This window comes from Delphinapterus leucas, chromosome 19 (genome assembly GCF_059928025.1).
Source record: "Delphinapterus leucas isolate spDelLeu-1000000601 "Yukka" chromosome 19, BTC_Dleu_Yukka2, whole genome shotgun sequence".
NCBI lineage: Eukaryota > Metazoa > Chordata > Mammalia > Artiodactyla > Monodontidae > Delphinapterus > Delphinapterus leucas.
In genome coordinates, this window is record NC_143147.1 from 11,330,456 (window position 1) to 11,402,544 (window position 72,089).

Here is a 72,089-nt window from a genome sequence, read left to right on the forward strand (position 1 = left end):
GGGAGAGGCCACAACAGTGAGAGGCCCGCGTACCGCAAAAAAAAAAAAAAAAAAAAAAAAGTCTCTTTGGAAATGCAGTTTTGAAACACGTCTCACCCCGGCCTTGCTTCTCTTAATCACCTCTGCTCTTCAAAAACCTGAGGGCTCTCCTTCAACCGTAACCCCACACGATGTGTTCTGTATCCAACAGACTTCCGAGCCAAGAGGCTTTACATAACCCCACATGTTATACTTATTGCTAGATTCATTGAGATCCTCAGGCTCTAATCGCACCAGGCAGGTTTTTAGCCCATTAATCAATGTTGTGGTTTAGAATCACAGGTCCCACCATAAGGCTGGGCATTTTTTCTGCCGGTGCACTCCAGTTAGGGGACCACGGCTCCCTATCTGCCCTGTTGTGGTATGTTATAATAATATTACTGTCCCCTTTCACTTGTAAAAGTGTCCAAATTTGCATGATTGATTAGATGGTCACCCTACTTGCAGGGGACAAGCGGGCCACCTGGCTTTGGGGTCCTGACTCTGCTCAGAGGTTGGAGGGGAGCAGGGGTGTGCTCAGGGCGCCGGGCATGGGCCACAGCTGCTGGTTCCACTCACAAAGGGGTGCTATCGTTACACAGGTGGATAACCAAGCTCAACTCCCTCTGAATGGCGATTCCCCCCCATGATGCCGCTGATGTGGTCCCTCAGGCTGCGGTCGTGACCTTGATTCAGGAGGCAGCCTACTCTCTGTGTGGTTCGGTGGATTCTAAAATGTTCTTTATCAGACTGAGCTGAAATCTTCCTTCTCCAAGAGCACAGAAAGTCTGCTCTCCCTCCTAACGGAGAACGCTTCAGATATGATTATGGAAGATCCGAGGATGGAAAGGTGCTATCAGACTGGAGGGGCAAGGGAAGTCCTTTGCTCCCCATTGTTTCCTGGTTCTCCCCTGAGGGATCCCTGAGCCCCCTCCTAACTGGCAGCTGCTGGTCTGGGTGCCCGGAGCTCACCATTAGCGTTAAATGGCCTTGGGCTGATTCCAGTGCCTGATCTATCTTAGCTCCCAAGGCTCAGGGCAGACACATATTCAGGTTCAAACATCCTGAACCTCCGAGCGCAGGTGCTATGGCGCCCCCAGTGCCTTGCGTCCCAGGACTTAAAAATCCATAGCTTTTTGATGGACTTCAAAGCAGCTCTCTACACAGCCTGGAACCTCCTTCCTCATCTCACCCCAGATATGCCTTCAGGGTCTCATTTTCTAACACCTCATGTTCCCCCTGCCTCCCGACCAGGCACATGGTTCCTGTTTTCTGCTCTCTTCTCTTGTCCTGTAGTTCGGGCGATGAGTTCTTACATGACATGGGCCCTTCAATATTCAACAAATATTTTCTAAGTGTCACTTCTGTGTGAGTTTTTGAGGCTATTTGGTGGACAGGACAAGCACACTCTCACCCTCATGGGGCTTTAATCCAGGGAATGGGCTCAAGAGAAGCCTGGGCAAACTTCCTCTGGAAGCAGCGTCATCAGGGCCGATAGTGTTGGAAGACGGGACAGGACTAACCTCAAATGAAGAGCTGCAAGAATTTCTGTTTTCCAACTCCCCCCCCCCGCAATGTTACTGAGATAACTGACATATAACATTGTCTACGTTTAAGGTGTACAACGTATTGATGTGAAACACTTACATGTTGCAAAATGATCACCTACGTAGCCTTAGTCCCACGGGGTCACGTGGTTCCATTTCTTTTTTGTGGTGAGAACATTTAAGATCTACCCTCTTAGCAACTTTCAAGTATGTAACACAGAATTATTAGCTATCATCACCATGCTGTATATCACCTCCCCAGAACTTATTCATCTTATAACAGGACATCTGTACCTTTTGTCCATCTTCTCCTCATTTCCCCCAACCCCCGATCCCCGGCAACCACCACTTTACTCTCTGCTTCCGTGCGTTTGGCTTTTTTCAATTCTACATATAAGTGAGATCATACAGGATTTGTCTTTCTCAGTCTGACTTATTTCACTTAGCATAACGCCCTCAAGGTCCATTCATGCTGTTGCAAATGGTAGGATTTCCTCCTTGTTATGGCTGAGTAATATTCCCCTGTAAACAGTATACTACTTTCTCTTCACCCATTCATCCATCAGTGACATTTAGGTTGTTTCCATGTCTTGGTTATTGTGAATGATGCTGCAGTGAACATGGGGGTGAAGATCTCTCTTTGAGATAATGACTTTATCTCCTTTGGCTATATGCCCAGAGGTGGGATTGCTGGCTCACATGGCAGTTCTATTTTTCAAGGAACTTCCAGACTGTTTTCCATAGTGGCAGCACCAATTTCCATTCCCACCAACAGCGTTCCCAGGGTCCCCTTTTCTCCACATCCATGCAAACACTTGTTATCTCTTTTCTTTTTGATGACAGCCATTCTAACAAGTGTGAGGGGACATCTCATTTGGCTTTGATTTTCCTTTCTCCAATGATTAGTGGTAGTGGGCATCTTTTCACTTTTACAACTTTTAATTAATACTGATTATTAAAGACAATTTTGATAAAAGGAAAAAAGTTTTCAACCAATCACCCTTGCAAAATCTATTTTTGATTCAGCTTAAACCCTTCTATCTTTCTAATTCATTTCGGCAATACTGTGCACACACTCAGGTATTTTGCTTTTTGCACAGGGATATCGAAGCGTGGAGAAAGAACTGGCTCCCCAGCTTCACTCAACCTTGTGTGCTCCCGGCCCTGGAGCTCAGGGCCCACTTGAGGGGCCTTTCAGCTCTTGGTCTTTTGGTTCCTCTAGACTTTTTGTCCCTGGTTGAGATTATTCGGCAGCTACACACCTCTGTCTAACTTGCCTAAGAAAAAGCAGAGATAAGGAGGGCTTTCATCCATTCGCTCAGATGCTCTGAGTGGGCCGTGAATAGCACTGTTTGGAAACCTACTTCTGATTATCACTGTCAAAGGTGTCAGCTGTCCAGAAAACCGCCGAGAGAAAATAACACCGAGATTAGCTAAATGCAGAGGGACACCAGGAACCCTTCTCAAGGACAGAGGTGGCTGAGAGCAAGCAGCACCTCGCTGCCAGGTGTGATCCAGAGAGTTTGTTCTTCGGATTTCTCTTTAGTGGCGCACACCATAAAGCCAGAGGGAGACGGCTGACTCAGCCCTAAGACCAAACACAGAGCCTCAAACTCCATTCACATCCTTCTAATCACGCACATGAATCTCATGTTTTGTTCTAATGAACCGCAGAAAGGGGAAATGATGCATACTTTAGGAACCTTGTGCCCCAAACACCAAAGAGATATTGCACCACGATGGCATCCTTAGAACAAGTAGAATAGACTCCCAAGGTCGTGTCTTCGGAGGTTGTACATGCGTTGGGATTTATGGTCCCATTTTCAGGACCTTTGCAATTTTTATTTCTCTTTTCCTGGAATGCTGTTCTCTCCCATCTTGGCAGACTCCCTCTCTCATTCCATTCATGTCTCTGCTCGAGGGTCATCTCCACACAAGATCTTCCTGACGTCTTTACTTGAAACTGCCTTCTCCCCCATCTCCCACCCTGTAACTCCCTCTGCTTTGCCGTTCCATGCGGTGGTCATGAGACACATGGCTATATGGAACACGATATGTGACTAGTGTCACTGAATTTTTAATTGTCTTTAACTTAAATTTAAAAACTGATGGGGTGTAAATGATTTTCCTGTTAAACAACTTTATTGTTTGATGGGACTACCGATTTCACTTTAACCATTGACACTGAAATATGCTGAAAGTGTCAAATATACTTCAGTTTCAAAGATTTTTTAAATGAATTTTGGAGATTTAGTATGAGAAGACAATCATGTAAAATAGCTCAATGTTTATATTCATTACATGTTGACCACAGTTTGGATATATTTGGTTTTCTAAAATATATTATGAAAATTAATTTTACCGCTTTCTTTTTACTTTTTAAATGCGGCTATTAGAAATTAAAAACTTCTATTGGATGGCATTGCTTTATGTCTTTACCTTTTCACTACCTGACATTATATATCTTAACTAATTTAATAAAATTAATAAATAATGAATTCTATATTATATAACATATTATGGTATTATTTGTTTATTGTCTGCTTCCCTTTCTAGAAGCCTTACTAGCATCTTACATTTTCTTAAGTACTGGAGTGCCTTCCTGAGGCTGATGTAGGGGAAATATAGCATCTTCTTAAAAGCCCAAATGGAGGAAAATACACTGGATTTGGTCCCAAGTACATAAGTCCCCTATATACGAACCTTCAAGTTTCGAACTTTCAAAGATGCAAACGTGCATCTGGTTCTAGCAAGGAACCAGAACCTGTGCCATCAACGTCAGGCGTGAGTGAAATGGCAGCTCGCCCTCCGTCTCTTATTGCTGACGATCCTTCAGCTCTGCCGTCTCCCACCTCCTCTCCCTCCTCCAGTCAGTAGCTCATCTTGCCTGTTCACTCCATGCCAGCCCGTGTGCCAGCTGTTGTCCTGTACTACTGTACTTTTCAAGGTACTGTACTGTAAGATTAAAAATGTTTTATTTTTTAAATGTTTTTATGTATTATCTGTGTGAAAAGTATTATAAACCTGTACAGTACAATATAGCCAATTGTGTTAGTTAGGTACCTAGGCTAACGTTGTTGGACTTATGAACAAACTGGACTTACAAACCCGCTCTCTGAACAGAACTTGTTCGTATGTAGGGGACTTAACTGTAGTGAACAAAGACTGATGGGAACGGGGCATAAGTGTGGGTGAGTGACAAGTAGAAGGAAATTTAGAAGGAACCAGAAGATTCCTTGAACCTTTTGTCTAAAACCTTCATTTTATGTAGGGAGATCTGAGGTCAAGTACTCGACTTTCTTCAGGACCAAACCCATGGGAAGACGCTTCTTTTCCAAATTAAAATTATAAAAGCGTAGTGAAATTACTTGGTAGACTGTAACGAAGAGGGATTATTCCTTAGAAAACTGTGGTAGAGTCTCCGCAATAACCCAAAGCCAACAGCAGCTGTATGTGCACACCTGCCTGTATATTTCATAGAGAGTGTTCTGGTCTTGTTTTACCTCTAGATTCACACATATCACATTTAAAAAAACATGTGGAATGATAACTTAGCTAACTATGAGGGAAAAGATGTAATCATCTATTAATGGAGGCCGGCTGGAGAGAGGCTGGGGGATGCACTCGCTCAGTGCTCACCCTGATACACTGTACACCAGGAAGTGCCTGTGTCTTTGGTATGAGCATAGGGTAATGGGACTTACAAAACTCCATATCCTGCTTTCACTCCATCCATTCATTCAACAGTTATATTTTGAGTGCCTTCCACATGCCAGGCATTGGTCTATCGGCTGAGAATACTGCAGTGACAAAGCAGGCACGTCCAGTGACCCCTCTGTGGGTTCAAGTCAAGGTGAAGATAGACACCAAGGAGCGTGAAGGCAGCGGCCATCCTTTCAGTGCTGGAGCCCTGGGTTTTGGTCCTTCCAGAGACAGGCTCTGTCTGGTGTTTCTTGCACTTGGTTCCTGTGTGTCTGTGGCTTAGGGTCTGGGTGTCTGTCACTTGCCTGTAAAAGGGTGCTGACTAATACATGAGAAAGCCACCACCTAGCTGGCAAGTTTGTTGAGAGGATTAAATAAAATAATAAATGCAGGGCTTCCCTGGCGGCGCAGTGGTTGAGAGTCCGCCTGCCGATGCAGGGGACACGGGTTCGTGCCCCAGTCCGGGAAGATCCCACATGCCGCGGAGCGGCTGGACCCGTGAGCCATAGCCGCTGAGCCTGCACGTCCGGAGCCTGTGCTCCGCAACGGGAGAGACCACAGCAGTGAGAGGCCCGCGTACCGAAAAAAAAAATAAAAATTAAAAATAAATAAATAAATGGAAAGTAACCAGTGCAACAACCGGCAAACAAAAGGCTCTCTAGAAATGGTCATGAGGACAGTGCCTCAAAAAGCTCTCAGGGTCCTCGACATCTTTCTCAACCTGAAGCGGCCAGTGCTAAGCATCTCAGAGGTACTGATGTTGATCTGGGCTGCGAAAGGGCTTGGTTTCTCTAAAGAAACAGAGTGAAATGTTCCGAGGAAGTGTGTCTTTCACCTGAAGTGAGCCAGGTTCGTGGGGAACAGCTGTGATGTGTCTCCATCAAGCCCTCATGTCCCCTCAGTGTACCGTGTATCTCAGAAGCTTGGCTTGTGCAATTTTTTTTTTCCTAAGAAGCAGACTATTGTTTTTCCCCTTGCAAAATCTTGTGCAAAACCCAAATTATAAAGCAGATAAAAGCGGTGTGGTTCTCTCCTACACCGCTGGTGTGAATGTAAGTTTCTGCAGCCACTATGGAAAACGGTATGAAGGTTCCTCAGAAAACTAAAAATAGAGCTACCATATGATCCAGCAACCCCGTTTCTGGGCATATATCTGGACAAAACTGTAATTCAAAAAGATACATGCACCCCTATGTTCACAGCAGCACTATTTACAATAGCCAAGACATGGAAACAACCTAAATGTCCATCAACGGATGAATGGATAAAGAAGACGTGGTACATATATACAATGGAATATTACCCAGCCATAAAAAAGAGCGAAACAATGCCATTAGCAGCAACATGAATGCAACTAGAGATTATCATACTGAGTAAAGTAGGTCAGACAGAGAAAGAGAAATATCGTATGATATCGCTTATATGCGGAATCTTAAAAAAAATGATGCAAATGAACCTATCTATGAAACAGAAGCAGAATTAGGAACACAGAGAACAGACTGGTGGTTGCCAAGGGGGAGGGAGTTGGAGGAGGGATGGAGTGGGAGTTTGGGGTTAGCAGATGTGAGCTATTATATACAGGATGGATAAACAACAAGGTCCTACTGTAGAGCACAGGGAACTATATTCAATATCCAGGGATAAACCATAATGGAAAAGAATATATAAAAAAAGAATGTATATATATATATGTATAACTGAATCACTTAGCTGTACAGCAGAAATTAACACAACATTGTAAATCAACTATACTTCAATTAAAAAGAAAAGTGGTGTGGTTCCATGCTGCAGGGTCCTTTAGTTTTCCCATTCCTGGGAAATCTCCCTGGAGCTCTAGGACCACTCAGGATGCATTTGGAGAACACTGTTAGAGGTGAGGGAAGATGGAATGATAGAAAGGCTTTAACTTGGGACAAGTGACTGGAATTAGTGTCTGAGGGCTTGAGTACAAGTAGAGGCATCGTGATGGAAACTGATGGAGATAAAGTAGGGCATTCGCCCCTGCCCTTGCCCTGCTCTGAACTCTCAGAGGCTAAGCTGGGGCAGAGGGGCCAAAGCCCTCCCAGGAGCCTGAAGCAGTTTTATTAATGGAATAAACAAGAGTGAAGGTTAGAAACTGAGCTTTATTATAATGAAATGGCAGAACGTGGTCTTTTATTTAGATGTCTCTTGCCTTTCGCTTTTCACTTTCTAAAACAACATGGAAGTTTCTATATTACCTTACAACTTATAAAAGCCCACACTCGTTCACTGTCTTTTGCTTTTGCGGATTTGTATATATTAACTTTACGTGGCCCTGGATCATTTATACTGAACATGAAATTTAATTCATCTTCCCTCTAAATAATTATATTTCTTTAGAGAATACATGAAATGATTCTTTTAATGCCTGAAGAAAAGGCCACACTTGGGCTTCTGCTCTTCTCTCTCACTCTCTCTTTTAAAAATAAAACCTTTTGGTTACGGGCAATTTCAAATATATACAAAAGTTGAGAGTAGAGTGTGATGAACTTTCCTTCAGCGAGTTACTCAGGGCTAACTTGTTTCATTTATATTCCTGCTTCTAATCCTCCGGACGATTCTGAAGCAAATTTCAGACACACATCAGTTCATCCGTGTTGACAGCTGATTCTTGTTACTCGTGGGTAGTGATGTTTGTTGAAGTCTCGTGAATACCGAAATAGCAAATACTCAACCATGGCTCTTGGAAACATACAGGGTTAGGTTCCTGAGAGCCTCTGGTCACAAACTTTCTGTCAACTGATTAACACAAACCCTTGTTTTATGTGTACGTCTGTTTAAAGACACCTTAGTGACTATGTATCATGGATTCGTTAATACAGAACTCATGACCAACAGAGCCGCAACTCATGCCTGAAGGAAACTTATCTTACACACTTATCCTTCTTCCGAAATGCACATCACAGCCTTCCCACGCTTAGGGACACCAGACAGCACTTCAGCATATGCTTGGGGATCCTTTTAAACAATAAAGTCACCAGCAAAAGGCACACAAATGCAAAACATGTAGCACTAAATGGATGGCAAAAGGGACACAAGGGCGGCTGTTGCCTTGCTGACCTCAGGTGGGGTGTCGGATGACTCAGTTTTCACCCCTCCACTCATGTCCTCCAATGACTGTAAAAACACCGTGAGCATCGATTTTGGGGATACAAATAAATTTTAGCAGGAGGCAAATTCGCAAAGATGGAATCACAAATAATGAGGATCAACTCTATTTCAGTATATGTCTCTGAAAAATATAAACTCTTTCTAAAAAGCACAACCAAAGTCCCATGTCCCATTACTATATCTAAAAATTCTAACAGTAATTACTTTTAATTTTTTATTTATTTTATTTTATTTTTTAAAATTGATGTATGCGGGACTTCCCTGGTGGCACAGTGGTTAAGAATCCGCCTGCCAATGCAGGGGACACGGGTTCGAGCCCTAGTCCGGGAAGATCCCACATGCCGTGGAGCAACTAAGCCCATGTGCCACAACCACTGAGCCTGTGCTCTACAGCCCAAGAGCCACAACTACCGAGCCCGCGAGCCACAACTACTGAAGCCCGTGTGCCTAGAGCCCGTGATCCGCAACAAGAGGAGCCACCGCAACGAGAAGCCCGTGCACCGCAACGAAGAGTAGCCCCCGCTCACCGCAACCAGAGAAAGCCCGAGCGCAGCAACGAAGACCCAACGCAGCCATAAATAAACAAATGTATGTTTAAAAATTGATGTATAGTTGATTTACAAGGTTGTGCTAATTTCTGCTGTACGGCAAAGTGACTCAGTTATACATATATATACATTCTTTTTAAAATATTCTTTTCTATTATGGTTGATCCCAGGAGATTGGATGTAGTTCCCTGTGCTATACAGTAGGATCTTGTTGCTTATCCATTCTAAATGTAATAGCTTGCATCTGCTGACCCCAAACTCCCCGTCCATCCCTCTTCTCCCCCCCTTCTCCCTTAGCAACCACAAGTCTGTTCTCTATGTCTGTGAGTCTGTTTCTAACAGTAATTACTTGAAATCATTAAATGTCCAGTCTCTGTTCACATTTCCCTGTCTCATAATTTGTTTTTCAGGTAGAGTTTATTTGAATCATCTTTCAAAGATGTTGTCAGCTTTGCCAACTGGCCTCAACTTTCCCACTTATTCCAGCAATATTTTAACGCTACTCACACGTCGTTCCACCAAACTCTCAAGTCAGTGGCTTTCAAGCTCACCTCTGGGTGCTTTTTCCTTTACTGCTCAGGTGTGTGCTGCACTGCGTGTCTGAAACTGTGGGTGGGCTCGGATCGGCACTACATTTAACAGAAAGTCCTCAGAGTTTTTTTCATGCAGAAAATGCCCTTCCTTGTTTTGCAAAGTTGATGCAGACTTTTTGCTAATTTTTCTTTATGGGAGAATGGCAGTTCTATGGACATTTTGAAGGGGGGGGGGATATATATACAATGGAATATTACTCAGCCATAAGAAAGAATGAAATAATGCCATCTGTGGCAACATGCATGGACCTAGATAGAGATCATCGTACTTAGTGAAGTAAGTCAGAGACAAATATATATCGCTTATATGTGGAATCTAAAAAAATGATACAAATGAACTTATTTACAAAACAGAAACAGACTCACAGACACAGAAAACAAACTTATGGTTACCAAAGGGGAAGGAGGGGAGGGATAAATTAGGAGTTTGGGATTAAAATATACACACTACTATATATAAAATAGATAACCAACAAGGACCTGCTGTACAGCACAGGGAGCTCTACTCAGTATCTTGTAATAATCTACAAAGGAAGAGAATGTAAATGTAAATGTAAATAGATACAGATATATAGATATTCAAAGTTTCTCAATACTCAGTAGAATAACACAGGTGAACCAGACAAATTCAGTTTCTTTTCAGGAAAAGAATAACAAACAATGTTTAGGATGTCAAAAGACTCAACAAATACCACTGTCTAGAAGCCACTCAGAAAATATTTCTGCTGTCAAAGCCTTTTGTTCTTCAAAAGTCACCATCTACCAGATGAAGATTTTAATATGCAGATACCAAATAGTGTGAACTTTAATTTGTACTTTTTCCACCAGCTTTTCGCTTGGAAGCTTCCTCCTTTGCCTTTGCAGAATCCTTTGCTTTATCCCCATTCTTGGGTGCTTTGGAGCTGGAAGCAGTTTTCTTGTCTTGGTCCTTTGCTGTGTTCTCTGAGGTTTCTGTAGTTGACTGACAGCTGTCAAAGTCCCCTGAGAGGGCATCAGTGAGGTCTTGGGCATCTGCAGGTTTCTCTGATGCCTCAGGTTTCTTTGTAGGTGGTGTCGCTGATTCGACCGCATCGTCATCATCCAAGAGATGTCGATATTCAGGTGGGATGGTGTCATCCCTTTATCCCAGTTTGTCTCTGTGTTCAGCTTTCGCTTTTGCCTGGACTTTATCCTCTAGGGGGTTTGTTCCCATCTGGGTCAGGCTGTCTTTGCCCGAGACTGTCAGAAAGTTGATCCGGGGCATTGTCAAGTTCTTTGTCACCACTCTGGGGAGTGTCAGGGGGCGGACCTGCATAGTGGGTGGGTGGAGCTGGGGTTGGGGAAACTACTTCAGAGATGACAGCCGAAAGTTTAGCATCTTCAAATTGAAGAGATGAAGTGTTTGGGGGAACGTTGAAGTCCTTGGACAAAGCATTAAGGAGGAAGTCTTCACTCAAGGGTGGGAGCGGTTCCTTGGGCTCTTTTATATCTATAGTTATAGATATACAGATATCTATATCTCTATATATCTGATGCACTTTGCTGTACACCTGAAACTAACACAACATTGTAAATCAACTACACTTGAATAAAAATTTTTTAAAAATAAAATATTTAAAAAGCCACCTAGAAAAAAAAAACCAAAACCAGAAACATGTCATCCTAAACTGGAAAGATTTAGTTTCAAAAGACCCACAGTACTCTTCATTTTACAGCTAGTAAGTAAGCTTATACATTTAAAACAGACAAAAGAAGGATCCACCATGTAGAGAACTGCTCAGTCCCCTAATGTCTAGATGCCATTGAGAATTCACTCATTAGAAACATTTTTTTTTCTACAAAGATTTCTTGAGCAACTACCATGTGTCAGGCTCTGTGCTAGATGCCAGACTTATAAAGAGGAACAGGCAGAGTCCCTACCCTAATGCTTGTCACTGACTATACAACAAGAGAGTCACACCCGTGGCTTCTGAGGACCAGTGAGATCCCTACTGGGCCAACAATGGGAGCAGAGGATTCTAGGAGCAGAGGAAGGTGATTCGTTCTGCCTGGGGCTCCGGTATCTGGAAAGCATCACTAACGAGGTAGTACTGAGGGTACATGAATGGACAGTAGGAAGAAGGCAAACGATGTGCTTGGCCATTAGTGGGTAACCTGGTGCTTCTAGATCATAAAGACACGAGACTGAAAAAGTAAGCTGGTGTGTGATAATGGAAGTCTTTAATGTAAAGACTTTGGGCTTTATCTCTTAGGCAGTAGAAATCCCTGGATATTCTTAAAAACAGCATCATGGCATGATTAGAAGTCTAATGAAATAAGAAACAGCAACCAACTGAATCATTCTTAAATGATCAAGACTAGATTCAAACCAACTCCAAATCTAACCAGAATTTAAAAGTATTTCAGATATGAGACGAATAGCACATAAAATGTAAGGAATCCCATTTGTTTGATTAAGACAGAAAGAAGAGTGCACAAGTGATTTTCATTCAAGTTCAGTCTGAAGCCTAACTTCTTATCTGGTGCTTTTACAGAGAAAAGGAAACCAGTCTCCCAGGTTTAAATTTGGATTCCCAAGGTATATCTGACTTTGTAGCCAGGACACAAAGCCCCTTAGTGATGCTAGTATTTTTCTTCTGGTTCAAGATTGCATTTTCTTCCAGGTCAGTGAAAAAAAGCACTTCGGTCACACACTCACCATTATCTACTTTTTTTCTCTTGATTCCTGGTATATGCAGCATGTGGGAAAAAGACCATGGTCCCCTGATCCACCTTTGTCCTCATTAATGTGTCTTATTTAAATGTGTAGACTTCTGATTTTTACTCCAGAAAAAAAGACGTTTTACTCTTTAAATTTATATATGCTGCCCAATGCCCTGAAGTGCTAGAATATACCAGACTTTTCTTTCTCCCTTTCTTTCTCCCTTCCTTTCTTTCTCCCTTCCTTCCTTCCTTTCTTTCCTCCCTTCCTCCTTCCCTTCCTTCCTTCCTTCCTTATTACAATTATTAAGAATTTTGAAGATACTGGCAATAATTTTCAGACACCAGACTTTCTCCTAATAATCTAGAATCAGTCTAGGACCAACTTAGAATCTCTGGATCTTTATGAGTAATGGAGGATACTTTTAGGAACACTTTTCAGAGGCCTAGGAATGTTCCTCTCCAGCTAAGACATCTCCCAGCCACACCTCCATGTGTCTGTAAACACACGTCCCTCAGACACACCCTGGTCTTCATCAGCCTCCCTAATAAAGCAGTGCACACATTAAGGCCCATCTGGTCTGCCCTTAAAAGCAAGTCTCTGCAGGCATCAGAGGAATCTTCTGGCCACTTCCATCTGTCAGTTCACTAACCGCTGACATTACCCAAGGCCTCAGAACCACATCTACTAGAGTTGGGAAGAGATCTTAAAGACCATCTAACCCGTATGTGTTCACATTTTATTTTTGCAACAAACTCTTTTCTTCAAACAAATTAATATCTCAGATCAAATTTAAAACATCTTAAGAGAGCTCACTGCTTGATATAAAACACGTACAAGTGGTGGGAAAACTTAAGTTTTCCTCCCCCCCCACCCCACCACAGGTCTGAAAGGCAAAACCCTTGGGCCCTGCAGAGCCTAGTTTGAAAACCAATGGCTAATTGAACTCTCTCCTTTCATAAGTGATGAAACAAAGGTTCAGACACATGAAGCCATCTGCCCAAGGTCACAGCATTCAAAGAGAAGTCAGTATCCTAATTCTAGTCTGATTTATCCCAAAGCCTCAGGTCCTTCCACAGGGTCCTGCATGCTGCCCACCTTGCACTGCTGGAGGCTTATCCCCAGTGGTTTCTACCAAGGTAGAATTGTGGACGTTCATTTTGATGATCTATTTGCTTGGTAATAAGTCTTGTTATATTATTTTTCTCTCTTTCTTAAGAAGTACAACTCACAGTTTTGCTCATGAAGTACAAGTTGTTTTTGGGGGGGTTTTTTTGCATCTTGTACCTAAAGCAATGAAGTCTGGCCCAGGAGCACATATTCATCAGTGTGATGTAGACTTCTACCTGTATTTCTTTTGGTGAATTTTCTGCTCACACCATAGCTAGTGTCGACCATGTTTATGAATGTTTCATCCTCTCTGGCATTGGTTGACTTTTTCATCTTGCTGGAGTTGCTCCCACATAGAGTGGTTATATAGTTTATCTTCTAAACTGGGACATTTTTGAGAGTAAAAGGGGATTCAACTAATTACTAACCTGGGACAACAGGTGTAAACCAGGACTGTCCTGGACAAACCAGGACATCCCACAGCCGGGATGATGCTGAAGAAGTTTCAGTTGGGTAGAGTAATATGCTTTTTTTTTTTTTTTAACATTTTAAAAATATTAAAAAATAGTTAATTTAAAATGTTGTGTTATTTTCAGGTATATAGCAAAGTGATTCAGTTACACATATCTATCTATTCTTTTTCAGATTCTTTTCCATTATAGGTTATTACAAGATACTGAATATAGTTCCCTGTGTTATACAGAAGTTCCTTGTTGTTTATCTCTTTTATATATACTAGTGTGTATCTGTTCATCCCAAACATGGAAACCACAGGAGAAATGATGGAGAAGTACAAACACCAAGAGAAAAAAACAGAAAGTTTGAGGAACTGGTGTGATTGGCAACTTGCAACCAGAATAATGAGCTCTGAGGCTGGTTGATTGGAACCTACAGTCCATAGGACTGGGTAGCCGATATGGGCAAAGAGAGAGTAGGAAGGAGTAAAAGCGGAGGAAACCTCCAAAAGCAGGTTAGAGAATAGAAGTGGCTGTAAGTAGGGAATGTGGTTACTGAGTTTTCTTCAACTGTCTACACAGAATTGTCTACACCAGACTTTCTAGCAGGGTGAGTCCTAAATTCCTGCAACAATGACAGGAGACAGGAGGTACTCTGATACTCCTCGGAGACAGATCTGAGGACATCCTGACAAGGATGAGCTCTGGAGGATGTGATGGAGGAGAAGAATGTTGGCATCACCTCAGCACGTGACACTGGGGTTAGAGAGGACAGCTGCCCCCATTCCCAGTTGGTGCTGGTCCCATAGCACTGTTGTCTGCCTGCAGCCACATCAGAATTCTCAAACCAGGCTTGTGAGGGTCTCACCACTGAGAAGCTATGTGGTCCTGATGCTTACTTAGCAGAAAGGCAGCCATTTTGGGTTGCTTCATATGTCATGGTCACCCAACAACTATTGATGTCACATCTGAGCCTCGGAAGGGCGGACGGCATTATTCAAAGTCACCAGCAAGTGAATGACAGAGCTCAGACTTTATTTCAAGCCTCTGGAATCCTAGTGAAGCACTCTCTCTTCCATGAAGGGATGTCATATGACTCTCATGCATTTTCAGCTTTTAAATTTCAGGTTTGAAATTCGATGTTGAACATGGACAGTTTGCCACTAATCGTGGACCTCTGAGTAAATTCAGTCTTTCACAACATGGTGTTTTACAATCGTTGACAGGTAACAGGGATGACAAAAGTCGACATCGATGTCTTTTGACTTTAAATTGGTAATGATCTGTAAGGTTCATCCATCATGTGAAGGCAGCCTAGAATTAAATCCATGCGTAACACAAGGGAAATCGTTGCCCTGTAGCTGTTGATTTTCTCCTTGCAGTTCTAGGGGGGAGGGGTAATGCGATTTTGCTCCACCTATGGGATGTTATAGGAAAAGTCAACTTGCTAGTGTGTGACATGGGCCAACAGCATCATCTGGAAACACAAAGATTCAGGTCCCACTTCAGACCTTCTGAATCAGAATCTGTATTTTAACAATACCCCCCAGAAGATCTGTAAGCACATTACAGTTGAGAAGCACAAACTTGCAGGCTTGCTGAGTTGCAGAAGAAGAATCTGTCAGCTATGAATGGGCCTTTCATGGTCAGCTTTGTCCTGCCCCTAACTGATTTGCAGGGACTGGATGCAGAGTCTCAGTGCACTCAGTAAAGTCATCTGGCTGTTTTTCAGGCAGCTTATCTCCAGTAAAGCATGGTGAGAAAACAAGGCAGGTGAACACCGGGTATTGGCACATCCATCTATGTAGATATGTTTCCTAGAATTAATTTTAACTTGTGAATTTTTCTTCTCCCTACTGACGGGGTAGAATTTTGTTATACCTCTCACACCTCTATAACCAAAGACTTCCTAGCCCTAGCTAATTTCTCATTTGCATTGAAATTGTATTGAACAAGAATGAAACAATAAAAGGACTCGAAATGGTCCCTTGTAAAGCTCTAGAATCAAATTTAACCAGAGTTGGAATAAATCACTTCAAACCTCTTCTCCCATCAAGTCCATTTCCTCCTTTGGTGTCACCATCTCTTCACAGGGACATGATTGGGTGACTAATTGTGGATTTCCCCAGGCTTCCAGACTGGATTTTACAACTTGCTTAAGGATTGTTGACTTCTTGGTCATGGCTGACTGGTTCCCGTCCCTTTTGCCAAAAGACTAAAGCTTCCTGCTTCCCTATAATCTCTTGCATATGAATTTTTTGCTCCTGATGGAGTTACTAAGCTGATCAAATTGTCATCCTAAGTCAAACATCAACATCAAGGATTATTTCATGTTACAAGTATTCTTTTCTCAGAAGCAAGACAATCTTACCCCAGGTTCCCAGAAGGATCTGAATATTTGTATACTTATCTCATGTTGCCCGAACGTTTCTGGAGCTCACCAGCCCAGGGCTGGTAACAGGACTGCATTTCTATCTGTGCCCAAATTGTAATCCTTTGAGCTCAAGCAACAACAAAGCCTCCTCTCCTTTGTCCATCAGTTACTTTCAGGTGGTCCCCACGAAGTTCCTCCCGGATATGTCCAAACCAGGCAGTCAGCTGTGGTTGCCAAGCAGCCTCTTCTGTCCTAGCTTGTCCTGCTGCCAAGCTTAATTACTAACCCCAGCTTCCCTAATAACTAGACAAAAGCATTCAGGCTTATAATGAATTTTTTAAAAAGATATTGGGGAGTGTGTGATAACTAGCACTATTTGAGCTTCAGCTCAGATAATGCCAAATGCAAAGTACCACCCTCAGCGATATTATGGTCGGTCCTTGATTATGTGTGGCAATAAAGTGGGAGGGGCAGTGAGTGGCCTTGTTTTCATCTTTTCCAGATCTACATGTATTCTTTTTTTTTTTTCTGGGATGCAAGGATGGTTTAACATACGCAAGTCAGTAAATGTGATCTGCTACATTAATAGAATGAAAGATAAAAGTCACATGGTCATTTCAATACATGCATAAAAACATTTGACAGAATATAACATCCTTTCATGATGAAAAACTCAACACAGCAAAGGCCATATATGACTAAGCCACAGCTAATACCATATTCAACCATGGAAATCTGGAAACATCTTTATTGGGGTATAATTGCTTTACAATGGTGTGTCAGTTTCTGCTTTATAACAAAGTGAATCAGTTATACATATAATATGTCCCCATATCTCTTCCCTCTTGCGTCTCCCTCCCTCCCCACCCCCATCCCACCCCTCTAGGTGGTCACAAAGCACCGAGTTGATCTCCCTGTGCTACATGTATTCTTGAAGCGAATTCAGCCATGCATTCAACAAAGACAGCCTTGTTCTTCCATGCTGTCAGTAGAGTTACAACTCTAGGGGTGCCTGCAACAGACCAAGGATCTGGACTGTTCTGAGAATGGGGAGCCATATGATGTTTTTTATTGACCAACAGAAGCTTAGCATGTATATGACGCACTGTAGGTGCCTAGTATTTGCTGAGTGAGTAAGGGAATCCACTCAAGCACGCTCTCTGGATCCAAGCAACCCAAGCCTCGAGAAGACGGATGTGAGGAGCTGATTGACCATGCCTGGAACCAGGAGGTGGGTAGAAGAGAAGGAAACAGGGGACGCCACTTTTCTTGTTTTGCCACCTCATTCCCATAATGAGCCTCGGACTTAGGAGTCTGGATATAAAAGTCATGCTTATTTTTTTTCTCTTATACTGTTTTCTTATTTTACATATGATTCCTTCTGTTCTTACCAACCTCCGTGGTTTAAAATAGTGGGCTTCCAGGCTTCCCTGGTGGTGCAGTGGTTAAGAGTCCGCCTGCCGATGCAGGGGACATGGGTTCGTGCCCCAGTCCAGGAAGATCCCACATGCCGCGGAGCAGCTGGGCCCGTGAGCCATGGCCGCTGAGCCTGTGCGTCCGGAGCCTGTGCTCCTCAACGGGAGAGGCCACAGCAGTGAGAGGCCCGCGTAATTAAAAAAAAAAAAAATTAGTGGGCTTCCAATTGTGATGCGTGTGCAAGTTCATACCTTCATGCACCCAATTCCCTATTGAAGAGCTCCACTTGGACTACTTTCCTTTGGTTCATCAAACTTGAAGCCAAAACTAACTCAATCATCCTCTCCAATGCAGGTCTTCCTTCTCGATTTCTTATGTGGTTGGCAGGTGCACCCATACACCCAGCTTCCCAAGACTGAAAACACCTTTATCCTTTTTTTCTTCCTCTCTCTCACTGCTGGCATCCAACCAATCTTCAAAAACCACTGAGTCTAGTCTCTGAATCTGTCTCAAACCTGTTCACTTCTTTCCATTCCTTTACCTATCTCCTGATATCATGGCCACGTATGGGTGTGCAGTTGCGAACTGTGTGTTATACAAGCTGTGGACACGCGACTCGTGCTGTTGTCTATTTAGAAGGTGCCCCTTGCGGTGCGTGCTAAGCTCAGCCTGCACGGATCACTGCAGGCATTCACCCCTTCTGTCCATCGGCCAGAGTGACTTTTCAAAAGATAAGTCTAACCATCCTCCCCCTCTCTGCTTAGAACACTTTATTGCCCTTAGTACTGATGAGTTTGCTCGGGCGGCCATAACAAAATACCACGGCCTGGCGGGCTTCAACAACAGATTTTCTCACAGTTCTTGAGGCTGAAAGTCCAAGATCAAGGTATCAGCAGAGCTTTCTTCTGAGCCCTTTCCTTTTCCTTGGCTGCTAGATTGCTGTCTTCATCCTATGTCTTGACACGGTCTTCCCGCTGTGTGTCTGAATCTCCTCTTATGAGGATACCAGTCACATTGGTTAGGACTCGCCCTAATAACTGCAGTTTAGTTTAATTACCTCTTTAAGTACCCTTTCTCCAAATACAGTCACATTTTGAGGTCCTGGAGATTAGGGATTCAACATATGAATTTGGGGAAGTGGTGCAGGGACATGGCTCAGCCGCAAACACCCTTGGGATAAAATCCGACCTGCCTAATATGGCTTTCAAGGCCTCTCAGGGTGGGACCACTGCCCTCCCTCTGGCCCCAGCTCTCACCCTTCCCTCTGGCACTCTCTACTCCACCTCGTCAGACCCGCCCCCCACCTCTGGGCCCTCTCCCATCTTCTGAGTGGCCTCTGCAGACGCCGTCACCTCTGCCTGGAATACCGATCTCCCCGTTCACCTGAGAAATGGCTACTCATCCTTCAAGCCTCATGGTAGATGCACCCCTTACACTGGCAAGCCCTTTGTGTGTCCAGGTGTCTAGATTCCAAGGTGTCTCTCTTTTGATTTCCTGTGAAATCTTAGGTTTTCACCAATTACAGTACTTTTTGCACTCTTGTATAATTACCAGTTGGCTTGTCTGTAACCCCGAGCAGGCAAGAGCCATTGTGTTCATGAGAAGGCCCTTGAAAACCAAAAGGTCTCTGAGACACACAGAAATGAATTCTGAAATACGGCCCATGTGAGTGGGAGGCCCATGGGGGTAGGGATCCGGGCAGATGGGTCTCTGGGCTTCTGAACACACTTTCATCCACTGTTGCTTAATCTCCATGAGCTTAAAAGCTACTGGGGACTCAATTGTCACGTGGCATTTAGTCTTATAAGTCCAAATTACAGCTTGGAAGTCATCCAGCAAATTCATTTCTGGGTAAGGCAAGCATATGAAAAGATTGCAGTATGTGATTCCATGTCCAAAATATTATAGTAAGTATCAGTCACATTTGCATTCAAATGTTATGCTATTTATTCCAAATACGGCAGTGCTGTGATTATGTGATAAACACGAAACAGGCAAAATGGTTATTTACATTTTGTCTTCAGTTTTCTAATAACAGTGTTTAAGTTTACTGATCTTGTTTTTTTTTTTCTCTCTCATTCAGCCTGCTGTCATTTTCTCTGAAAATCATGTAAATAACCAACCCAGTAGGAAATAATGTTTCCTGTTCTCTCTTTCTTTTTACTTGTATAGAGACTCTCATCTTTACCCTTCTGTCTTGAATGGACTGTGTTAAGCAAAGACAAGATATGTTGGATCATAATTAAAGGAATATTTATTTAAATCTATCACCAGAAGAAAGAGACACACTTTCTGTGGCCCCAAATTTCCAAGGACCAGGCACATGATCAGGAAACCCGATTCGAACTCATGAGACCAGAGATTTGAGAACTGCACCTGCCCCATGATCGCCTTCAGGGATGTTTTAAACTTTAATCTGTATCCTATAAGTAATACATATTTTTAAAATTAGAAAATAAAAGTAGGCAAAAACAAACCACCAACTTAAAAACATTTCAATAGCATTATGCTGTATTATAATTTGTTTTTTTCTTATTATTCCATGTTCACAAATATACTTCTATAATATCATTTTATTGTTAAATCTGTTTATCCTTCACTATATAATATCCATAGTCACTGCAAAAATTTATACACTTAGAATCTGAAATTCTTTAGGTCTCTCACCCCAATCCAACTCCTTAGGTATATACCCTTATTTGAAAATGTATTGAGGTTTTCAATAAACTTTTTACTTTGGAAAAATTTTGGATTTTCATAAAAACTGCCAAGATAGTATAGAGAGTTCCCACATGCCCCTCACCCAGTTTTCCCATTGTTCACACCTTATATGACTGTGGTACTTTTGTCAAAATTAAGAAACTGATGTTGGTATATTACGCTTAAATAAATTCCAAACTTTGAGTTTCATCAGTTTTCCATTGATGTCCTCTTTTTGTTCAGGATCCAGTCCAGGGCACCACACTGTACATAGCTGTCATGTCTCCCAGGCACCCCCTGGTCTGTGACAGTTTCTCTGTCATTCCTTGTTTTTCCTGATCGTGACAGAATTGAGGAGTACAGGTCTGGGAGGACAATCGTTTTAAGCCATTCATCGATATTCTTCCACGTATGTGTGTTAATGTGCTAAACATAGCGAGATATAAATTTTGATACAAATATGACTTATACTCTACTCTTGTTTTATAATTTTTAAAATTGTGATGTAATCCTGTATCATCACTTAAAAAAAAAAAACAGTTTCGGGCTTCCCTGGTGGCGCAGTGGTTGAGAGTCCGCCTGCCGATGCAGGGGACACGGGTTCGTGCCCCAGTCCGGGAGGATCCCACATGCCACGGAGCGGCTGGGCCCGTGAGCCATGGCCGCTGAGCCTGCGCGTCCGGAGCCTGTGCTCCGCAACGGGAGAGGCCACAACAGTGAGAGGCCCGCGTACCGCAAAAAAAAAAACCAAAAAACAGTTTCATAGTATTTCATTGTGGAAACTAAATCTTCATTCTTAACCAGCCTCAGATGACAGATGTCTCCTTAACCTTCTATATTGAGATTCCCAACTCTGCTGCAATGACCATCCTTGATCTATATTTCCAGGCATGTCCCTGATCATTTTCTAAGGATAAATATGAAAAGTTGCCAAAGACTTTTCTCTAAAAAAATGATCTAAATGGCCCATTAGGTCTCCAAAAAGTTTTTGTGTATTTACACTGCCAGCGTCCATGCACACATCTGCATATCACCCGGCAATGCTTTCCCTGACACGGAGAGCTGCTGTCCTTCAGCTCTGACAACTTGATAGAAGAAAAGTGGCTGATGACACGTGTGGCTGAATTTTCTTCATGTCTATTAGCCATATGTCTTTCTTCTTTTTATGGCCATGATCACATTAGGATAGGGGGAGGAGAAGCGAACAGGTCATCTCTTTTTTAATTCATTTATAAAAGTTTATTCTGTATTGAGGCTCATAACCTCTTAACCTGATATCTTGAAATTATTTTTCTTCAGTTACTGTTCTCCTTATTTTGCTGATAAATTTTAGAAAGGGACATTTCAGTTTTTTTATTCAGCCAACAATCATGTTTCCCATGATAATTTCTGTTAAGTATTATAGTCATAAGGCCTTTTCCCATAATATCATTCCATTGTTATTCACCTGTATTTTCTTCTGATATTTTCATGTCTCTATTTCTTTAAATATTTAACCCAGTTGGGGTTTATTTTGGTTTGAGATAGGGTTCTAACTTTGTTTTACCAAATGGTTAGCCAGCTGTCTCAATACCATTTAATGAACAACCTAGCTTTTCACCACTGATTTGAAAGTCTATTTTAACACCTCATATTTGGGGACTGGAAGTAGACCACCTGTTAAGGACCCAGGAGAGGTTTCCAACAAGGGAAACAGGAACAGACAATAGTTGGAAACCTTTCCAATTTTGTTTCCAGTTAAATTGTCAGCGTTTGCCAAAAGATACAGTCCGAGCCAAATCCAAAGATACATTTCTATTCCTGCTTTGTCCAGACTTTATATCTCTCTTCTTCTGTTCTTTCCTCCCAGAAGTAGAGGTCACTGCCTTAGGGAGCAGCTCAGGACCTTAGGCAACTACTGTTTGCAAAACTGCACATGTGCTCTGGAATGAATTTTATTAAAAGCTTCCCCAAGGTTTATGGTAAACTTCCTACTTCTGCCATTTCTGTACATTTCTGCATAGAGAAAAAACTCTATCCCCCCCAACTGAAAAACCCACCACAAGTTACTAAGTACATAACAGCTTATAAGCTTATTTGCAAATTCATTGATTTATTTGAAGAATTAAAATTTACCTGACAATCACTATCTAGAGACCAGGCATTAAACTAAAATTTTTAAATTTCACCCATTTCTAAGGAGTGGATGTCATTATTGGCCCCCATTTTACAGGTGAGAAATTGAGGCACAGAGAGGTTAAGTAATCTTCTGAATGTCACACAGCTCTAAGTGGTGGAGGAAGAATTCCAACTCCATCACAGCCTATGCTGACAGCCATCACCTTCATCCAAAACTGAAGGTTGATACGTTCCCATGGTAACAATAAAGGGTTCCTTGTACAGCTTCTGATTTCTGGACTGAAAGACTTCAGTAACTACCAGTGACCACTTCCTGATCATCGTGATTTGCTTCACTCTTGAGGTGTTGTTTTTTTCTAGGTTGTGAAATGAAATCCGCAAGGACACCAAGTCTTGAGTTGGAGTGCGGGCTCCATATATTGCATTGCTAAGCCATTTCTCCGATGGTACAAAAATAAGGTCCATAGAGTTTTACTGGGTGCTGAGGCTTTATATCTGCTCTGTTTCCTCTGTGGATTATACCATGTACCCTGAATGATGGCAGCTGACCCAGAGCCAATGACTCCTCACATTTCTGTTTCTCCAGACCTCTCTGTGCTCCCTCCTGTCTGCTCACAGTGAGAAGTTTTGGGGGTTTTTTTGTTTTTTGTTTTGTTTTTTTCTGTACGCGGGCCTCTCACCGTTGTGGTCTCTCCCGTTTTGGAGCACAGGCTCCGGACGCGCAGGCTCAGCGGCCATGGCTCACGGGCCCAGCCGCTCCGCACGGCATGTGGGATCTTCCCGGACCGGGGCACGAACCCGTGTCCCCTGCATCGGCAGGCGGACTCTCAACCACTGCGCCGCCAGGGAAGCCCCATAGTGAGAAGTTTTGAGAGATTCATTACCTTTGCAGTTATTCATTTTCAGAAGATAGCAATTAGAATAGGATCTAGTCATCTCGTGCTCAAAGTACTTAAAGGGTCTTTTCCGTTCACCCCCTGATGTGTCCAACGGCCCACAGCTGTTTAGCGGCAGAGCGTGATGGATCCCTCAGATCTCCCGACCCCCTGACTTTCCTCTTTGTCCAACAGCTTGCTGCTGCCTTCAGCTGTACGACCAATCCGGCTTTTCGGTGATTTTTTTTTTTTTTTTTTTTGCAGTCACTGGATAGCTGACTCAGGTTTCATGTAACCAAACACAGCTTGAAAGCACCCTTCCCTGTCGCTTACAACAAAGTGTCCGTGGAAGAGTTTATGGTGGAGACGTATGTGCTTGACTTCAAGCTTCTCATCTTTTCTTAATAAAAAGACATGCAATATACAGTGTCGCACCCCCCGCCACGGAGGGATCAGAGCCTGGATAATTTGTAAGTACATCCCCTCACTCCTTTTAATGGTCCGATGTCACAAATGCTCTTTCCAGTGCCTGCAAAACACAGTTCTTGCATTTCTCGTTGTCACTGCGTTCGATCAGTGCACTCTGCAAAACGTGCTTTTAATTTTCTACCCAAAAATACTATGTGAAAACTGCAGTTGGCTCACTTGGCATCCATTCCCAGCCCCTTCTTTCTTGTCATGATCTACTCTGCAGTCTGAAAAATTGAATACTTATTCCTCAGCATCCTTTGTTGGCCACGTGAGATTAACCAAGTCTGTTGAGGGGTTTTCTGGGAAACAGTACTGATGAGAAGGAGGTAGAGACGCAGAAGGTGGGCTCTCTTCGTCTTTCTTTCTACCGGGAGTGTTGATGTGATGCCCAGAGGTGCAATAGCCATCTTGTAGCAATGAAGCAACAAACATAAAAATAAAAACCAAAAAGCTAAGGAAGACAGGATGAAAAGCTAAGAAGGGCCTGTGTCTCTGATGACATCACTAAGCATCTTTAAGAACTAGAGATCCCTAACATATATTGTTTGTTTTATTTTAAATACGAAAATATGGTTTTAAAAATATATTTTGAAAATAGGAAAATATAGAGAGAGCTGGTGAATAAAACTTAATCATAGTTGCAGTAGCTAATTTGCAAGTGCTGATATTTTAATAAGTGTTTTCTCAATATGCCATTTCTCTGAACATTTTTAACCTATTAAAATAGCATTACCGTCTACACTGCTTTGTAATTGGCTTTTTGTTTTTTATTTCATGATGAATTATGAGCATTTTCCCGTGGCATTAAATACTCTTATATAACATGGTTTAAAACAGCCCTGTTGTATTCTATTCTACGAATATGCCAATATTTCTTTAACCAATTCTTCATCGTTGGACTCTTTAGTTATTTGCTACTTTTTACCATTATTAATGCTTACATTATAAGCAACCTTGTCCATTAACCTTTATGTTAATCTCCTTTTCCTTAGGGTCAGTTCCCCAAAGTGGAATCATTTGGTCAGAAGGAATGATGATCTTTATTACTTTTGATACTTATTGGCAATATTTCTGCCAAAAAGTGTATTAAGGTGGTTCCTGCCATGACTGTGTTTATAAGTTGGTACACAGCTCAGAGCACTCTTCTAAAGTTTTGTCACTTTCATTTTATTTAAAGGGCTAATTACGAGGTCTCCCTTTTCTCCACATCCTCTCTAACATCTGTTATTTGTAGACTTTTTGACAATGGCCATTCTGACCAGTGTGAGGTGTTACCTCATGGTTGTTTTGATTTGCATTTCTCTAATAATTAGTGATGTTGAGCATCTTTTCATATGCCTCTTGGCCATCTGTATGTCTTCTTTGGAAAAATGTCTATTCAAGTCTTCTGCCCATTTTTTGACTGGGTTGCTTTTTGATATTGAGTTGTATGAGCTGTTTGTATATTTTGGATGTTAACCCCTTGTTGGTCATATCACTGGCAAATATTTTCTCCCGTTCAGTAGGTTGTCTTTTCACTTTGTTGATGGTTTCCTTTTGCTGTGCAAAACCTTTTAAGTTTAATTAGGCCCCATTTGTTTATTTCTGCTTTTATTTCTTTTGGTTTAGGCAACTGATCCAAGAAAATATTGCTACGATTTATGTCAAAGAGTGTTCTGCCTGTGTTATCTTTTAAGAGTTTTATGGTTTCAGATCTTACATTTAGGTCTTTAATCCATTTTAAGTTTATTTTTGTATATGGTGAGATGGAATGTTCTAATCTCATCGTTTTCCATGTAGCTGTCCAGTTTTCCCAGCACCACTTATTGAAGAGATTGTCTTTTCTCCATTGTATATTCTTGCCTCCTTTGTCATAGATTAACTGACCATAGGTGTGTGGGTTTATTTCTGGGCTCTCTATTCTGTTTCATTGATCTATGTGTCTCTTTTTGTGCTCATACCATGCCGTTTTGATTACTGTAGCTTTGTAGTAGAGTCTGAAGTCTGGGAGGGTATACCTCCAGTTTTGTTCTCTTGTCTCAGGATTCTTTTGGCAATTTGGGGTCATTTGTGGTTCCATATAAATTTTAAGATTATTTGTTCTAGTTCTGTGAAAATGTCATTGGTATTTTGATAGGGATTGCATTAAATTTGTAGACTGCTTTGGGTAGTATGGTCATTTTAATATTATTCCAACCCAAGAGCATGGGATATCTGGTGGGAATAAAAATTGGCGCAGCCACTATGGAAAAACTATGGAAAAGGATGGTGGTTACTTAAAAAACTAAAAACAGAGATACTGTATGTTCTAGCAATTCCACTCCTGTGTATATAGCCAGAAAAAATGAAAACATGAATTCGAAAGGATACATGTACCACAATGTTCACAGCAGCACTATTTACAACAGCCAAGACATGAAAGCAAACCATCTGCCTAACGCCAGACAATTGGATTAAAAAGATGTCATATGTATATGCAATGGAATATTATATTACTCGGCAATAAAAAATAATGAAGTACTACCATTTGCAGCAATGTGGATGGACCTAGAGAATATTATACTTAGTGAAATAAGTCAGAGAAAGACAAATACTGTATGATACCACTTACATATGGACTCTAAAAATTAATACAAATGAATGTATATGCAAAACAGAAGCAGACCCACACATATAGAAAATAAACTTTTGGTTACCAAAAGGGAGAGGGAAGTGGGGGGAGGGACAAATTAGGGTCATGGGATTAACAGATACAAACTACTATATTACAAAATAGATAAGCAACAAGGAAATACTGTATCACACAGAGAATTATACCCATTATCTTATAACAGACTATAATGGAGTATAATCTGCAAAAATATTGAATCACTAGGCTGTACACCTGAAACTAACACAACATTGGGGATCAACTATACTTCAATTTAAAAAATATGTTTGAAATGTATTTAGGGATTTGAAGAGTTTGCTTTAATTCCAAGTCCTTCTTTGATTCAGGGAAAGTTACCAATAAGAAAATCAATTTAAAAATATATATTTTTAAAAAACGTCTACTTAACAGGCCAAAAAGGAACCAATTCAAACCAAAACCCAGAATAATTAATTTGTTTAATTTTTATTTCCCCATTGCTTGAGAAGGGAAGCATTTTTTCATATTGGTTAGCTACTTATATCCTTTATGCAAATAATCTCTTTGGGCCTTTCTCCGATTATTTACTTATAGTACTCATATTTCTCTTAATGATTTATAAGAATTATTTATATTTTAAAGATAGCCATCATTTGTGTGTAAATGTTACAAATTTATTCCTATCCTGATTATATAATGTGCTTATATTCTCTCCTATATATGGTTTTGCTGTTACAATTAATTAATTAATTGTACAATTAATCTATCTGGAATTCATTTTGGAGTATTATACGTGCAGAGATCTAATTCTGCTTTTTTTGGTTAGCTGGGTAATTCTTAAACATTTGTTGAAGAATTCTTACTGATTTCCGAGCGTGGTTTTTTCTCTATTTGACTGTTCTGTCCATTTCTGCTGCAACATTTAACACTTTCACATTTTTCATCTGTAAACTATTAAAGCCTGGACATCCACTTCCAGGAAGATGGAGTAGACATACATTTTCCCATTCCTCCTAAGTACAACTGTAAGTCCTGGAGATTTTATACAAGAGAATCATAAGAAGACTCTCAAAGGTGGAGAGAAGGTAGACTGGCTAGGGACCTCAAGATCCAAGGAAAGACATGGTGCTGAGTCCTCTGGGTTTTTCTTGTTTTCTTATATATCCCAGACTTGGAAGTGAAAAAAAACAGTAACCAAGAAACACCAACAAGTGCAGACAAAAAGGAAAAAAAAAAACCCAAACAGAAATGCAAATCAAAACCATGATGAGATGTCAGTGGAGGACATATGGGGAGCAGTAATGAGGTGCTCTACCCCTGTTCGCTGGGATAGTGTCAGGGAAGGTCTCATAAGAACCTTACCTCCCATCCCCACCCAACAGTAACCAGGAGGCCCTCCTATGGCCCCCAGGTGTCAATGGAGGCTGAGTAGAGAAGCCAGACCTTCCAAGCTCACCCACCTGGCAGAAGTGAGGTGCCGCCCCCATCACTCACCAGAGTGGTATCAGAGAAGAATTTAAATAAGATCCAGTATTCCAGCATGATATCCAAAATGTCCTGGTTTCAATTAAAACATCACTCATCATACTAAGAACACAGAAATTTCCAACGAACAATAGAATACTTCAGCGAAGAAATATCAGATATAAAGGAGAATCCAATGGAAATTTTAGAACTAAAATGTACAATAACCAAACTAAGATGAGCTGGACATCAGAATTAGAAGAAGAAAGAATCGGAGACTTTGAAGATAGAATAATAGAAATTATCCAGTCTGAACAACAGAGAGAAAAGAGACTTTTAAAAAAAGAACACAGCCTCAGGGACATATAGGACTATAACAATATTTGTAACTACCCAAAACTGGAAACAACCAAATTTCCTTCCATAGGTAAATGGTTAAACAAACTCTGACACATCCATACCATGGAATACTACTCAGCAATAAAAAACAATGAACTCTTGTAACAGGCAACACCTTGGATGGATTTCAAGGGCACTATGCAGAGTGAAAAAAGCCAATCTCAAAAGGTCACATAATGTATGATTCAACTTCTATAACATTCTCAAAATGACAAATTATACAGATGGAAACAGATTAGTGGTTGCCAGGAATTAGATATGGGGGAGAGGGTAGGGAGGTGAGGGGAACACAAGGAAGATCTTTGTGATGATGAAAAAGTTCTGGGTCTTGATTGTTTTGTGGTGGTTACACAAATCTACACATGTGATAAGATGACACAGAACTACATACACTCACATTGTACGATGTCAAATTCCTGGTTTTAGCATTGGGAAAAATTGGGTATAAGGTCCACAGGACCTCGCTGTACTATCTTTGCAAATTAATGTAAATAAAAAGTGAAAAAAATAAAAGTGAAAAAAATCATTGCAGCTTGATTTTGATTTCTGGAGGTAAAGTCCCCAGTCATTAACGTTATTTTTCAAATATTTTCAAAATTGTATTTCTTTAAAATGAACATCAGAATTACCTTGTCAAGTTCCCAAAATGTTGTCAGATTTCATTGGTATTATATTTCAATTATCTGGGGGGAGAACGAAAAACTCCTATTCTGATAGCCACTAGGAAAAGGCCTGGGTCCTTGAGTCACTGTGTGGAAGGCCATCTGACAAATATCTACATTATACAGTTTCAGGATCAAACAACAAAATTCTATCAGGTTAAATCACTTAAATTTTGGAGGCTTTTTTTTTCTTGCATGTTTCAGTAGCTAGCCTATACCAATTAATAGAGCTTATAATAAAATTTTAAACTTGTTGAAATTCTAGTCTCTTTATTCTTCACCTTTTTTTACATTATCAGAATTTTCTTGAAAGTTACTGAGAAAAAATCAGATGTTTATTAAAAATTAAAAAATTTTTCTTTATAGTTCATCTTTATGTTAAGGAATCCTTCAGACACTCCAAATTGGCTGTTTTCTTTCTGTCTTTGAGTTTCATCTGTATCTTAAAGCTGTATAATTAGGGAGGATTTTTTTTTTTTTAATTCCTCTTGTGGGTTCAATGGATTCTTTTTGAATTCTGCAGCTCAGGAGTCAGAGGAGGTGTGGAGGGAACCGTAGGTCAAGAAACTTGATCAGCCCCATTTCTTGTCGGCTGTGTGAGAAGCTGTTATCTGGCCCATCTGGTCAGCATGGCAGGGACAAGCCCAGACCACTTGCTGATGTGTCAGACCTCCCCTCTTGTAGGCTTCTCTGCTTGGAGGCATGAACACCACAGACCCCATCAGCTCTTTTCCAATCTTGCAGCAGTGGGCGCTTTCCAACCGTGTCCCACTAGACTTCCTGGCACATCTCCCACCGTTGACCACTCACTTGCTCCTTCCTGAAACACTCCCTTCCCTTGCGGTTTCTGGACTCACACTCCCCTGACTTGGCTTCTGTCTTCATGGCTAATTTTCTCAGGATCATTTGACAGCCCTTCTTCCTCCATCTGTCCAGCTCACACTGTCCTCCTCAAGAATCTTAGCGTTCCTTTTATTCACACACTCTCTCTCATAGGGTGACCAACTGTCACAGTTTGTCCAGGCCTGAGGAGGTTTCCATGACATGGGACTTCTAGTGCCAAAACATAAAATCCCAAAGTAGGATGAATTGCCTTAAAGTAGGATGAACTGCTCCCCTACCCCGTGGATCTCGTCTGTTCCACTGGCTTTGGGTACCATCTAGATGCCAAAGGCACCTCTGGATGTTTCCCCCCACTCCCATCTAGATCTTCTATGTCCCATAACATGGGATATGTCACCACCATCTACCCAGTTGCCCTTTCCATCACAGGGGATTGGACTGCCCCCTGACGTTTCCACCTCCCTCAACACCCACTTCCAACTAACTGATAAATTCTAATAATTCTAATTATAAATGCCCACTGACAGATGAATGGATAAAGAAGATGTGGTACATATATACAATGGAATATTACTCAGCCATAAAAAAGAACGAAATAATGCCATTTGCAGCAACATGGATGGACCTAGAGATTATCATACTAAGTGAAGTAAGTCAGACAGAGAAAGACAAGTATCATATGACATCACTGATATGTGGAATCTAATTTAAAAATGATACAAATGAACTTATTTACAAAACAGAACAGACTTACAGACATCAAAAACAAACTTATGGTTACCAAAGGGGAAATGTGGAGGGCTGGGATAAATCAGGAGCTTGGGATGAACACACACACACTACTATATTTTAAATAGATAACCAACAAGGACCTACTGTATAGCACAGGGAACTCTGCTCAATATTCTGTGATAACCTATATAAGAATCTGAAAAAAGAATGAATATATGTATATGTATAACTGAATCACTTTGTTGTACACCTAAAACTAACACAATGCTGTAAATCAACTATACTCCAATAAAAATTAAAAGAAAAAAACTTAACTGCTCCTCTGTCACCTGTTAGCTAGAATACTGTTGCATCTGAATTGGTGTGGTGGTCTGTAAGATGTTTACAACTCTCTGGTTCTACTTCACCCTGGCAAACAATGGGATTGTACCTCTCAGACCCTTGGACTCAGGCATGTCCTTTGGGCTGTTACATGTCAGCAGAAATGACATGGTAGCCTCTGCCGTGTGAAGAGCTGGTGAGTGATCTGCCCTGCTTCCTTCTCCCCGCCATGGCAAGTAACCACCCTCCCCGGCGGAAACTCTCTCGGTCTGCATCCCTGAGTGAGGATGACGTGCAACAGAATCCCCAAGCAATCCTTGAAAGATGTGCGGCCTGAGTGAGAAAAGCATTTTTATTTGTTAAGCCACTGAGATTCGGGCTTGTTTGTTACTGCTAAGCAACTAAGCCCATCCTGACAAATACGCTTGATCTCAACTTTCATTTCTGGTTGCGCCCAACCATTTCCCACACAGTAAGCAGAGGGATCTTTTAAAATACACAAAATGCATTCATCACTGCCCTTTCCATGATTTTCTATGGACTCAGGAAATCACAGCATCCTTACCATGGACGACCATGCCCTGTCGGCCTCTCGGCTTTTTTCTCTTCTTACTTTCTTACTCTCACTGTTGCTCTCTGTTGCTTTCTTTCTGCTTCTGTTTCACACATACTGGATTTATTTTGGATCCTTGCGTGCAACGTGCTTTGCTTCAATATCTTCACAACTGCCTTGACCCTAATTAAATAAGGGCTCCTATAGCACTCTGCCATTTTTCATGGTAAAACCTAGGGTACTTAAGATTAATTTTTCAAAACATCCCCCTCTACTGTCAGCTTCCAGAGGCCAAGGGCTCTGCATCTCTTGGCTCTATTTATTGCCTCTGACATAGAACTTGCACACGAGAACTTAAATATTTGTTAAGTAAATTGAATGCATGAATCACAAAAATTCCCTTTGTTACAGCGTCTGTTAACTAAAGTGTTTAGGCCAATGATACTTTTTTCTGAGGTTGCGTTATTTGGCATTTCTCTATTTTAAGTTCTGCTCACGTGAGCTGGTGCCCCTGCCACGTGCCCCACCAGACACACAACTTTTTTTTCTATCTTCTCCACTGTCTTGCTCTTTACCTGACTAGTTCCTATTTATCTTTCAGGTCTCAGCTTAAGTGTCACTTCCTTCAAGAATATTTTTCTTGGGCTTTCCTGGTGGCGCAGTGGTTGAGAGTCCGCCTGCCGATGCAGGGGACACGGCTTCGTGCCCCGGTCCGGGAGGATCCCACATGCCGCAGAGCGGCTGGGCCCGTGAGCCATGGCCGCTGAGCCTGCGCGTCCAGAGCCTGTGCTCCGCAACGGGAGAGGCCACAACAGTGAGAGGGCCGTGTACCGCAAAAAAAAAAAAAATATTTTTCTCACTCTGCAGACCACATCAGGCCCCGTCTTTCACGCTGTCATGACACTACTCCTTCTCGTCGTGGTCCTTCTGAGTCATTGGTTTTGGGTTATTACTACTCTCACCCTGTTACAGCCAAGGCCACTTCCACTTTTACTTCTGGGGGCGGGTAGTTACAGACTGGGCACCGTACACTAGGCACTCTTCAAAGTCATGGTTTACATGGATTATCTGCTTACAGACTCAAAACAGTCCTAGGAGAAGAGGGGGAAATGCACCTTGTAAAATGAGGATAATTTATGAATGGTGAACAATGGATAGATCTTGTTTTGGAAATCAAAGTTGCATTTTTACTTCAGAGCCTGTATTTTTTTAACCACTAGATTTTCTTGGTTTATGTATTTGGCTCAATCTGAGATTTTTTTCCTTTAATAAATGCATTTATTTCATCCACTTTTATCAATATGTTATCAGTGTTTGGCTTCATTTCTGTAATCTCACTTTGTATTCTGTCTTCATTTGTATGTTTCTTTAAAAAATAATAGTCGTCTCTTGGTATCTGCAGGGGATTGGCTCCAGGACGCCCATGGATACCAAAATCCATGGACGCTCAAGTCCCTTATATAAAATGGTGTAGTATTTGTATATAACCTATGCACATCCTCCCACGTATTTTCAATCATCTCTAGATTAGTTCTAATACCTAATATAATGTAAATGGTACGTAGACAGTTGTAAATACAATGTAAATGCTATGTAAGTAGTTGTCTGGCACAGCAAATTCAAGTTTACTCTCTGGAACTTTCAGAAAAATTTTTTTGAAAAAAAAATTTTTTAACATCTTTATTGGAGTATAATTGCTTTACAATGGTGTGTTAGTTTCTGCTTTATAACAAAGTGAATCAGCTATACATATATCCCCATATCCCCTCCCTCTTGCATCTCCCTCCCACCCTCCCTATCCCACCCCTCTAGGTGGTCACAAAGCACCGAGCTGATCTCCCTGTGCTAGGTGGCTGCTTCCTACTAGCTATCTGTTTTACATTTGGTAGTGTATATATATCCATGCCACTCTCTCACTTCGTCCCAGCTTACCCTTCCCCTTCCCCGTGTCCACAAGTCCATTCCCTACGTCTGTGAAATTTTTTAAAAAATTAATTCATTTAATTTATTTTTGGCTGCGTTGGGTCTTCGTTGCTGCACGTGCGCTTTCTCTAGCTGCGGCGAGCGGGGGCTACTCTTTGTTGCAGTGCGCAGGCTTCTCATTGCGGTGGCTCCTCTTGTTGTGGAGCACGGGCTCTAGGCACGCAGGCTTCAGTAGTAGTGGCTTGCGAGCTCTAGAGCGCAGGCTCAGTAGTTGTGGCGCACGGGCTTAGCTGCTCCGCGGCATGTGGGATCTTCGGGGACCAGGGATCAAACCTGCGTCCCCTGCATTGGCAGGCGGATTCTTAACCACTGCGCCACCAGGGAAGCCCTTCTGAATATTTTTGATTTACATTTGGTTGAACACCCAGATGCAGAACCCATGGATAGGAGGGCTGTCTGTATTTATTGAGCACTTACTATGTACCAAGTATAATTTCAGGTGCTAGGGATATAGCAGTGAACAAAATAGAGTCCCTGCCTTCATGAAGCTATCTTCTAGTTAGAAGAGGTAGATAGTAATAATAGTAATAACAATAACAACAATAAAAGCAACAGGTGAATTCACCTTACAATGAGTTTTTCAGAAAAAGATTGCTCTCCAAGTAGACCATTTTATTATGCTGTTTTTTCAGCATTAATAAAAATTTATATATATTTTTTCCTGTGGCAGTGATTTTCAAAGTTTTTAAGTTGATTTAATGAAATCTCTTAGAAATCTCAATTCAGTTCACACTTTTTTTTTCTGGAAGGGTTTATGGAGTCTATGTTTATTTCATTCTTGAGTATTTGAACATGTCTGTCGTGGCAGAAAACATTTGATCTCATTTCTTATATCTGAGGAATTGTAGACATATGTTGCTGTAGAGAATTTTGGACCCAGGTAGATTTTTTTTCACCCCTAGAGGTAGCTTTTTTAAAATGTGTGTCTTCTTTGCTTATTTATTTTTGGGGAGGGCTGGAGAGCCATACAGAGGATGAGCTGGATGGTGTAGGAAACTCGCTGTAATTAACAAAGCACAACAAATGTAATAGATATGTTTCAGTTGATCATTCTGCACCAGTTCTTCTTGGGACACAGTGTACCCTTCCAATCCTAAGACACATAATTACCTTTGTTTTATAGAATGTCCCTCTTTTGTATATCTGAATATTTTAGATCTACTTCGTTTGTTTAGTTTCCTTTTGACGGTTCACCAATCACGTGCATGTTTATCCACTGTGCCTCATTTTCTCTGTCACTCTTCGCTTCTTTTCACATATTTTGTTCGTTTCTTTTTTTTCTAAGACTGTCCTTCACATCTCTCTCAGCAATATTTATTTTGATTTCTGAAGATTCTGGGTTTTTGAACCGATTTTTCAAAAAGGTTTTGAAAGGATTTTTCTTCTCTTCCACATTTTCCCTGGCGCTCTTTCAGCTCACATTATTTCTTTCTGTTGCTTTATCACGTCCTCCTTGATCCTTATATCTCTTCTTTGAGCTCTGAGTTTCACAGATGCCATTAAAAATTCTTTGACTCTGTGGATAAATGTTTGTTTGTACTGTTGTTTGCTAAGTCATTCTTCTGATGTATATTCTCTCCATCTGGCACAATTTTGTTTGGCACATTTCTTCCTTCTCTCTAGTTATATCCATGCCTTGGCTCTTTTCTGATTATGACTTATCTCTACATGGGAGCAGGTATTTTTTTTTCTTTCTGACTCAAGCATTTGCTTAAAAAGTGAATGAGGAGGACATTAAAGAGGACATGAGGCACTTTCCCTTCACCTCTGGAGTGGGTCTCTGTTAAGAGCTCATTTTCTCCCTCTCACCAAGAAAGATTACAAATTTTGTGTGTGTTTTTATTTTGGGTGGAGATTGGTGTGTATTTCATTTCAGTAGACGGTGATTGGTACCTCTCTACCTGCCATACGGACCACTGGCTTTCCATAAAGATAACGTGTCTATGTCGTATACGTTTCCGCCCCAGCTCCCCCTGCCCCTCTCTATCATGGAATGGGACTTGGGGATGCTCCCAGTGTCCAAACATTCTCCCACATGCAGACATTCCAGCATATCTGTCTTGCCCCTGACCCATAAATTTGGGAATGGAAACACACAAAGGAAGATAGGGGCAAGCAAAGGGAAGATGGAGCCATCCTCTATAAATTCTACATATGACCTAGAGTCGTGATATCTGAAATCTACAGAATTTACCATCTGGAAGACTTCTAAAATTCTCAACACGTCCCTGTGTCATAGGCACCAACTGCCTTAACCAGACAGAGAGGCCCCATCTCTCCAGTGGATGACCAGACGGGGGGAGATACTGATAGAAGATGCTGAGACCTCATCCTCTTCAAAACACCCATGGGCTTCAAGGACCTGGGCCATGTCCTAAGGAGATGAAGACAAAACGCGGGACCACAGCCACCTGCCTGTCCAGCTCACTATCGTGCAGCAGAGAAGACCAGACCGGGTTACCAATGCAGGGTCCTGGGGGCCATGCAGAGGCTGCCGTGGGGATGCGAGAGCCTGGGATGAACAGGGACTCCATTCATCGGTGGAGAGTCTGGATGCGTGACCCGCCTCCTCTTGGTTGCACTGGCCTGGCCTTGAACCCCTCCTTCCTGCCCTTTCTGCTCTTCCCCCATTTAACTCATTGGTTCTTCAACCAAACCTGGTGCCTGGGCTGTCATTTCTACCTGCTAGTCACCCAGCTCTTTGTGGGTGAGCCGTGTGCCCGCTACGTTCTTGGGAGAAGCCCATTCCCACTGCAGTGCATGAGGGGCTCATCAGAGACTAGTGGGATGATGGGGTGCTTGCATCTCGATTCCTGGAGCCTGGGAAGTCCCATGCTCAGATGTCAGGTCAGGTCCCGCGACGTGGTATGTGGTACGTTCGTCCTCAGGTGTCTAAGACGCCGTGATTAGCAGTGAAGAAGGCTTGAAACCACGACCGAGAATGAATTCCTGGATTCCTCTACTTTGGCTCTGAGGTGCCCCTGTGCATCTATTTTTAGTGCATCTCATTTTGTAGGGATCTAAGGCAGATTGAAACCTTAAACAGGGATGCAAACAGCTCTAAGGTAAGAAGGAGGAAAAGAGGGAAAAGGGTTATCACAGGGCTCAGAGAAGAGGAGGGGGGAGGCAGAGGGGAGGCAGAGGGAGGGAGAAACAGGGCAAAGAGACTGAAATGGGATGACGTCAGGGGGTGAGAAGAGGAAGAGATGCTGGGGGTAGAGGTGGAGATGGAAGGGTCTGTGGAGAGAAAGAAAGCGCAGGGACCCCTGGGCGGGCCGGAGCTGACCCTGGTCATCTGATGAAGAAGCTACCAGCTTTCCTCATGGCTCTAGTCACAGCCATCACCGCTGGAGCCATTTCCAACAAGTCTCTTCTGTTTAGAGAAACCAGCGAGTGTGGTTTTGTTTTCCAACCTTGGGATATAAATTTTCAAGTGCAGATTTATTTTCTCAAGGAAGTTCGAAGGTTTGCCCATCTAAGAAAGATCAAAGAGGTTTTATTTTGTTTTGTTTTGTTTTTCAGGGCCTTTTTCAGTTATTATACAAACTATGGTCAAAATATTCCCTTGAGTCTCAAGGGCTGTGAGGATACCTCACATGTACTCTCTGCGAGAGGAGGTCTGACTCATCCTATAATGCCTGTAGCTTATGTACCTTCATAAGTCAGCATTTAATTTTAGGTGTTCAGGCCCTTTAGATATAAATTACATTCAGAATTTGGGAAACAAGTACGTCTCAATTGCGTTACAGCCATGGAGATGGACAGAACATTAAGAAGGCTTTGGGGAATCAACCTGTTGACGGCACCTGCCCTGGGTCCTCAGAAGCCCCTCCGAGCGGTGCCAGGTCTACAAGGAGCCCAGAGGTGCCACCTGTTCCCACGGGTGGGGTGGGAGTTGCGGGTGAGAATTCTCACAGTGAACTGGCAAGTCAGTATTTTCTGAGCATGCGCAGATTCGTCACTCAGAACGAAAGAAATCCTAGCGTTTGAGAGGGTTTTTCTTTTTCCCTCTAAATAAGAAATGCAGACGCTGAGGTGGAAAAACAGGGAGCTGGGGAGACACGTTGTGTTTTTCCCCTCAGGCTGAAGGGCATCTCCGTGTAGGAAACAGAAATAAATACAGCAGGGAACACTTCCTACTAATTCCTTTCAATTTTTGCAAGTGCCTTGGCAACACATACATTTGTCAAATGCGAGGATAGTTTTTGGGTTGAGGAACCAATGCTCAGTTTTAATTAAACCTGTCCTTTCTAGATAAGCCACGACATAATTGCCATAAATAACATCATATTTCTTGTCAAATGCAATTGTTGGGGTATTTTTTTGTCATTGTTGTTCGAAGGGAGTCTGCCCATTTAAAAAATAAAACACATGAGTGCTGGCATCTGTAGCTCAGTCTCTGTAAAGCACAGCTGACAACACTAATGTGGTTTAGGTAACAGTTATCATTTATTGTTTCAATATGTACTGCTTAAACGTAACTATATTCATAAGGTTGGAAGGAAATATGGAAACAAAGAGATAATCGGCAGGAGCGTGAAATCACGTTGAGAAGACAAAGTAGTGATTAATTGGTTAATTAATCAATTCTTTTGTTTACTTACTGAATGTTTACTGCCAGACACCGTGGTAAGTAATGCAAAAACAGACGTGATCTGTGACCTCGTGAAGGCTTCAGTCTAATGCCAGAGACAGGAATCAAATAACCACAGACATGGATATGAAATTAAACTGTGAGACGTGCCTTGCCATGTGTTATGAGAGTATAAATTTGCAATGACTGCCTCATGTATGTATGAGGGTTTGTAAAGCATTATGGCCTGAGGGTAGTGCTTTAGCAGTTTCAGATGTGTCCAGATTAAGATGGGGTGAGTTAATTCCTTTGATTAAAAACAAATTTATTATTAAAAATAATACATATGAGATTAGAAGTCTAATGGCTCATTTGAAAAGCTGGGGTCTGCATTTGGAACAAAGGTTTGGAAGTAAGAAGGGTCAGCATGCAGCAAAGGATCAGGTCACAGGACAAGAGGACTAGAGCTGTGAAGTGTTATGCAGGAAAGGAGAAGGAATTCACACTAGATGGGGTCAGACTGTATGGAGCCTTGAGAGCCAGACTCGAAGCTCTGTGCACAAACTCTAAAGGTTGGGGGTTCCCCAAACTTGTTGATCTCACATCACCTGGATAATTTTTTAAAAATACAGATGCCCAGGTTTCAAGTTAATCCAGTCATTCTCACACTGGGGCAATTTTGCACCAGAAGACACTTGGGAATTACTTAAAATTGAGTATATTCATAGCAAATTTGAGGTACAAGAGGGCCAACAGATCAGGAAACAACGTCCATAGAAAAGATAGTTTAGGGGCTTCCCTGGTGGCGCAGTGATTAAGAATCCACCTGCCAGGGCAGGGGACATGGGTTAGAGCCCTGGTCTGGGAAGATCCCACAGGCCGCGGAGCAACTAAGCCCTTGTGCCACAACTACTGAGACTGAGCTCTAGAGCCTGTGCGACACAACTACTGAAGCCCGCACGCCTAGAGCCCGTGCTCCGCAACAAAAGAAGCCACCGCAATGAGAAGCCCGCACACCGCAATGAAGAGTAGCCCCTGCTCACCACAACTAGAGAAAGCCAGCAATGAAGACCCAATGCAGCCCAAAATAAATAAATAAAATAAATTTTTTTAAAAAAAAATAAAAGATAGTTTATTACTCACAGTTCCCAAGAGGAGGGGGCATGCCATGCTGGGAGGGCCACTCAGGGAAGCACCAGGGTCAATCATGGGCCAAAAGGAGAAGGGGGAACCATGGACACGAGACTTTATTGGGGTTTCCATGGGAAGGAACAGGTGAGGCAGGGTAAGCAGGTTTAGAATTGGCTAGCATGAATCATTTCAGCAGGCTCTGGGGCAAGGGGTGTCCCTAGTTGTCTGGTACCTGGTTCTGGAATGCTCAGAGCCGGTGGATAGTGGCCTGAAGTGTGGGAATTCCATAAAAGAGGTAGTTGGAATGTGGGCTCTGGTTTGGTGGAGTTGTAATTGAAAAGCACACTTGTGGGTGAGTTGTTTATTATTTCTAAGAATTGGTTAACCCTGCAAGGAGCAATCGTTCTATAGTTAAGCAAGACCCCAGATGACAAAGCATCAGAACTACAGAAAGTAAAAGATATGGTTAATACAGCAATGTCTGGAAACAGTTTTGGTTTTTACACCTGGGGAGAGGGTGACTGCTACTGGCATCTACCGAGTGGAGGCCAGCGGTGCTGCTAAACGTTCCACAATGCACAGGACAGTCCTCACTACTAGGAGCTGTGCAGCCCCAAGTGTCAACAGTTCCAAGGTCAAGACACCTTGGAAAATTGAAAAGTCCTCAAGGACAACCCTGGAATCTCTTCATATAATTTTGAAACTCCCACAGGGATTCAGAAAATTGTGATTTGAGAACCACTGGGACAGGCAGTGGGAAGCAATGAAGGGTTCTGAGCAAGGAAGTGACTTAGGGTAAAAGTCTCAGGAAAAACCCAGATGTGTCTATTCAGTAAATATAGAAAACCATGGATGGGAAAGATGGACATCGACTTCAGTTGATGTTTGCAGTACCGGCTCTGAGGTTGAAAAAAGGGAATGGGATCGGTAGCGGGGACAAAGGTAGCTTCAACTGTATCTTTACAATTTTACCTCTTCATACAGCCACTATGGAAAACAGTATGGAGGCTCCTCAAAAAACTAAAAGTAGAGTTGCCATATGATCTGGCAATCCCGCTCCTGGGCATATATCCAGACAAAACTCTAATTCAAAGAGATACATGTACCCCTATGTTCATAGTAGCCCTATTCACGATAGCCAAGACATGGAAACAACCTAAATGTCCATTGACAGATGAATGGATAAAGAAGATGTGGTGTACATACAATGGAATATTACTCAGCCATAAAAAAGAATAAAATAATTCCATTTGCAGCAACATGTATGGACCTAGAGATTATCATAATAAATGAAGTCAGAAAGAGAAAGGCAAATACCATATGATATTGCTTATATGTGGAATATAAAATATGACACAAATGAACTTATCTACAAAACAGAACAGGACACACAGATGTAAAAACAGACTTGTGGTTGTCAGGGGGGAGGAGGGGTAAGGGAGGGATGGATTGTGAGTTTGGAGTTAGCAGATGCAAACTGTTATATACAGGATGGATAAACAATAAGGTCCTACTGTATAGCACAGGGAGCTATATTCAATAAACCATAATGGAAAAGAATATGAAAAAGAATGTATATATATATATATGCATAACTGAATCACTTTGCTGTACAGCAGAAATTAACACACTGTAAATCAACTATACGTCATTAAAAAAATAAATAAAAATTTACCTCTTCATTAATGAAATCTAAAGTAGATTTGCAAAAATGTTGACACTGAATAAATTGGGGATTGGGTACACGGTTACTTGTTAAATTATTTTCAGTACCTTTCTGAATCTTTGAAAATTACTATAGTTAAGAATTCTAAAAGTCATGCATACAGGGTATCTTCACTTGATGTCATAGGTGAGCTTAAAAAAGTTGAAGGACCAGTCCATGGAACTGGTGAAAGAAAAACATATTTTTTCATGAGGAAACTCACTCCATCTTTCAACAGTTCAGACTAGAAGAAAGATACTGTGGTGTTTCGGCATTTCAATATTTGAAGAGGGCTATAATTGCCCCCAACCTGATATCGCCCACCTGAGTCCTCTGCTGTTCATGTTCAACTTCCTGATGCTTCTCAAATGCCTGGCAGTTCCTTGAGGCAGGAACCATGTCTCACTTTTCTTGTAACAATATCACTTAGCCCGGTACTTAGCACACAGAAGACACACAACACATGTCACTGAATAGCTAATGACTTTGTAGGGTTTTTCCCCCCTCTAATGTGGCAGCCTGGGGTCTTGGATATTCTACCTAAGAAATGAGATGTTCTGGTGATTTTTCTCCCTGAAAATGTTGAATCCCATCAGAAGGCAACGTTTCTCCGTATTCCCACTACGAGAGATTCCAGTGACTTGACTGTGACATTTTACACAAGAGATGTTTATTACGGAGGAACTAATAACCACCTGCCATTTAATCACACCCTATTGAGAGACACCTCTTATACCACCATCATTCTTCTCATATGACATAATGTATGAAAAGTGCTTCACTAATGGTTATATGAGTCCAAGGTGGCACTTGGGATTTTACTTTCGTAACAGACGTCAAAGCGCTGACTGTGGTTGGAATTTCACATATTGTTTGCAGGATGATTTGATCTGTGTCTGCCTGCTGCTTGAGGTCAGGCCAAGTACATTTTGCTCACAGTATCATCCATACAGCTTATCACAGGGCCTGACACAATTTTCTGAGAGAAAGTAAAGTGAACAAACAAGGAACGAGCAAAGGGCATAGAAAAAAAATAGAAAGTATGAAACAAGATGTCAAGAATAATGCCTACATAAACCATGGGACCGTAAAAGCAAATAGGCCATCCTCTTTACTTACAATTCTTAAATTATCATCTTGTTTTAAAAATTCAATGCATGCTGTTTAATGCTATTATTAGTTGGTATTTCATGAGCATTTTCTTTTTTTAAAAAATAAATTTAGTTATTTATTTATTTTTGGCTGCGTTGGGTCTTCGTTGCTGTGTGCGGGCTTCTCATTCGGTGGCTTCTCTTGTTGCAGAGCATGGGCTCTAGGTGCGCGGGCTTCAGGAGTTGTGGCACGCGGGCCTCAGTAGTTGTGGCTTGAGGGGTCTAGAGTGCAGGCTCAGTAGTTGTGGCGCACGGGCTTGGGTGCTCCATGGCATGTGGGATCTTCCCGGGCCACGGCTCGAACCCGTGACCCCTGCACTGGCAGGCAGATTCTTAACCACTGAGCCACCAGGTAAGTCCCATGAGCATTTTCTATGTGCCAAACACTACACTAGTCATTTTAATTGTATTATCTCACTGAATCCTTAAAATAGCTATAAGAAGTAGGTATTATTAGTCTGTTTCTTTAATTAGCAACACATCTTAACTGAAATTACTCAGAACAGCTAAGAGTAAAACCGATAAAGATTTACCCAAACTGACAAAGATGAATGCAAATATTTGTACTGAAGTAAAATGAAAGATGCAATAGTTTACACAGAAAAATAGGAATCGTATTATGTCCTATTATATTTCAAAAAGTATACTCCACCATGAAAATACAGTTCATACACACAACTGAAAACATCACATCAAAGCATACAAAGAATATCAGTTAAAAATACAATGAGAGGGCTTCCCTGGTGGCGCAGTAGTTGAGAGTCTGCCTGCCGATGCAGGGGACGCGGGTTCGTGCCCAGGTCCGGGAAGATCCCACATGCCGCGGAGCGGCTGGGCCCGTGAGCCATGGCCGCTGAGCCTGCGCGTCCGGAGCCTGTGCTCCACAACGGGAGAGGCCACAACAGTGAGAGGCCCGCGTACCACACACACAAAAAAAACAATGAGAAAGAAATAGAAACACAATAATATACTTTAATATATCATTCTTGGTCATTAATAGCTGCAGAAAGTCACAAATAATTAATATTATAATGACTTTAAGTATGAAAACTAATAATATAATAGATACATACCGAATTTGAGCCCTAAAAAAATGGAATCCACTTTATTTTAAAATGCTCATGACATATTAATACAAACTGATTCACATATTTATTTACAAAATCAAAACCCTTACAAAACCTTAGTATGTCTATCCCTCAGGGCAGAAATCTTACGATAGCATCATCTAAACATACTATGGTAAAAACAAAAAGAAGAAACCTACTCTATAAATGACTAATGCCAGTTTAAATAAAACCTCATTAAATTAAGATAAAATACTATGTAAATAGCTTTTGAGGGGAAAAACTATAACTCTGAACTACAATCATCCCTCAGTATCTATGGGGGATTGGATCCAGGACCCTCTGTGGATACCAAAATCCACGGATACTCAAGTCTCCTAGTCAGCCCTCTGTATCCATATCTATGGTTCTGCATCCTCGGATTCAACCAACTGTGAATCAGGTAGAACTGTAGTATTTGTTGAAAAAATCCATGTATAAGTGGACCCGTGCAGTTCAAACCTGTGTTGTTCAAGGGTCAATTTTACTTTGATAGGAAGGCTGTTTATAAAGGACCATGGAATGGTGCCAGAGTGACACTCAGGGGCATTTGCACGGTCTTAAATATGTTCATTGCTATTCAAGAAAAGATGAATACAAAATAATTAAACATTCAACTAAGATATGCGAAAAGAATAGCAAAATAAGCTTTAGGGAAGCAGAAAGGAGAAAGTAATGAGGAAAGAAGCAAAAATTCATTAGGAAAGAGGGAAAAACTTAGAATTTATTTTAAAGGTCTGATATTTGGACCTTGTTAGTATTGTGACTGAGCCAATCATAGAGGCAAACTACACATCTCATTTTAAAAAGGAGAGAGAAAATGTAAATGTACAAAATTAGTTACAAGGCAATGATGCTGTGGACAAGAGAGAGTTTAAAAGCATCGTAAGAGAATACTATTTACTGCTTTATGCTCGTCAGTTTGAAAATCTCAATGAAATGGACGATTTTCTAGGAAAATAGAGATGACAGAAATGGACTGAGGATGAAGCAGACACCTGAGTAGGAAAGAATAACCAGGGAAGGACTTCTCTGGTGGCGTAGTGGTTAAGAAACCGCCTGCAATGCCGGGCACATGGGTTCAAGCCCTGGTCCTGGAAGATCCCACATGCCGCGGAGCAACTAAGACTGCACGCCACAACTACTGAGCCCGCATGCCACAACTACTGAAGCCCGCACGCGTAGAGCCCACGCTCCGCATCAAGAGAGGTCACCCAATGAGAAGCCTGTGCACCGCAACTAGAGAAAGCCTGTGTGCAGCAACAAAGACCCAATGCAGTCAAAAATAATAATAATAATAAATAAATAAATCTTAAAAAAAAAGAATAACCAGGGAAGAAATTGGAAGTGTTGTCAAAGGCTTACCTCCAAAAAAGGCTCTTGACTCACATGTTTTTATGAACAATTTTTTCCAACTTTTAAGAACAGATAATTCTCGGACTCTGTAAACTGAAAGGGCAGAAGAAGATCCAAAGCTTCCTAATTAGTTTCGTAAAGCTATCTTAACTCTGGTTCTAAAACTTGACAACCACAGCACGAGAGAAGAAATACACAAACTATGTACCCATTGTACAGTCAGAGAGAAAATATTAGGAATGTGATTCTGACCTCAAAAAATAATGTTATGCAGCCAAGTTGCAATTTTTTCCTTAAGAATGAAAGGATGTGTTAATTTTAGGAAAGCTACTATTAAAATATATTACATAAACAGGCCAGAGGAGGGGAAAATCTTCTAAGCATCGTAAGAAAAAATGTATTAGATAAAATCAAATACCAATATTAGCAAATCAAAAAACGTAATTTTTGACATAAGAAAAAAGGATATATTTTAACCCAGTGAAGATTACATGCAATGATGAAACACCACAGGGGTTTTCATTGGAATCAGGTACACATCTGCCATCACCACAATTATCTCCCTCTTTTTTTTAATTGAAGTGTAGCTGATTTACAATGTCATGCCAATTGCTGTACAGCAAAGTGACTCAGTTATACACATACAGACATTCTTTTCCATTATTGTTTATCACAGAATATTGAATATAGTTTCCTGTGCTATACAGTAGGACCTTGTTGTTTATCCATTCTATATATAGTAGTTTGCATCTACCAACCCCAAACTCCCAGTCCATCCCTCTCCCTCCCCACCATCACCACAATTACACAGTATTTTTTGGAAGTTCTATCCAAAGCAATAAAACAAACGACTGAAAAAAGAGACATCATTAGTGGCAACAAGACCAACTTGTCATTTCCAGATGACGAATGATTGTTCTCCTTGGAAAATCAAGAGCATCTACTAAAAATCTACTCAAACTAATAAATTACACAGAACGTTGGCTAAAACAAAATAAAGAAGCACCAACTACCACTACCACAAAGCCTCAATGACTCTTTTAAACATTTCAAAAAGCCAAGTAGCATTTTTTTAAAAAAGAGACTTATTCAAATGAATACAAAATACACAAAATAGCAAGGAATAAATTAAAAAAGAAACACTCAGGGTCTCTGTGAAAAAATACTACAAAACTTTATCAAGATATATTAAAGAAACAAAAGTAAAATAAATTTTATTCCTAGAAGGAAAGGTATTATTTTATAAATGTAAGTCTTTCCCCAAATAATAGGTAAGTTTAAGGTATTTCCAGTAAACTTCACCATGATGTTATTTTGTAAGTTGAAAAAGTGATTCTGAAGATTATTCAAAAACATAAAGGAACAAGGATAGGCAATTTTATTTAAAAGAGGAACAATGCAGGGACATTGCTAAACTGTTTATAAAATTACAATCATCAGAACAATGTGGTAATATCATAGGATAAAGAGAGCCACGGAACAGAACAGAAAGCCCAAAAAAGTATATGATAGAAGTACACTTCCAAGTAATTGGAGAAATGATGCATTAATTAGTAAATGTTAGTAGAAAACTTGGTTATTAGTTTTAAAGATCAGTTATATCCCTAATAGCAAAATAACACTAATAAATTTTCCAAGTAGATCGGATATTTGAATAAAACATAAAATCATAACAGAGCTAAAAGAAAATATGAATGTTTAAGACAGAAGCAATTCTTAACTAAAAATATTTAAAGTAAGGAACAATAAATAGTTTGGGTATATAGGAATTAAAGACATCCAAACCTTTATAAAATTACATGGCACTACACAGGGAATAATAGAATATTTACGATAAGCAAAGGGTTAATATACTCAACATGTACATCCCCTCTCCCTCTCTCTCCATATACATATATATGTATATATTATGTGTGTGTGTGTGTGTATATATATATATATATATACACATGTATATACCTCTATGGAGGGAGGGGGAGAGAGAAAAATATATATATACACACACACACATATATGTATTTATACACACTTACATATGTCAAAGAGTAAAAGACAATCACCCTAACATAAACATTGCCAGTTCACTAATGAGGAAAAAAGCAACTTTTTAATAAATATTAAAAAATTCTATTATGAAAAATGTTAATAAATGTGAAAAAATTCAACCTACATAGTTATCAAAAGTACAAATGAAACAACCTATAGGTTATCACAGTACCAAAGATAAAGATATAATATTTCCCTCTGTCTCCCAACGTGTGAGATGAGAATTCAAAAGCTACCAATGGAAAACTGGTGAAACAGCAGCGAAGAGCAATTAGACAGTTGGACTGGAGACCATTTGGATTGTGACAATCCCTCCTCTTTCACTTTCTAGGTATGAAAACTTGGCATGTTATTAGTTTTCCTGTGGTGTAATTTCCTCTTTTGAAACATGAGGAAAACAACCATCGTCACCTTTAGTACTACAGGGATAAAATGATTTAGCCTATCTTAAGTACTTAGAACAGTGCAGGGTATACAGTCAGTGCTGAATAAATATAAATACATTAAAAAATACCTTTTTATGTGTATAATCAATGATCCCATAATTTCACTCCAATGCCCTGAGAAAATAATCAGAGATGTGTATATTGGTTTGCATGACTGAATAATTATAACAGCTTTACTTATAATGCCAAGGAACTAAAAACAACTTCAATTTTGAATGTTTAGGGATTGGTGTAACACATTTTGACCCATCCAAAAGTTGATAAGAGGCAGACATCAGAATTATATACTCAAAGAATATTTAAGGACATGAAGCAATGCTCGCAATACTTTGAAAAACCTAGAAAAAAATTATATGAATTTTAATTTCTAAATATATATACATATAGGTTCAGAAATACTATGAGTATAGAATTAAGTGTTAATTGTGTTTACCTCTGGGTTGTGAGGTTATGAACGAATTTAATCAATACTTTTCTGTAGTTTTTTTTTTTTGTTTCTTCAATTTTCCAATGCACATAAATGATTTTTATAATCTGGGGAAAATGTCACATCAGGAATATTGCCACACTGTTGCTTAACCGCGAATTCTCTGTCATGAACTTCCCCGCACACCTCTGCCCTGACAACTTGCGGATTCCATTTTGCTGCCATGGCTGACTCCTTTCCAACCCGGCAGGCCTCCCTGAGAACAGCCAGGGGCAGCTCCTTCAGGGTGCAGTTACTGCATATTCTTTGCAACCTTTTTTTCAGCCACCACCAGCTGCTCTATTAAAAGTGCCCCCTAAATGTCATTTAATCATTATACCCAATTCAACATACTGTTCACGTACCGTTGCCCATACGCCGGGCACTGGGGACTGTGGGTTACAATCTGGTAAGACACAGTCCCTGCTTCCAGGAGTGGCAAACACGTAGGAAAGACCTGCCCAAAGTTTCATTCAATGTCACACCACCCTTTTACAAAGATCACCCCATGTTATCTACCTCCTAACGATAACCTCAACTTCTGCAGCACCAAGTTTGCCAAATTTAGCAACTAAAAATACCGCAGGGAACAAACACTGCATGGGGCACACTTAAACAGTTATTCAAATTTACTTGAAATTCAAGTTTAACAGGGCGTCCTGTATTTCATCTGGCAACTTGCTGGATTCTCATATCTAATCAGCAGAGTCTAAATTCGAACCTAATCTCTTGCTTTTAGTCTGATTGCCCTAAGAAACCGCCGCATTTGGGGTCTCATTTGCTTTTGCGTTTGTGTGCGTCTGAATATTTCAATGAGCTTGGTGCAGTTGAATTCTTGTTTTGCTTCTGGAGTGGTGTCAGGCGTCACCTCTCGTTAATGGCCCTCTGTGAATTAGTGGAGTAACCCCAGGGGCCCTCAGAGCACTCAGATGTGGATGCAGGTCAGAGGGAGCTCTGCGCTGCCTTGGGCCCCCGGAGATGGGCAGCGCACCTTCCTGCTTCTGCTGGAAGAGTTCTTCACCCCGACGGTCGTGTTGCGAACCTCACGGACAGCCGCGGCTTTACCTGCAGACGCATTTGGTCTCCGTCCAACTCTGCAGGCACACGGTCTGACAAGATGCTCAAGGCTGATCGGAGCAGCATGGCCCTAACCCACACCCGCTCCACAGCCCACCTCTGGAACGAATAAAGAAATACTTCCCGCTGAGCTGGGGTCTGCTTCCTGCAACAGGGCTTTGCCCTCCGGCATTCCCGGTTGGCCTCCGGCAGGGGGGAGACCTAGGGCTCTAGGACGAACTGCTTCAGGATGGAGGGGCCTGAGGTGGGGTTAGGGCCACCCCCGCCCCCGCCTTCTAGGAAGCCCCCGCTTGAGTGGCAGACTCAGTTCTGAGGAATGGCATTTCAGGCGTCTGTGGAGTCCACACTGGCTGGTGCATCCCATTCCAGGCTGCAGGGATAGAAACTGAGGAATCCACACGGCTCCCTGTTCCCCTCAGCCCGTGGCCGGAGGAAACGTCATCGCGAACACTTAGATTTAGCTGGTCCCAAGGAGAGTAACTAGCACGTTGGCAGAAATTGTCCCCTCCCTTTGTAATGCTCAGGAAGCATGATATCCCGTATGTATCAGACGACCTCAATATTCAGAGAGGTCTGGAGGTTATGCAGAGAAAGCCACGCCTCTTATATTGCTTTGGCTTTGCACCTGGAGCACAGACACACAGGGCACTGGGGTGGCAGGGGGCGATTTCATCACCCTTGCACGTTTCTCATCATCCATCTCCTGTACTGAAATCTGCCAGAGAGGAGCCCGCCCTCCCCGCTCTGTTGTTCTCTATAATCTCTGGTGCAGCAGGCAGACAGATGGATACAGGTGTGTCTGATACAGGTGGGAGTCGGAAGGTCTCGGTTGCACCTCTTCAAGCCCTCTGCCAGTGACAGCCTTGGCATCCGTTTCCTAGCTGCCTGGCTGGCCTGCCAGGCTTCTTGGCTGGGAAAGCAGCATTTCGGGGTCACCCTAGAGGAAGGAGTGTAGAGCTGGTGGTCTGGTGCCAACCTGGCGTGCAGGTTCAGTGCCTGCTCACCTGGAGCGATGCGCGGCCACCTGCCCGTCAGTCTCTCCGCCTCACCCCCTCCTTCCGGCGGCAGTGGAGGGCGTGTTTATGTGTCTGCTATGCCTCCATAGACAGGGGGTGGGGGGGTCCCAGCCCTGCTCTGGCTCAGCTGCTGTTATCACCTCCGCATTCAAGTCCTATCAGGCAGGGCCTGTGCCTTTGAGACTGGTGTGTTGTTTCCAGGGCGTGGGCGCTGGTCCAGGACACCTCTGTTGCTGCAGTACAAAGCAAGTGAGAGGCAGCAAGGCTCCTGGTCAGTACGGCCCCTCTGTCTGTCCCTGCCTGTCTGTCTGAGGTCAGGGCTGGTGAGCAGAAAGAATAAGGAGGTGTCCAGGCTGAGGAGGGCCATGGATGGGGTCTCGCTAGAATTTCAGAAGCTGAGCTTTGAGAGATTCAGAAAACAGCTGAATAAAACCCCTGAACCTATGGCAAGCTCTGTGTTCGTTAAAAGAGGGTTGATTCTGGTGCTACAAAAACAAATAGTTCCTCCAGGCTGGGGCTCTTTCATGTTATTTGTTCAGTGCCAGGATACTCTGACTTTTTGAGAAACGAATTATTTTAAGACCAGCCCCAGGAGGTGTGGCTGACTTCAGCTGCAAACATAAATTTAAAACGACGGAGTCCTTAGAAGATTTACGGTTCGGCTTTTTGCAGTTCTTTAAGATGCTGCATTTAATAAGTAATAGGGTCGGATCGGAGTTGTACGTACCTCGAAACTGAGTTCAACTGCTCTGACTTGATCTCATACTGAACAAAGTAACACATTTTTATTTGTGCGGCTCCAAAAAAAGTTCACTACTTTGAGGTTAACACCTATTAAATTATCTTTCTCTCTCCCTCTCTCTCATTCCATGATTTCATAACCATCTTCCTTGTGTTGTACCGGGCAGCAGGATACAAAGAGAAGTAAGCTATGCCATCAATCAACCCTAGAGAGGCTTGTGAAGAGAGACAGACTCACAAACAACTGTGAGGCGTGAAGTATTAAAAATGGGAGGTTGGGGGCTTCCCTGGTGGCGCAGTGGTTGAGAGTCCGCCTGCCGATGCACGGGACGTGGGTTCGTGCCCCGGTCCGGGAAGATCCCACATGCCACGGATCGGCTGCGCCCATGAGCCATGGGCACTGAGCCCGCGCGTCTGGAGCCTGTGCCCCGCAACGGGAGAGGACAAAACAGTGAGAGGCCCGCGTACCGCAAAAATAAATAAATAAATAAAAAATGGGAGGTTGACACCAGTCTGGGGAACAGTGGCACTTCTGGTGACTTAGTGGTCCAAACAGATATGAAGCCCCTTCCTTTAATATAAGCAATAGGAATGCTACATAAAATAGAAAAAGATATTTTTAATACATAGAAGAAGTGATAAGAAAGGAAAAAAAAAAGAAAGAAAAAGGAAAAAATTAAAATCCAAGTGGTAAGAGTAACCGGAAACCCCAGATCTACATGCAGACCAGGAATTTAATGCCCAGGTGGAAAAAGGGGGCACACCTCTTCACACAGAGGATACAAGAGAGGCAGAACTAGGACCCTAGAGACCCGTGTCTCTGGGAGCGCCCTGTGGTCTAGGAGGGGCTCGCTGGCCCAGGGAGGTAGGGAGGAGGCTGGCCTTCAGTGGGATGCCTTGGATGGGAAAACTAAAAATTCTCCTATAAGAAGTTGGATGCCCTGCCCCACATACCGGTGCAGAGTCCAAATTTACAAAACCTGTGCAGAAAATACAAACCTGAAAACGGAACGTAGACACCGGTTCAGCACCCGTGAATAATTTAGGACCTGGGGACCTGCTGCTCCCTGTCCTGGATTCACTGCAGGCTTTGGCTTAGAGTCCGCCTGCTATTTAAGTTCTGCAGGAGCTGTAGGTGACTTTGACGCCCACGTGGAGGGCTGACCCAATACCCCGGAACCTTCTCTGTGACCCTGTCATCCTCAGGCCAGTGAGGCGCCCACGTGCGTGGCTGCCCCCCGCTACAGCTCTGGCATCGTGGATTCAGGCTTCGCTCACCAACGGTGACCCCTCCCCTTAGAGCCTGTTTAGCTCCCTCATTCCCGGGACATCAGCTCTGTCCTCCCTAGACACCTTCCTCTCTACCAGCCTCCTTGTGTGTGTATGTGACTATTTTAGGGAGAAAGGATATTACTTTATTGATGTAAGTATTTTATATATATATATATATATATATAGCAATGTAGTAGGAAATAAATTCTTGAAACGTGATAATGTTTGACTAATTCTGAACATTAAAGATGGTTAAAGAACTTGGGGGGAATTTTACTTTAATAAACAGAAAACAGTCACATAGTGAATTCTATTTTTGTAAATAAAGAAAAGGGATGGTATTATGCCTAGGGTTTGTTTTCTTCTTAGAAAACCCTAGGAATCAACACTTTTTTTTTTTTTTTGAAAAGGGCTATTTTTCATAGGGAGCTCTACTCAATACTCTGTAACGATCTATATGGGAAAAGAATCCAATAAAGAGTGGATATGTGCATAACTGATTCACTTTGCTGTACAGCAGAAACTAACACAACATTGTAAATCAACTATACTCCAATAAAAATTAATTTTTAAAAAAGTTTAGGGCTTCCCTGGTGGCACAGTGGTTAAGAATCCGCTTGCCATTGCAGGGGACACGTGTTCAAGCCCTGGTCCGGGAAGATCCCACATGCTGTGGAGCAACTCAGCCCATGAGCCACAACTACTGAGCCTGCGCTCTAGAGCCCGCGAGCCACAACTACTGAGCCCATGCGCCACAACTACTGAAGCCCATGCGCCTAGAGCCTGTGCTGCACAACAAGAGGAGCCACCGCAGTGAGACGCCCGTGCACCGCAACGAAGAGTAGCCCCCGCTCTCCGCAACCAGAAAAAGCCCGTGCGCAGCAACGGAGACCCAATGCAGCCAAAAATAAATAAATAAAATAAAATAAAATAAATAAATTTATTTTTTTTTAAAAGTTTAAAAAGGGCTATTTTTCTTTTTAAATATTATAGGGAGATGTCAATCAGGCAGGCAAACTGCCACAGCTCAGATAAATATGACTGAGAGATTACATGCCTGCCAACAACTGAAGTCCTGTGTGCCCGACCCTGCTAGATACATTGTGTATACTCTTCATATGTATATGTATATGTATATGTCATATACTTTGTATATAACATATATGTATTAATTTCTTGTGGCTGCTATAACAAATTACTGCAAACTTGGTGGCTTAAAACAGAAATTTATTCTCTTCCAGTTCTGGAGGCTCAATGTCTGAAGCCAGCATCACTGATCTGAAGGTGTCAGCCAGGCCACTGGCCCTCCAGAGGCTCTAGGGATAATCTGTTCCTTGCCCCTTGCAGTGTCTGGCAGCTGCCGCTATTCCTTGGCTTGTGGCTGCATCACTCCAATCTCTATCTCTGTCTGCACACTGCAGTCCCACCTTCTGTGGTGCAGTCTCCCTCTGCCTTCTACTTCTAAGGATACATGTGATGGCATCTAGGGTCCCATAAGATAATTGAGAATAATCTCCCCATCTCAAAAATCCTTAATTCAGTCACACCTGCAGAGTCCTTTTTTGCCACATAAAGTACCATTCACAGATTCCAGGGACTAGGACGTGGATATCTCGGCGGGTGCGGGGGCATTATTCAGCCTGTTGCACCCTATAATGTAAAATAATTCAAGATAGTGAAACTGAAGTCCACTTAAATATGGGTAACTTGTCCAAAGTCATACAAACTGCACTTACAGCTATGTGATCCCAAAACCTGGCTTCATTTTCTTACCCACAAAGGCCTCAAAATACAAGGAAAAACTAAAATAAGGGGATATCAAAAAATCTACAAACAATAAATGCTGGAGAGGGTGTGGAGAAAAGGGAACCACCCTCTTGCACTGCTGGTGGGAATGTAAACTGATACAGCCACTATGGAGAACAGTATGGAGCTTCCTTAAAAAACTAAAAATAGAACTACCATACGACCCAGCAATCCCACTACTGGGCATATACCCTGAGAAAACCATAATTCAAAAAGAGTCATGTACAAAAATGTTCATTGCAGCTCTATTTACAATAGCCAGGACATGGAAGCAACCTAAGTGTCCATCCACAGATGAATGGATAAAGAAGACGTGGCACATATATACAATGGAGTATTACTCAGCCATAAAAAGAAACGAAACTGAGTTATTTGTAGTGAGGTGGACGGACCTAGAGTCTGTCATACAGAGTGAAGTAAGTCAGAAAGAGAAAAACAAATACCGTATGCTAACACATATATATGGAATCTAAAAAAAAAAAAAGGTTCTGATGAACGTAGGGCAGGACAGGAATAAAGACAAAGACGTAGAGAATGGACCTGAGGACACAGGGAGGGGGAAGGGTAAGCTGGGACGAAGTGAGAGAGTGGCATGGACATATATACACTACCAAATGTAAAATAGATAGCTAGTGGGAAGCAGCTGCATAGCACAGGGAGATCAGCTCGGTGCTTTGTGACCACCTAGAGGGGTGGGACAGGGAGGGTGGGAGGCAGACGCAAGAGGGAGGGGATATGGGGATATACGTATACGTATAGCTGATTCACTTAGTTATAAAGAAGAAACTAACACACCATTGTAAAGCAATTATACTCCAATAAAGATGTTAAAAAAAAATAAGGGGACAAATGTCACTGTTGCTTTTCTTTGCTGTCAATCATTCTTCACGTGTATTACAAATATTTTAATTGCCTTGAAGAAGAAACGGAAGGTTTTGTGTGAGGCACATTCAGAAATGTCGTCTTTCAGCAGCCTGCACACATAGGCCTGGCCTGCTCGTCAAAGTGGCCTCTCCCCAGATGAGTTACAGTAAATCTGAATTATTGAAGAAACAAAATACATCCAATTGCAGGAAGTACTTACCCCATAAGATTTCCCTTTAAGGTTTCACAAACTTAGAAAATCAGTTTCACTCAGACTTAAAAAGATGGGAAGAGGAGGGAAGACTTATTTTTCTTGGTAAGAAGGTTTTCAGCACACCTTACAATTAACAAAGTGTTTTTTTCTCCTTTAAAATCATCGGTAGGAGTATTAATCATGTAAGCGATCTCTACCTCCACGCAACCAGCATATCTCTGTGTAGCTGTTAGTGAATTACAGCTATGGGCTCTGCAAAAGTCTCTCGATAAAATATAAGCAAATTGTGTTTCAATTAGGATGATGGTGATTTGTTTACTGAATACACAGCATGTAGTAGACATTGTTCCAAGGCTTTTAAAACAATTAAATCATGAGTAGCTATTATTATTTCCATTTTGCAATTAAGGAAACTGATGAGAAGTCATGTAACTTGCCCAGGGTCACATAAATGGGAAGCGATGGAGTTGGTATTGCATTCAAGGCTATCCGACTCCAGAGGATGCAATGCACTGTTGACGACTACACTATTGAAACCTACCACAAAACACGCATAGTATAAAACATAATTTATATATTGTGATAGGTAATTATTAGTATCATATGTCCAAGAGTTTGATGACTACAGATATCCCTGTATCATCAGGTTTACGCAGGTACAAAACTTCCAACGTTCTCGATGAAGTTAAGTGAGAAAAAGGAAACTATACCCAACAAAATCTTTACAAACCATGAACTCTCTTTTATCTAATTTTTCTTTTTTCACTTCCTATGCTTTGATATTTGGCCATGCAGTAGATGTGTCAGAACACACTGGGGTCTCCATTTCTCAATGAGCCACCTCCTTCAGACAGCTAGATCTAAGTGTTCCTACATACATGTAGCTCAAACCACCCATCATCTGAGACCCTGGCAGGCGTCGCTGGAGAACTTGGCCTCAGAAGGTGACATAGTTTTATAATAAGATCTATTTTTGTTGGAAAGCCGCTGGACTAGCACTGAGGCCTCTTGCTTGGATGCTGACTCCCAGCTGTTAGGCATTTTGGCTGGGGTCCCAACCTGACCTTCTGGGCTTTGCCCTCCAGAGTGAAAGGAGCTGCCAGCACCGGTCCCCTCTTGGAGTTACCAACTTGAGTGTGTCTTGCCCTCTTCCTTAAAAACGCCTCTGAATGCCCATGTTCAATAGTCAATACATGTTGGTTATCACGGTTTTCTCTACAAGTGGAATTTTAACGTGGTCCAGCATCTAAATCCCATACCTTGGTTTCAGGTTGACGTTTCTCTAGTGGCTACCGATGAACACCTTTTCGTGTGCTTATTTCTCCCTGATGTATGTCCACTTTGGTGAAGTGTCTATTCAAATATTTTGACAAGTTTTTAATTGGCGTGTATATTTTCTTACTACAGAGTACTGAGTGTTCTTTATACAGTGGGATACAAATTCTTTGTCAGAATGTGATTTAAAATTCAAGTCTATAGCATTTTTTTTTTCATTCTTTTAAACAGTGTCTTTCTCAGGGCAAGATTTTAAATTTTGATACATTTTAATCTATCTATTTTTGTTTGTCTTATGGAGGATGGTTTTGGTGTCATATCTAAGGGCTCTCTGTCCAACCAAAGGTCATGAAGATGTTCTTCTAAAATTTATTCGTTTTACATTTAAATCTAGCATGCATTTCAGTTAATCTTTTATAAGGTGTGAGGCTTAGATAGAGGTTTATCTTCTTGTATGTGAATGCCAAATTGTTTCAACACCATTTGTTGAAAAGACCATAAATGACCTAAAGTCACTCAAAATGTAATAGAAAACCTGAATAGCTCCATAACTTTGAAGGAAATCGAATTAGTCATTAAAAGAAAATTTCCTAAGAAAATTCTCCAGGCCCAGATGTTTTCACTGGAAAATTTTATCAAACATGTTTGAAAGAAATAACACCAATGCTATAATCTCTCTTCCCAATTAAATTCATGAGGTCCATCATTACTGATTCTAAGACCAGACAGAAAAAGTACAAAAAGAAATAAAAAACTGGAGACTAAAATTCTTTATGAACGTAGATGCAAAATTCTAAATAATTTTTAAAAAGTGAATTGTATCTAATAACGTATAAAAGGAAGAATGGACCACAACTGTGTGAAGTTTACCTCGGGAATGTAAGCCTAGTTCAGTATTCAAAAAATCAATCAACGTATCCACCGAAACAGCAGTCTAAAATAGAATGAATACCACGTGATCGTATCAGTTCACGCAGGGAAAAACATTTGACAAAATGCAACATCCATTCATGATCTAAACTCCCAGCAAACTCGGAAGAACAGGGAGCCTCCTCAGTCTGGTAAAGAGCATCTAAATAAAACTCCTGCAACTAACATCATAATTAATGATGAAACACTTAATGCTTCCTCCCAGAAGATTTGGAGGAAAGCAAGTGATACCCTATTTAATATCACACTGCACGTCTTAGCCAGTCCAGTAGAAAACAGTGGATAGGAACCACAGAAGCTTTACATCTCAAATGACACAGAGACATAATGAAAGCAAAAAGAACTGGCCAGTTGGAGGAAATATTCTGAATGGAAAGGAAAAATAACGAGACTATATAAGGCATACAAATTATTATTTTTTTGGGGGGGGAAGGAAAATATTACAGTTAAGAGGATACTGATAGAAGGTGAGACTACAGGAGGTAAATCATTTTCTGAGAGTTTCAGAAATGTAATGTAAGTTTCCATGCAGTAAAAGAAAGTCTAAAGAGCAAAGGGATTTAAAAAGTATCACTGATGAGAATGTGAATAAAAGCTACTTGTTTTCAATTAGTATAAAGTAGTACAGAAGGAAAGGGTTAAGCTTTCTGGTCCTTAAGATGAATGGAAAAGGTGCTTACTTGTATCTAGGAACTTGTATTTTTACATCTAGCCTTAAATCTTCTAAAATGTAATGCCATGGTAACAGTAGTGTTATGTTCTGCTGTTTAAGTAAACTGAAGAGTTCTATTTTTGATAGAAAAAACAATTATTGAGGGCAAAATCAGGCTTATCTATGTTTCTCATTTAAATACTCTTAGGGGATGTCCAGCTTTTGGCACCAAAGCCATTGAATATCGTGGTTAAGACTTGTTCTTGTTTTGGTTGGAATTCTGGCTCCAGTTATGGTGGTGTGACCTTGGCCAAGCTACCTAACCTCTTAGCGTTTCAGTTTCCAGAGCTGTAAAATACAGAAGACAATAATAAGACCTGTTTCACAGGTTGTTAGAGGACCTAATAGGTAACACCTGTAAGGTGCTTAGACTAGGGCTTGGCAAGAAGGAAGGATAGATTAAGCATCATTAACTTTCACTATTATTTACCACCTGGTGATAAATTATCTGAATTGAAGACATTTTCCCTAAGGGAAAAACGATCACAAAATTAAAAAAACATACATTGAAAACCCTTACTTTTAATGTGACAGTAAATATGCCATGGGTCCTATTTTTTTGTTTTCTAGCAACTGTGCCCGTGTGTGTACTCTAGGGAAGACAGATTTAGAAACGGGGAGAAATTAGGAGGAGAATGCAGATTTTGAGGGAAACCAGGCATGGTCTGCTAGTTGAAGACAGAACTTCTTGTGCCCCAAACCTACAACCTCCCATTTTTTTTACTTTTCTTCTAAGGTACGAAACTGAGCTAATAATCCAGCTCCCAGACGCTGCTGGGCAGTTCAGGACTTTCATGAATTAGTTTTCTCTGTCCTCTTCCACACACTGCCTTTTATTTTCCCCTTGTGGACTCCCACTTTCCTCGGCTGCCTGGAGAAGCTTAGCCACTAGGCTTTGGGGACAAGTACTCACTCACCGTAACAGAGACGGGCTAGGTGTTCCCCTTTTCTCTTTCCTTCCTGGGCACACAGCTAGGTGACTCGCTCATAACTAAGGCTTGCCCTGTGGCTGGGCTCTTGAATGTGGGTCCAAGCGATCTACACTCTTCTCAAACTAAAAACTGCTCCATGATCTTTCCTTTTTTTCCCATCAGGTGGAGGCCTCAGGAGCTCTGGAAGTGGACGAGCCATGAGATGGAAGAATTCTAGGTGTCCCTGAGAACCTGCGTGGGGTACAGCTGTCCTGCCCCATTGACTTACTTTATCTTAATTGTGTTCAGCCACCGAGCTATTAGAGGTTTTTTTTATAGGGTTGCTCTATCTTAGCTATAGACACTCCCCTTCCCCGTCTTTCTGGGAACTTCTATTGAATATTTTCATGCTGCAGAGTATAATTTTCCCTTAACGAGAGTACGAGTTCTGACACCCGGGGTTGTACTAATTGGGGGTTATGCTAATTGGGGGTAGGTAAAGCCTTCTACAGGGTCCAGCCCAACTTCTGGGAACTTTAACATTTTGGGCCACAGACCCAACTCAAAATTCTTGCTTTGTTTCTACCTGCCACTCTTACCTACACATCCTTTCCCTTTGAGAGCTGCACCTCTCAAAGGCATTTCATTATTTCAAGGCCCCCTGGACTAGGTGCCGTTTTAATACGCCCTTAGCAGCAATCTAGTATTATTATTATTATTAATCTACTATCAATATAATTTTAACAATGAGCATGTAGAGAAGTAGCCAAGGAACAGTCAACTGACTAGACAGGTATGCTCAAAAGAAAGGACTTTAAGACACCTTGTAATCTGCTATAATTGGTTCATGAATCTTCTCACACATACATTAGCAAGACATTTCTACACTAGACACTGAAGTAAGTACAATGAATTATGTGATTTGGTTTTTTCTCCCTCAGTGCTCATTGTAGGGACTGGGAAAAGTCAAGAAAATCACATAACAGAAAACAGAAAACGATGAAAATACATGTTACCGATTCTAAGGAGTCTGAGAACCATTAAAGCAATCAAACGCAGAGAAGAGTTTGTAGAAGGCTTTGGCCTTGGATGTCTAGGAAGGATGGAAAAATAGTAGCGTGAGGAGTTAAAAGGGGCAGGAGTCCCCATTGGACAAGGAGATTTTTTCCCACTGCCCCTTTAATTGCGAAGCCCCACAATTCTCTCCCTCTTTGGGGGTGCCCCAGTCAGAAAGTGGTGATTAGCCCTTCTCGGGGACGCTTTCTTGTTTCTCATCCCCAGGGGAATCATGGAAATGAATCGTGGGTGAGATTTATAGTCTTTGAATTTACTGAGTGAAATCCAAGTGCTTATTCTAAGGTCCCTCCCCACCTGAATAAGTGCAAAATTGAAATAATGGCCTTGAGCTTTTAAGCTGGGAGAGATCTGGATTTGGTTACAAGCCTACCAGTTCTACAAGCAGTGAGGCCATCTTCGTATCAGACCGTAGTCGAGATAACCAGCCTCAATTATACCAAAGAATCCGCCAGTACTGCTGAACCTTTCCCCAAACAGTAACTTCAAGCAGGATACCCCATCACGTGAGTACACTGTAAATAGCATAAGTGGCTTATACGATGCAAGGCACCTTTATAGTCTCCAAAAGCTACACTTTAGATACACAGGAAATCACAAGGTCAGCTAACGTGTTAAAGGTCAGTTAATTTAAGACAGTCTTTTTTTTAAAAGACATTGCCCAGAGATCTATGGGAGTGACTCGAGGGCCAATAGGGGAGTTTGGTGGGAAGAAAGGAAGATACACATCTGAGAGCCAAAACAGTTGTGTTTTCATCTGTTTATGTAACGGTCCTCTATGTAAGGTCAACTTGGCGAAAAGGGTTTAGATAATTATCTTGAAAAGCATTCTTTAAAGCAGTTGAACCATTGCTTAAAAGAAGGAAAATCTTTCCTAGACGACGGACCTGCTGTGTGTCAGCTACTTTAGATTCATCATTTTCGATAACCATTACCACACCCTCACCAGTAACAACCACCTATTTTACAGATGAAGAAACGGAGGTGTAGAGATTAAACATTTTCAAGGTCAGAATGCTTTATCAGCCAGAGCCAGAGTCAGAATCCACGGCTTATGTATTCTTGAATCCAAAACTTAAGGAGTCTATTAATTCTTTCCTATATGTTTAGTAGAGATAAACTTGTTGGTTTAAAAGAAAAGAATTCCCCACGATAATGATGGTGAAAACAGTATAATAAAAATAGCTACTCTTTACTGAACTTTTAGTTTTGTGACAGCATGGTTTCCCACATTTCCCTGGAAATAAGAATTTCTCTGCTTGGCAAATATACAGATTCTCAGGTTCCAACCCACGTCTATCAGAATTCTCAGGGGGGTAAATTTGGGAGGTTTGGGAACCAGTGTGCTAGGCTGGCCATGTGCTAAGTGCTTTCCATCCATTATCATATATGATCCCTGTAACAACTGTATGAGGGTTTTTATTTAGCCCATCATACAGATGAGAAGCCTAAGGCAGAGAGAAGTTAAGTGAATCGCTCCTGCCGACAGCTGTGGACAGGGTTACCTCAGGTGCATTCAACTAGAATTCTAGGTCTGATGTTACACCCCCAATAGAAGGGGTTACTTGGCTTCCAGGGAAACTGAAATGAAATTCCCTGCTGCTTGGTGCCCTGTGCAGGACAGAGACCATTCCAAGTTGGCCCTTTGCCCTATCCTCCTGGTTCCTGAAGGGTCCACTCCCAAGTTTCCCTCTTTTGACTGGCTTCTTCCTCTTGAGTCATAAGACCAAGATTTAAAGAGCTTGCCCTTCAAGAGGGGACAAGTGACTTGTAAATACGAAAGACTGTCGTAAGTGTCACTGAATAGGAGTAAAGACAGAAACTGCCACGAAACTTTGGAAGAGAGGCATGAGTCCTGCTTTGGAATATTCGAGATGGTGTGGCGTGGGCCCATTCCCATGGGCCAGTTGTGGGATATTGGTAGGTTTTCCACTGGCAGCAGTGGGGTGAGGTCACCAAGAAAATACTTTGCCCCTTTTCTCTACTTTACAAACTGGGTCTCTGGAACTTAGACCAAGTAGGGGAAAATAAATCTCCGCGCTAGTGATGGGCTAGCTGTCTGTGTCATCTGTTTCAAAATAGGACAGAATTACAACCAGCTGGTCATGATTTTCCAATCCTGACCTCTGCAGAAGGGGTTGCAAATTCACCAGAAAGTCCACTGCTTGTCCAGGGCATCAGCCTGCATCTCCCTCGTGGGGTGACGTGGATGCTATGGGGCTTTTGCTTTTATTTTTAATTTCGTTAGTAACCACAAGCCTCACTGTTCCGGTATTTTGAATACAGCATTTTCTAAGTTGAAAATAGAAGGAGAGTACAGAATGTGCAACATTTTCTAGTTCATTGTTCCATGTCCATAAAAAAAAAAAAAAAACTCTAAAAAGGAAAATTCTACATTCCCCAAGGTAGCAGCTATAATAGCACTGTTCTCTCTGCAATTTACAATGAAAGGTAAAAATTAGGCTCCTTTAGGCTTCTCATCTCTGATACACACCAGGGCAGCCCGGACCATCCTCACCACTTCTAACATTTCACAGTTCTTAGATATGAAGAGACCACCGTGTGCCGATCGCCACCTGCTATGGACTAACTGTGTCCCCACAAAAAGATATGTTGAACTGCTAACCCCTGGTAGCTGTGAACATGAGCTTATTTGGAAATAGAGTCTTTGCAGATTTCCTCAAGTTCAGGTGAGGTTGTCAGAGCTAGCCCTAACCCAGTAGGGAGATGGCCTCGTGATGACACAGAGACATAGGGAGAACTACACGCGCAGACAAAGGCAGAGACTGGAGTCATGTGTCTACAAGTCGAGGACGCCAAGGATTGCTGGCCATCGCCAGAAGCCAGGAGAAAGGCCTGGACCAGATTCTCCCCCAGAACCCCTAGAAGGAATCAACACTGCCTATACTCGGACTTTGGACTCCTGGTCTCCAGAACTCTGAGAGAATAAATTTATATTATTTTAAGCCACCCAGTTTGTGTGGTCTTTTGTAACGGCAGCCCTGTGGGTGTAATATACCATCTCTATGAGAACTGCCCACGAGAGAACTCTGTGTAATGTTACACATAAAATTTAACAAAAACGCTGAACCTGACAACTGTTAGAAATATGAAAATGATTATCATGTGAAAGGGAGTATGAGATCTTACGGAGTGGGTGCTAGGCTACTTGGATGGAGGAAAGCAAGGTTTATCAGGGAGAAGTTTGTTTCATCTTCAGAAGGAACCTAGAGATGGTCTAATCCAGGAGAGGGGAGACGATATCCTACATGCCAAAATCATCCCACGGTCTATCCCTGTACAGAATGGTTGGTATATTTTTAAATCACTCTTGAATGTGGGCCCGTCTGTCTGTCCCTTCCGTCTAGAGGAGGCCTCCGGATGAATGGACTCTTGGTCCCTAAAAGACTTTGTGCTGTAGACCCCCCGACCCCCAAATCACGTTTTACTGTGATGTGAGAAATAAACCTTAACTATGTTCAGCCACTGAGATGCACTGTTGACTGTCGCCCAATCCCAGCAAATACTCTTATTCCCTGTGTGAGCCTGACCCTAGTTCTAACCCTAACCCCAATAAAAGAATTAACTTTTATTCTTTTATTAACGCTAATAAGAGAACATGCAGTGGAGACCACGTGTGGCCCACGAAGCTTCAGCTACTTACTATCTGGCCCTTTACAGAAAGTTTGCCAACCCTCGGTCTAGTCCAGTGACTTACAATATTATTATTATTTTTAGTGTGGAGCATTTACGTGTATTAAAAAAAAAAACACATAAAATAGAAAAACAAAGAGGCTGTGGACGAAGCAGGCCCACAGACTAGAACTCTCCTACTGCAGAGCTGATGGCGCCCTGGGGCTGCTCTGAATAGTCGCTACAGTGATAAGAGGCAACGGTCAAGCGCTCACAGTACTGCAGCAGTGCTGTGCAGAGCACTTCACACACACTCTTGAATTTAATCTTCCAAATAATCACATGAGAAGTGTGCTATTAGTATCTCCATTGTTATACATGAGGAAGTGGAGCTTAGAAAGATTAAGTAAGTTAACTGCCCTATATTTACATCTACTCAGTAGCAAAGACAGGATTCACATTGAAGTCCCTCTGGCTCCCAAACCCCACGTTTAACTACGCCCACGTTGTTCCTCCCAAATGCAGCTACTGTTACCGGCTCCCACCTCCTCATTGGGGGAAGGGGGGGGCGTCCAGGGAGAAGGAGAAGGGGTATGTCCAAGGCCACGGGCTAACTGGTCATATGATGGGATCTCAGGTCCCCGACTCCTGATACGACGTCCTTTCTGCCGTCCCTGCAGGCCTGTCGTCCTGCCTGAGTGTGGCTTGACAGGGACAGTGACCAGATTGGCCCTGGGACACACGGGATGGGCAGGTGGAAGGATCAAGGTCCTCACATTCCCATTCTCACACTTCAGTTTGTTGGGCTGCAGAACGAGATTACGTAGATGGGCACTGCTGGACCACTGTCTCTTCCTAGGTTTCCCCTTCCGCTCCCGGCTCCCGGAAGCGGCACCTCCCTCAGCAAAAGCCCATGCAGGACTCACATCTCAGGAGAGGCCCAGAATGGGCTCTGATGTCCAGCAGCCGCCAGCAAGGTTAACCAGGCACGTCCCCGGTGACCTGGCTGGCCTCTCCCCGACTCTGCTCAATCTCCCCTTCTGCCTCTTTCCTGTCCCCCGGATTGGAAGCATGGATCCGTCTTCCAATTCTGACTCTTGATCCTCAAGAATCTGCCTCTCGGGGCTTCCCCGGTGGCACAGTGGTTGAGAGTCCGCCTGCCGATGCAGGGGACATGGGTTCGTGCCCCGGTCTGGGAAGATCCCACATGCCGCGGAGCGGCTGGGCCCGTGAGCCATGGCCACTGAGCCTGCGCGTCCGGAGCCTGTGCTCCGCAACGGGAGAGGTCACAACAGTGAGAGGCCCGCGTACCGCAAAAAAAAAAAAAAAAAAAAAGAATCTGCCCCTCTATGACAGTGCCTCAGCACTGCCTTGACAGACAACAGCTGATTCCTTCTTAACCCAGCCCCGAGGATCTACCCAGATTTTACCCAGAGGGTTGCATTTCCAGAAAACTCAGCCCAGCCTCACCCCTGGGAGCAGTAGCTGCTTCTTTCCCTGTGAAATGGTACATGGGAGGTACTGCGTGTGTTGATGGCGTGGACCCATGATCACCAATGGCTTTAAGAGACAGGGGTTTGTAGTAGTGGTAATAATAACATAATTCATGAGCACGGTATATACATAGGGCCTTGTAAGGCAGGTACTATCATAATCTTTGTTTTGTAGATGCAGAAGCTGAGACACAGAAAGGTTAGGTAACTTGCTCAAGGACACAGAGCCAGAAAACCATGGAGTCAGACTTGGAACTTCTACAGACTGCATTCTTATCGCTTCTCTGATCTACCTTGCGTAAACACGGCGATCACCCTTGTGGACTGCCTACGCCAGGCCTTCCTCTTGGTGCCTTACAGGTGCAGTGGGAAATTACTGGGAGATATCTGCCCACTGGTTATTCCCTGTGTTTTCTCCCCATTAGGCAGCTAGGCCGTCTGTCTTTAGTGCTCCAGGGAAGGGAAAACCAGCAAAATGTAGATAACACAGGAGTCATATTTTTAGCTCTTGAGTCTCAAATCCCAGGCTTTCGGCATAAACCAAAGATTTGGAAGATTACGTGAAAAGCTGGGAAACTTTTTTCTCCAGGCCTGATAAGATTATTCAGATTTGGGGAGGAGGGGAGCTGGGGAAGCCAAGAAAGCTGATCTGATGGTGGGGACCCTGAGAAGCAGCCCTGAGTGCTTCCCACCTGCCCTGCAGCCCACTATCCCCTGGGTGGGGTGAGATGCAGCAGCCAGACAGGCCCTGAAGATGGCAAATCAGATGGGTCCCCTGGCCTTCCTCAGATCCGGATGAGGACATCCTCATTTGACTGAGATTATTGCTCCATGACTAAGAAATATTGGGGTTCAGAAGAGAAGTTAAGTAGATTTATACAAAAAAAAAAGGACCATTGCATTTCTTACACAGCTGAACTTGGGTCCATATGGACCCACCACAGGTGCAAGATCTCGCTCTGCTGCAGTGATGCTACAGAATCCCTTTTTACTCTCCCCATGGTGTAGCACTGGATTATAGTGTGGAAACACCACTTCCCCAGGGGCTGCCGCTAATAAGCAGAGGGAAAAGCACAGCGGGAGAAAAGTGGGACATAAACAATGAAGCAAAAAGGAAACAGAAGAAGCAGTAAGAGGCAGGTAGAGTCTGCCCAGCAGAGCTCCCGAGTTACAACCATCCCAGAAAAAACATTCCTCTTTATTCCCCAGTACAAGTGAGCGTTTTGTCAGGATATACTTACATTTTATTTGGCGGACTAATCATTTCCTTGGTCCTTTTCCCCGAAGCTCTAGCTTGGGGGCCGGACATTGTGAAAATGGAGCCACAGCCTCCACGAAGGAGTTATTTCAACTGTGTCGTCGTGGTGAGGAAAAAAAAAAAAAAAAAAAAGGCCTGTGGATCAGAGTTCTATCTTGGAAATTATGCTTTGTGACAAATATGTTACGAATGACTCCCCATAAAACCATGCCAGTATGTAGGCTATCACGGCGTTCAATTATTTTAACCTGCTGTGAACTCGCCTGTGATAAATCATGGGAAACTGGAGAGAACTCTCTTCAGTCACTGCACTGTTTCACGCGCTCAAGTCATTCACGGCTCTAAAAATACGATTTCTATCATCGGATTCCTAAAATTCCTGCAGTGCTTACGTTCTGATTTAAGTGGCATTAAAGCCGGGGCGATTAAGCTGAGAAGTCCAAGGCTACCAACTAACATCCCCTGGGTATCAGCGGTCTATGGTGGGGGCGGGGGGGGGGGGAGCAGCACGCGGTTTAGCAGACGCGCAGCCAGAGTGCGGTCAGAGCGTGGTCTGTGGGTTTGGGAAAAGGCTTGGGATTCCCAGCCTGAAAAAGGATCTGTCAGTGAAAGTGTGGTTAAGACTTCTGGTGGGAACAATCTAGAGTAAGGTGATCAGATCATTTCATGTCCAATTTGGAACATTTTTGGAAGTGATGGGGCGGAGTGAGGGGGGAGGGAGGGGGAAGGCTCTGAGCATTCTTATTTATGCCCAGACTCAAGAGTAACCTGCTGCAAACAGGCAAGGATTCTAATAATGGATTGACAATGGAGAATAAGGTTGCATCTACTTCACGTTTAAGACTCCCTTCTCCACGCACCACCTAGAGAAAGAAGTGGGCCCTTTAGCTACTTTTCCCTGTGGTCCTGACAGTCCCACACTGATTCTGTGGCCCGTCTGTGGCCGGCAGAATTCTGCGGGAGGCTTGAACAGCTGCTGCTGACTCAATTGACCGCACGTCTATTTGCTGGAAAAGAGAACCCCCGATGTAAGTGTACCGTGAACCCACTGTTTTGGACAGTAACCTCTCCAGGCTCAATTTCCTCTCCCAGTAAACTTAGGTAGCTGCGTTAGATCTGCAGTTCTCAACCCAAGCTATGTATTAGAATCGTGTGGAGAACTTTAAAAGCATTACCAATGTCCTAGCCCACCTCAAGATTTTATTTAATTAGTCCGGGGTCGGGGTGGGGGGCAGTTGCACAATGATTCTGAGGTCAAGTCTGAGGTCTCCGCTACCCTTAAGCAGCAGCCTCTGTGACAGTCTGAGCTTTCTGGGAAAAGCAACAAGAGTAACCCACGACCACTGGCACTGGCCTGTTACAGTTGAGGTTGTTCTGATACAGTGTTTCCTAGGATACTCTGTGGAAGTTTTCTACCCTGCCACAGGGCTGGGAACAGACCAGTAGTTAAAATACATGATTTTGACACATTCACTCCTAGGAATACAAAGTGTATGGCTCTGGATAGGACAGGGGTTAAATTGTGAGCACTTATCTGCATAGCTGACAACCCCAAAGTTGTGATGTGATTTAAAAAAAAAAAAATATATATATATATATATATATATATATATATATATATGGGGTGTGCTCTTCCTAGGGTTCCAGTTTGATGCCCTGCATCGACCAGGGTCTGACTTTGACGTGCATATGAGTTTCTCCAGGTCAAAAACGTACTTCTCAATTGTTACACATCTCACATAATGCTTTGGTATACTGTCCGTGACATAAGTGCTTTGAGAAACGGTTGTGGATGTAAAAACGCCATTAATGAGAAAAATCCTTCTCACCAGCCATACTCCAGGGATTTCTGGATTTGATTACCCACTTTTCGATGCTTGACAATTTGACTGGTATTTAATGCTTTCTCATTTTTCCTGATAGGAACCGCAAAGCACACTATGTTCTTTCCCCCAGTTGGCAACTCCACAAAGGCCAGCAATAAAAACCCCCTACTTGTGGAATAAACTGTTGTACAATCTACTGCTTATGAACAAGGTCCCTGAAAGTGTGCAACCTTTCTGCACATTAAACACAAAACAGATGGAGGGTTGAAAATAACTTTCCTCTTCAGGGGAGGGGAAAGTCGAAGGAGAGACAGCAAGACTCACAGTCAAGAGTCCTGAGCTACTAAAGCCGCTGGAGGCTGAACTCTTCAGGGGCAGACACATTCTTTCAGGGATGCTCTAGACCTCAGGGACCTGCCGGGTGCGGGGAGGGGCGGTGGGCTTCAGGGAGATGGTGTGTGTGGTGTCGGCGGGGCAGGTGTCGTCTGGGTAACCTGGGCATCACTGATGCCTGAGAGCCTGTTTGGTAAACCTCACGTGTCAAATGACGACCCCTGTTTCCCAAGCACACCAGATAATGGAGTAGCTGGAAACAGAAATACTCTTGCTTTGTTGTTATTGTTTATTTGCTTTTATTTGTTGGTTTTGTATGTATATACATATATATACACAAAAAATAATAAACATATAAATTTATATATATTATATAAAATTCACGGGACAGAAGGAGGGATGGTGCAAAGAATTTATAAATGATCAATGTACCTATGCACGCATGTACGTATTAATCTATCTTTACTTTCTGCCATGTTTTAGGGGTAAAATAGTGGTGGCTTATCATACACATTTGTCATATAGTTCTTCGTTGTCTATGATTTTATTTGTGGAAGTGACTGAGATTTGGTTATTGAATAGAACTGAAACGTCACTTCAGAGTAATAAAACAGCCACCTTCCGTTTGTACCCTGCCCCTGAAAGGCAGGAAACATGCTGACCCCGTGGGGAAGTGTGGGCTCTGAATCGCAGACATTGTTTCCTATACAATGTAATGAAATTTACAGAAGGTTTTTCTTAAAATACAGAATCCTTCCAAGCTGATGAGGTACCTTCTAAAGGAATGGGATTTGGGGGAAAGAGGGACTTTCAACTAGCTTCATCGGTCAGGATCCAGTCAGGAAATCAGAAACACTAGGAATTTCAAACCGACGGGGTTTAATACAGAAACTGATTCCTCAGGTGAGGAGGCATCTGCCACAACTGAGCTCATGCAACCATGAGGAAGAGGAAGCAAGTTGCTGAGAGAAAGATGCTCGGGTCTCTGAGGAAGGGGCACGGCCAGGGCTGACGGCCGCTCAAGAGGCAGAAGACGGTTCTGTGAGAGCAGCACAGACACGGGGAAGCCGGAAACTGCCTTCTCATCTCCGGAGTCCATTCTCTCTCTAGCACCACCTATCGGCAGCATTAACAAGAGGCCAGCTCCCCAGGAAAGTGGGCGGAGGCAGGATGGGTTTGGAGCTGAGACATAAGAAGGGGATAATTGATTAGTCCGTGGGGGTCAGGGGTTAGTTAGAGATTCCCAGGAGGTAGAATGGTGGGCAAAGTCCATGAAAAAATCACTGACACAGGAGGACAAAGAAGAGAATTAAGCTCTGTGGCCAGATTCCCCCAGCAGTGAGAAAAGAGGCGGAAAGAAGCCAGATGGAATACAGGAAAACATATCACAGCAATTCCCCCAAGGAGATCTCGTCCTCCTTCGGTTCTTCAACAGTTGTTCCCTAAGCGGGAGGGAATTTGTTCTTCTCCGCGGCCACTAGTTGCCGCATGTGAGTCCGTCAGAGTCTGGAGCCAGCAACTGTACTTCGTATATGTAATTAAACACGTGTTCTTTTTTCCCCCCAAAGTTATTAATTTATTTAATCCTCCTATAACCCAGTGTGTGTGTGGGGGTAAATCAGGCCATTTTTATTTATTTTTCATTGAAGTATAGTTGCTGTACAGTATATGTTACAAGGTACACAATATAGCGATTCACAAATGTTTAAAGGTTATACCCCATTTATAGTTATTAAGCAGTATTGGCTATATTCCCCATGTGGTACAGCATATCCTTGTAGCTTATTTCATACGTAATACTTTGTACCTCTTACTCCCCTCCCCCTATGTTTCCCCTCCCCCCGCCCCCCATCTCCCCACTGGTGACCACAAGTTTGTTCTCTGTATCTGTGACTCTGGTTCGTTTCTGTTATCTTCACTAGTTTGCTGTATTTTTTAGATTCCACATATAAGTGATGTCATACAGTATTTGTCTTTCTCTGTGCGACTTATTTAGCATAATTCCCTCCGAGTCCATTCATGTCACTGCAAATGGCAAAATTTCGTTGTTTTTTTTTTTATGGTGGAGCAGTATTCCACTGTATAAATATACCACGTCTTCTTTATCCATTCATCTGTTTATGGACACTTAGGGTGCTTCCATATCTTGGCACTTGTAAATAATGCTGCTATGAAGACTGGGCTGCATGGATCTTTTCCAATTAGTTAAGCCAGACCATTTTTAGTCATCTCAGGTGAAGTGAATGACAAGGGTCACCTCCTAATTAGCTGCAATGCCAGGCGCTGCTCATAGATCTGCTGCCTTCCCGCTCATTCTGTGCCAGAAAAATCTAAGAGTTTCTTGGTTTTAATCCCGACTTTGACAAGCTTTTACAAGCACAGGAAGCAGTATTCGGACCATATCAATGAGCTTAACCGAAGGGACTGTTCTAGGACGTAACTCCGTCCTTCCCAGGGCAGTGCCTGTGCACCACTCTGATTCTCCTTTGCTTGGCACACGCTGTTATCTCTGCATGGAGCACACCTCTCCTTTCTACCTCGCAGGTGAGGGAGTTGCATTTTAAATGTACACTGTGTTAAGCCAGCAAGTAAGGAAAAATTCCATAGAGACACGATTGCCTTGAAACATTTCTTAACCCTCCTGGGAAGTACTGATCCATCCTGACACATCCTCTTACTGGAAGACCAGCCCTGACAGTTTATCCCAGAGCTGGAAGAACCTCAGTTATTTTTTGTAGGGCCCCTGATAACAGGGTTGGCCTGCACGTATGGGACAGGTTGGATAAAACGTTTGCATTTTTAACTCTGGAATCATTCTCAAGGCTGTGATATACCCACCCTGCGAGACCCAGGCAGGAGCTGAGCCCAAGAGAGTGGAGCAGTTTTGCACTGCTTGGTGGGCGTCCTCTGGGCGCCACGGCAGGCTGACCGGCTTGCGTAATTCACGTTCTTTCTCCACTTCTCCCGTAGCATCAGGCCCCTGACCCCACTCCACTGAGATCCACGTGGTGGAATCCATGGAGGTGAAGTCCATGTCCACTGTCCTCGAATGAACTGTACTCACCGATCAAGACTCGGTGGCCCACTGACAAAGATTTATAGCATCTCGGGGTCAAAGACACACCAGGGAAGCATTGGGTTAAGAGGCTCAGTTCAGTACCAGAAGGCGCTTAGCAACTGTGTGGCTTTGGACGAGTCATGTAAACTCTCTGAACCTTAGAGTCTTCAGTGGAAAAGTGGCTCTCCAATCCACAGGATGGTGTGGGAATCAAATAACAAAGAGTATGAGATTAAGAATGAGCCCTTTAGGGCTTCCCTGGTGGTGCAGTGGTTGAGAGTCCGCCAGCCGATGCAGGGGACACGGGTTCGTGCCCCGGTCCGGGAAGATCCCACATGCCGCGGAGCGGCTGGGCCCGTGAGCCACGGCCGCTGAGCCTGCACGTCCGGAGCCAGTGCCCCGCAACGGGAGAGGCCACAACAGTGAGAGGCCCACGTACCGCAAAAAAAAAAAAAAAAAAAAAAAAAAAAGAATGAGCCCTTTAAAAACTAGAACGTTCGACAAATATAAGAGTTTAAGGTCTTTTCTTTCTCCATCTATCACAGAAGTTTCTTTGTAGGGTCACTCGTCCACAAAAACGTGACCCATCCAAAAATACACCTACCTCTCCAGTCTATGATAAGGGAAACAAACCAGGCTGAAAGTCATGCCGTGCGTGATTCCGTTCATACGACATCTTGAAAAGGCAAAACTACAGGGATGGAAGACCCTCTATCAGCGGTTGCCAGGGCCTTGGGGAAGGGGCAGCAGCTGACAAAGGGGGCGCATAGGGGAATTTTTAAGGTGGGAGGACCATTATGCATGGTACTGCAGTGGTGACTAAACGACAGTATACATCTGTCAAAATCCCACAAAGTTGATGGCACAAACAGTGAACTTTAACGTATGAGAAGTAAAAGAAGATTTTTTTTGAAGCAACACAACAAACAGGAGTTGGAGAGTCAATGTATAGCATAACCTCACTGAAGGGGCTGGGGGAGGAGGAGTGGACGTAAGCAACTCTGGAAAACAGTCTTCTGGCTGAAAACTAGCAGGATAAGACAAAAGCAACTGTACACAAACACTGCACTCCAGTTTGGGGGTGTGGCTTCTCCTGGGAGTGCTGGTTAACAACTCCGAAACCGTGTTCCACGTATACTGGGCTGGGCAAATAAGTCAGTGGATGGGTGGATGGCAGGGGCCAGTTTGCTCACTGTTGGAGAGGAACATTCTAGAAAAGCAAGGGAAGTGAGCTAGAATGAAGCCAGTTGTACTGCAATAGAGTTGGCGGCATTGCTATGAACTCGAGGTTAGCTCGAGACAGATACAGATG

General features: G+C 42.5%; 1 pseudogene; it reads right to left on the reverse strand.

Moving 5' to 3' along the window:
• Window positions 1-10,026: 10,026 nt before the first annotated feature.
• Window positions 10,027-48,427, reverse strand: LOC111167731 (calpastatin pseudogene; annotated as a pseudogene).
• Window positions 48,428-72,089: the final 23,662 nt, after the last annotated feature.